The sequence below is a fragment of the Gallinula chloropus genome, assembly GCF_964237585.1.
Source record: "Gallinula chloropus genome assembly, chromosome: 2".
Taxonomy (NCBI): Eukaryota; Metazoa; Chordata; class Aves; order Gruiformes; family Rallidae; genus Gallinula; species Gallinula chloropus.
The window spans coordinates 16,021,796-16,093,884 of NC_140086.1; the positions used below are offsets into that span (position 1 = coordinate 16,021,796).

The 72,089-nt window shown below is 42.8% G+C and overlaps 1 protein-coding gene across 1 annotated transcript; it reads right to left on the reverse strand.

Annotated features, from left to right (window-relative positions):
- Positions 1 to 20,962: 20,962 nt before the first annotated feature.
- Positions 20,963 to 33,441, reverse strand: MED30 (mediator complex subunit 30). Its single transcript, XM_084280000.1, has 4 exons — positions 33,254 to 33,441; positions 32,153 to 32,311; positions 29,912 to 30,022; positions 20,963 to 21,395 (listed from the first exon to the last, which is right to left on the reverse strand). Exons 1-4 carry the CDS (start codon positions 33,425 to 33,427, stop codon positions 21,300 to 21,302), a joined length of 540 nt encoding a protein of 179 aa, XP_084136126.1. The 5' UTR covers positions 33,428 to 33,441; the 3' UTR covers positions 20,963 to 21,299.
- Between the last annotated feature and the right edge of the window lie 38,648 nt (positions 33,442 to 72,089).

The window sequence follows — 72,089 nt, forward strand, 5'->3', positions numbered from 1 at the left end:
CATTGAAAGAAAGAAAGAAAAAGACCCCCGAAATTGCTTCAATAAGATTAAGAAGTTGACATCTCAGGCTACAAAAGTTCATACACACCACACAGGTCTCTCTTGAAAGGCACAGCATCCACATGCAGTGATGGCATATTCATCAGAACTGTGTGCTGAACACATCTGTGTGCAGCCTTACACCTACGTCTGACTTTCACAGAAAAGAAGCACATTATCCATGTCAACTTCCTCAGCCTCACTGAAAAACAGGCTCCAGCTGTTACCCAGAGTGACCCTAAATCAGAATGACCCTAAATCACAAGTCCTTGGAAATAAGTGCACCAGCTCTGTCTGGAGGACCAGACCTCCTATCTCCCTAAGACAACAGGTCTTTCTGCTTTGACTAGAGGACACTCCCAGCCGAGTCCCCACATTGTAGCAGCTGGGAAGGCTTCCAGGGCTCCAGTGGGAACTGAATATGGCCTTTAAAGAACCGTTTGATGCAATTGGTTTCTCACTGTAAAGGATGCCAGTGATGGAGCTGGGGAGGAGGACTGAGATAGAATATAACAAGATGTGGACTGAACAGTGTTAGAACTTCCCCATAGATGAGGTCTGATTGACCGTGTCATGATCCTATCAGACATTTATTGTTTGGTCCTTTGAAGAATGTCTAAAAAAACTACCAGAGGACTATTACAAAGAAGAATTATGTCTTGGCAACACATCCTGCCCTGCTTTGCTTTGTCCTTACACTGCTAGGATCGGTTTACATAAGAGATGTTCACCTACTTAATTTTAGGGTTTTTTTTTAAAGTTTTTAAACCCCGAGGGAAGAGTTACCAGCTTAAATGTTATTTCATTAACTCAATGGTTATGTTTTTATACTGATTCTTGAAAGTTATTTGAAATGCCCATGGGGGAATACGATAGTGTTGTGTTTACACTAGAGATGCTGTGAACACAATTCCCCTCTAATTTACTTAGTATGACCCCACAGACTTCAAACAGGTTGTAGAGGAAGCAAAGGAGAGCAGACGTTAACCCCGCAGATGTTTGTCTTGCTGGACTCGATTAGTTTATCCGCTGGTGCTCAGCTGGTACGTGGTTTGGATTAGGAGGAGCATTCCCCTGGTAGGGGACAGCTGTGGCAGAGGGATTGCTGTGCATCGGGACGGCGTGAGCCGGAGGCGCTTGTGTTAGGACAGGGACCCACATGGCATTTCAGTATGTGGCCTTGGCTATCCCAACGTTGGTTTAAATATATATGGAATTTGTGTATGATAGTTCATTTAACTAACATGTTTATTTACTGGCTCACTGGCTTTTTGTGTTTGGAAAAGATGACTCATCTGCTACTTGATCCTGCCAATGTTTATTCTGCTGGTGGGCTCACTCTTTATGGGAGTAATGAGAGTAATCCCACTTGTATCTGGCCTATTAACGAGCATACTTTCACAAGATCAGGTCACAGGCTAGCTGTAAATAAAAATATCCACCTCCTCACCCTCAGCACTGGAGGAATTTCAGGGATGTTTATGTCACCATGGCCTGTTATAAGGTTTCAAAGCCACCACATTAGCTCCATCCAGTTTTTCTAGGGATAACATCTAAAAGGGCACAAGCCACAAGCAAGGGATTTTGTTGTCACTTAGCTGAGCACACACCAGCGAAGCTCTTGCAGGATTTTCTGCCTCATGCTCCATGCTGTTCAGGTTCCACATAAACCACCCAGAGGCAGATAAATGTCTCAGACAGACAGTGGCTGGTCAGCAAAGCAGTGAGTAGCCTGAGGTTGAGAGAAATAATGAGAAAGCAGTTAAATGCACAAAAAACCAAGGTTCCTGAGGCCAGGGGAAGGGTGCAGGAGCAAGCATGCTGTGCTGCAGTGTAGCAGTCAGGGCACCTAGCCAAGGAGAATGAAAGGTCTCATCTCCCATCACTGTTGTCCCCACCACAGGCTGTGTAGATAGTCCATGACTCCCTCTGTGCGAGTCAAGTAGAGAGTGCCAGGGAGGCTCTAGGGAAACTGTAATTTAGCCATGTGTACTTTTAAATCATCCAAGTGGCTCCTGGAAACTTTTTTAGCTTGTGTCAGCTCTTGGTCTACACCCCTTGTCCTATCTCTGGCCATCACTGAGAGGAGCCTGGCTCCATTCTCCTGACTCTCACCCTTTACATACTTGTAAACATCCATAAGGTCACCCCTGAGTCTCCTCTTCTCCAGGCTAAAGAGGCACAGCTCCCTCAGCCTTTCCTCATAAGGAAGGTGTTCCACTCTCTTCATCATCTTGGTGACCTTGTGCTGGACTCTTTCAAGAAGTTCTACGTTCACAACCAGACACAGTATCGCAGGTGTGGTCTCACCAGAGCAGAGCAGAGGGCGAGAAGGACCTCTTGTGATTTACTAACCACACCCCTTCTAATACATCCCAGGATGCCATTGGCCTTCTTAGCCATGAGGGCACATTGCTGGCTCATTGTCATGCTGCTGTCCACCAGGACCTCAGATCCCTTTTCCCTACACTGCTCTCCAACAGGCCAGTCCCCAACCTATACTGGTACATGGGGTTGTTCTTCCCCCAGCTGCAAGACCCTACACTTGCCCTTGTTAAATCTCACTAAACTTTTCCCCACCCAACTCTCCAGCCTGTCTAAGTCTTGCTGAATGGCAGCACAACTCTCTGGTGTGTCAGTCAACCCTCCCAGTTTGGTGTCATCAGCAAACTTGCTGACTGTACACTCTATTCCCTCATCTAGGTCATCAGTGAATATATTGAATAGTACAAGTCCCAGTCCCAACCCCTGAGGGACTCCACTGGATACAGACCTCCAACTAGACTCTGTCCCGTTGATCAAAATTCCCTGGTTTCTTCCCCTCAACCGGCTCTCAATCCACCTCACTACTCAACCTTCCAGACCACACTTCCTCAGTTTAGCCATGAGGATGCTGTAGGAGACGGTGTCAAATGCTTTCCTGAGGTCAAGGTAGACCATATCTACTGCCCTACCATCATCTATCTATCTGGTTATATCCTCATAAAAGACTATTAGTTTAGTCAAACATGACTTCCCCATGGTAAAACCATGCTGACTGCTCCTAACAACCCTCTTATCCTTGATCTGCCTAGAGACAGCACCAAGGATAAGTCTTTCCATCACCTTTCCAGGGATGGAAGTGTGGCTGACCGGTCTGTAGCTACCTGGGTCCTCCTTCTTGCCCTTTCTGAAGACCAGAGTAACATTTGCTTTCCTCCAGTCCTCAGGCACCTCTCCTGTTTCCCAGGACTTAGCAAAGATGAGGGGTAGTGGCCTAGCAATGACTTCTACCAGCTCCCTCAGCACCCTCAGGTGCATCCCACTGGGACCCATGGATTTATGGATATCCAGATGGCTTAATTCATCTCTGAGCCAATCCTCATCAACCGAGGCAGACTCATTGTTTATCCTGACTTCCTCTGTGGCTTCAGCCATCTGGGGCTCCTGCAAACGGTCTCCATCAGTGTAGACAGAGGCAAAGGCTGCATTCAATAACTTTGCTTTCTTACTATCCTCAGTCACCAGGGCACCCACCTCATTCATCAGAGTGCCTACATTGCCTCTAGCATTAGTTTTGTCTGCAATGTATTTGAAGAAGCCCTTTTTGTTGTCCTTGACATCTCCATCAAGGTTTAATACCAAAGAGGGTAGGGCTTTCCTAGTTTCTACCCTACCTGCTCCGACAACAGTCTTACATTCCTCCCAAGTGGCCATCCCCTCCTTCCATGATCTGTAGACTCTCTTCTTCCTCTTGAGTTTGCCCAGTAGTCCCCTGTTTATCCACACAGGTCTTCTGCCTCCCTTTCTTGATTTCTTTCCCATTGGGATACTCTGATCTTGAGTTTGGAAGAAATGGTCTTCGAATATGGACCAACTATCTTGGGCCCTTTTTCCTTCCTTTAGTGTGGGTGATCCTGCTCTGGCAGGGGGTTGGACTAGACAATCTTTCAAGGTTTCTTCTAACTCCTAATGTTCACTGTAATTCTGTGATTCCAGTACCCTGTCCCATGGTATTTCCCCAAGTAATTGCTTGAAGAGGCAAAAGTTGGCCCTGCTGAAATCCAGGGTTGCAGTCCTACTTGATATTATCTTTCTACTGCATAAGATCTTGAACTCCATAATCTCATGGTTGCTGCAGCCAAATCTACCCTCAGCCTTCACGGCTTCAACCAGTCCCTCCTTGTTAGTAAGTACAAGATCCAGCAGCACTCCTCTCCTAGGAGGCTCATCCACCATTTGCATTAGGAAGTTCTCATTGGAGGAACCTCCTGGACTGTGAGCAGCTGGCTGTGCCAGCCTTCCAGCAAATACCTGGGTAGTTAAACCCCCATAAGAACTAGGACCCGTGATTGTGAGGCTACCTTTAGAAAGTCTCATCAACTTCCTCCTCTTGATCAGGCAGCCTGTAATAGACACCCACAACTGTATCACCCATGCTAGCCTGTCCTTTAATTCTCACCCACAAACTCTCAACTCATTCCTTGTCCGCCCCTGAGCAGAACTCAATACATTCTATTTGCTCTTTCACACAAAGAGCAACTCCACCTCCTTTCCTTGTTGGCCTGTCCTTCCTAAAAAGGACATAGCCCTCCATGGCCACATTCCAATCATGTGAGTTGTCCCACCAAGTCTCTGTAATTGCGACTAGGTCATAACCCCTGGAGCACATGCAGATTTCCAGCTCCTCCTGTTTATTCCCCATACTGTGTGCATTGGTGTACAGGCATTTCAGGGAGCAAGCTAAGCACACTGTTTTTGCCTTAGGGGGGCATGAGGTCTTATGGTTCTCCTTATTACTGGAACACTGCCACACTGGTGGGAACCCAGGAACAACCCAATCCCCCTTCAAATCCAGCTTAAAGCCCTATGGATAAGGACAGCTAATTTTCTTCCTAGAACCCTACTCCCCCTGACAATAAGCCCTTCCCACATACTCCTGTCAGGCCTGTCCTACAAAACCAACCACGACCGAAGAAGCCAAAGCCCTGCCTGTGGCACCAGTCTTGGAGCCATGTATTTACAGACTGGATCCTTCTATTCTGTCCCATGTCGTCTCCCAGAACTGGAAGGAGGGAAGAGAAAATAACTTCCACCCCAGAGTCTTTCACCAACTGTCCCAAGGCCTTGAAGTCTCTCTTCATTCCCTTCAGGCTACAGGATGCACCTTCCTCCCCATCCTGCCTGGAAGATGCGCAGCAGGTAATGGTCTGATGGCTGCACCAGCCTGGGGAGTTTCTCAGTAAGTGTGGTGCTTACCAGGAGCTGCACAAGTCTTTGTCTTAAATGCCATCTGCATGAGTATCAGCGAGCTCTTGGAACCCCTCAGGATTGCTTTGGACTTTGGATTTTAGATTATACAGATCTTAAGCACCTGAGGACCAAACCAGATATTTAGCACTATTGGCACTAATATTGAGCATAGAAATAAATGCAACATCATAGGGTTTGTTAGTAAAAAGGCTGATGAAGATTTAGCAAATACCAATGTTGTGCACTTTGGTACTTTATAAACTTGAACTCGGCATCATGCTAAGACCTTGAAAAACTGTCTTTTATTCCCAGCAGGGTCAGAGTTGGGATGGGTTTTGATGTCTAAAAAGACATCTAAGTCCATCCTGAGGACACTCCCAGGATCCTCCAGCTCAGGCACTGGGCAACCTCTGGTGTCCACTCAGACCATTTGTGAGCCATGGTATGGCCTGGTCAATGTCCCCAGGGAGGGCCAGCAAAGTCCAACGGACTGGCTGTGCTCCTCACAGCCAGAACATCGATAGTCTGAGCACCACTGAGGACAGAAGAAGACACAGAGGCCCAAAACAAGCAAAAATAGGGAACATCATTCCCAAGTGTGCCGAGTGTGGCAGAGTAATGCTGCTCCTATTTCTGTCTCTGACTGAGTTGTCTGGACAGGCCAACCTGCTTCCTTCCAGTTGCAGGTTTGGAAACAGGTTCTCAGCATGAGGAGAGGGTGCTGGTGTCCATCATCCGTGCCCCCCCCCCAGCCTGCTTGGTCAGTCCCAGTGCTCCCCTCACCTGACCTGCCACCCTCCAGCCTTTTAATCCCAGGCACTCTGCTTGCCTCAGACAAGCCAGCTTTGACTGTGCGCCCCTTGTGCACACACAGTTCCGTGTTTTCCTTGCTTTCCTTACACCGGGATACTACAGCACACAATATAATGGGATAATGTGCTAAAATGAGATGCCAGGGCTGTCTCTTCAGAGGGCTAGGCTGCCAAACATTACACCCACTGGATGTTAAATGAAGGCGATGACTAAGTGTTCACACAACGGCTTGCTTTCACTGAAGAGTTTGGCAGACTGACGTAAATTGAAAGTCTGCTGCAGGCAGATTTCCTCCTACTATTTTTGATTCCATGCAAATAAGAATTGCAGGACGCCAGGCAATTTCTACCTGTGACTGACATATTTAGCGTTGATAGTCCCACACTGTTTTTGTATCTAAAAGCACAGATTTAATAATACATGTGGGGCAGCTGCAGATCGCAATACCTCATCCCAGACCCATCTCCAGTTCCCCTCCCTTCCCTACTCCCAGCAGGCTGCATGCAGCCCTGCGGCACAGCTTGCTTTGACACACGCATGTCTATAAAGTGTTGCAGTCTGCTGCTGAGCTGCCAAAGAAAACACAACGGTGCAATATTTTCTGCTAACAAGCCTTCGTCCTGTGTGCTTCACTCCCTGGTTGTTAGATAAAAGCTTCCTGTTAAAGGATTAAGGGACAGCTTTGTCAAAGAAGCATTCCCTGTCTTCCAACTGATCCATGCTCTCTCAAGAGCGTTTAAGCCAGTCTAAAGGAGTCTGGGAGGGAGGCTCAGCTGGGCTGCTAGGAGAGGAGCAGGGGCATCAGCTTTCGGGGTGATGAGGATGCAGTAGGAAGCAGCTGCACACGGGCGGCATAAAGCCCCATGAGAATGGAAACCAGGACATGTGTCTGCAGAGTCTGAAGCACCAGGTGCACTCGTGGTTTCATCCCCTCAGCTCCGGGTTGCACGTGGGTACCACAGAAAGTACTGAGAAAGGACTGCAGTAACACCTGGGAACGAAGGGACACCTGTGAGGAGTGCTGCTGCCTCCTGAAGCCAGGAGGCCATGCCTGCGGACAGTGCTGGCTGTGTCTGCCTTTGGTAAAGCTCACTTTTGGGTAAGTAGCCTGAGAGCCTTTTTCTATGTGTCCCTGCCAGCCCCAAAATCTTCCTCTGTGTATTTTAGTACAGCCACCATGAAAAGTTCCCTCACAACATAAAACTAAAATTGACACCAGAGGATAATGTTTCAAATCCCATCACTACCTCATACAGACCAGGACCTTGTGCCGCAACAACTATGTGTTGGGAGGCACGTGTCCTCCCCTTGCAGGGATTTGGCTGTAGATGTCTGTCTTTCCCCATCCTGTTTTAAACAAGGCTCAGGCTGTGCCTTCCAACCTATGGGCATTTGCAATAGGGAATGTGCAACTTGGCCAGGGGCACGGTGTGGACTACAGCCCAACAGCCCAGGGCTCGTCCTCTGGAGGCAACTGGCAATCCATCCTTCTCGCACACAGTTTCCACTGGGATGGAGGACATAATTCATAGTATTTTTTTGTGGGTTTTTTTTCTTTCCAAAGAGTTTAAATTATGTGAGACTTTTCTGCAGTGGTCTTTTGGTATGGTGTGGTCTGTGGCTTGAGAAGGAGAAGGGAAGCTTTGTGGACTTCTGGGATGATGGTAACTAATGGATGGTGGACAGATCCAACCTTGGGAGAATTTTGCCCATACTGCCTGTGGAAAACAGCTTCTGAATGAAAATGATCCTTAGTTATCTAGTAGTGCACACACATCTGTGTGAAGCTATCTGTAAAGGAACTCATGGCCCAGGATCCCAAGCAGAAGGTGCCATCCTGGGAACCTAACCTCTTACTCCATACTTCATGTGGGTTCTTGAGATGTCTCACTCCTGCAGGAGTGAATAAGCAGCTGCCGAACAAGGCTGAAGGTGTCACTCTCCATTGACGTGCTCCAGAAACAGCCACAGTGTCAACCTCATGGCTAGTGTGATGTTCAGTGATGCTGTATCCACACTGACACTCTCACAAGACTACTGTTGCCTGTGAGTTTTTCAGCTTCACTGGGAGAGAACAAATAGAACAATAGTGAGAAATATCATGAGTCAGCAGGTGAAAGAGAAAAATACCAAGTGAGACAGAGGAGATTGCTTGCCCTCTCCCAGAGGCAGAACAGCTGACCCATGGACACCTTGGAAGACCAAACTCCACCATCTTCTTCCTCTATCCCAGTTTTTATTCCAGAGCAAGAGATTCGTTATAAGGTATAGTATGGAATATCCCTTTGGTCAGTTTGGGTCTGCTGTGGCTCCCACAGCTGCACTGGAAAGCTGAGTCTGCCTCATCCGAACCCAGCAGGCTCCAAGCACTGGAAATCAGCAAAATGATGCAGGATTTCTATGATCTACACTCATTGTGAAAAAGACACCTCCAAACCGAGTATGGTCAAACCACCTATGCTGGGAGCTAGCTAGATCGTCCTTTTAATAGTTTTGTACTTCATAGGATAGTTCTTTCTTATCTGTTTAAGCTGTTCAACCTAAAACAGTGATGCAGGGCTACAATACTGGGGCCAAAGACACTGTGTTTGTGTTTACAGTCGAGCTTCTATTTACATTCTTCCCTTCAGCAGCTGACATCAAAGCGGGAAAGCGAAGTGGGTGGCCTGTCCCAAGGCTAGTACTAATTGTTGCAATTAGGAAGCTTCAGAAAAATACACCCAGCCTTCAAACGGAGCATCCAGTATATTGTAACTGAGTTACTAAGGAATTATGAATGCTAATTTAACTTAAGATTCTTGAACTGTCTTTTCTCACAACCATCAGTTTGTTCAGGACTTTATGGATTTCCAAGAGCTCATGAATAAAAGAAATCTACACCAGATCCATCACGTTCATTATTTCTTCTGATCCACCAATTTTAAATTTCTTCAGGAAAACAGAACATCATTTGAGCGCACTGCATGCCCCACACCAGTGAGAAAACACAGCTGCATCCTGCCACCGACCCTCTGCCTGGTTGTGCAGATTGCCTCCTTTATTGGCATTCAAAGCATTGCCAGGAATCAGCCCACCTTGCCTCTGCTGTGCCCACTAGTTCATAAACTTCATTGTTTAGTATCTCTTCTAGTGCCTACTGCTTATTTTCCATGCTCCTTGCATCCACGTATAGACATTTCAGTACATTAATATTCCTCATCTCTTGCTGAGCTACTCCAGCTTCAGTCTTATTTGCAGGCTGGCAGTACATGTCAGATTATTTGAGTTAGGTGAGGATTTCTTCTCTTTCCTTCACAGTGCGTTTTAAAGATATTCAAGAAGTTTGCCTGGTTTTGAAACTCAGAGTTTGGTACCCTGTTTTGGCAGAGTAACATTAACCACAAATTGCTTAAATCTAAAAATAATACATGATAATTTTCTTCTCTCTCAGAAGCTGGCACGCTGCATTCTCTAAAGGGAGATGAACCAATATGTGAAAACATTTCAGGAACAGTTGCTTTTCTATAACAAGTCAATATGAAATCAAGATAGAATTTTTACTTTATCTTTCCATAAAGGTATATTGAGCTATGTTTCAAACATCATCCACAGTCAACCCTCTAGAGGTCCAAGAAAGAAGGACTTCATCTTTCTAGAACTTTCCTATCATAGGCAGACAACAGGTCTGAATATTCATCACCTGGACAGTAAGCACAGATTGCCACTCTTGTTGAATTTCTTTCTGAAATCAGGAAATCGTGACCATCTCTCATTTTGCTTTCTAATTCTTGAGAAACTTCTGGGCATAGCAACACTTAGCGATTCCCTACAAAGAGTCCTACATGTTAATTAAATCCCCTGAGATGCATCTCTCCCAGTCTGAGACGAGAGCCAGACATTTGCCAAATTACATCATTTCACCATGTACCATTTCTCTAAGGTTCACCCTTGCAGCCACGCGACAAAAATTGTGGTCATGCCCTGATCATTTCTCCTCAAGACTACTAGAGCCTCCTCTTCATTTTCATCTTTTTCCTTTGCAACCTATTTCAAATACCTCAGTAAATCATCTGCCTCAACAGCGGCACCTCTGAATTCTTCCATCATTTTCCTTTGGCCTCCTGCATTAAATTTCTGCTACTTGTGCTTCCCTTCAAGGCTCCCCAGAACACTGCTCTGACCCGTAGCATCAACTGCAATATTTCCTGCTCCCATTTCCACCAAGGCCATACATCACACCTTGGTGATGCCTTTATCGTCTCCTCCATGCTCCTTACCACCCTCAACAACTGCATGGTTTTTATATGCCATTTAGGAAGGAATGCACCTCTGTTTTCATACATCCTGTCTCAAAGCACACTTTCCACTGTTGATCAGTGCTCCTGTAGCCCTCCCTGCTCCAACAGGACACTGCCATTCAGACAGGGCCAAGCAGGATATCCCATTCTGGCCACCAGTGAGCTCCAGGCTTGTATTTACAATTCATCAGTTAAAAGCCCCCAGAGACAGCAGCATTCTTTTTGCCTTGCGCAGTGCAAACCAACTTCTAGACATCAATAATTCAATAATTAGTAAAACTAAGAGGCCTACAACTAAGTCTTATTGTCCTTCTTACTTTACAGGTGGAGCGGTGTTACAGTTTGCAAATCAGAGACCCTTCCCAGGTATAAAAACATCAGTGATGATCAGGGTTTGATGACAACTCCTTCGTAGCTGGCTGGCTGAGGCTAAGCCCAGGACACTTTTGTTTTCCTGCCACAAATTGCTTTCTCATACTTGATACTGTCTGTCCTCTTCTGTATTTAGGTAAGTCCTAGAAGACAAGTGGCACTGCAGACCCACCCTTCCAAGGAGAGGTGGAGGATCTCACCTGGCTATTGGAGTCCAGTCAGGGAAGAAGCTTCAAAGATCTAGTGGCTTAGCCAAGAATGCTTGCTGCCATCCAAAAAGGATGGATTTTCCATCCATACAAAATGTGAGCAGGGGGAGTTTAGGTCTGGGATTTTATGTGTACAGCTGGTGGTTACACAGGTGTGTTTGCAGTTAGAAGTTACAGGACTTTCTTTCTTATGTGCCATTGGAAAGTGTTTGGAGAGAGTGTAAGGAAGAGGGAGTGCTGTGTATTTTCTCTGTTGGAATATCTGGCAATTTTGCAAAGATCTGGTGAGAAGGTACTGCAGCCACGTCTCAGGCTGGAGCCCATAACTGCTAACTCACTGTCACTGCAGAAGCAGTGTTAGAAGACCAGGTGCAATGCTACTGAGTGTTCCAAAGACTGAGGCAAAGCCCCCACCGCTGTTTGAGCTGTGGCATCGGTTTAATGGCCAGCAGATCTGAACCCCTGGCCAGGAAAGCTGTTCACTATAGTTGCAGACAAAGTCTGATGGTGAAAATGCCCAGTGCTTCACCTTGTTTCAGTGGGTCTCCTTGCACAAAGCCGTGGCTCTCTTTATCCTCTGTTGCTGTAGGAAAGGGAGTACTTCCTTGGTTCTCATCGTGTCATATTTTTTACTCTTCCCTTTTCTGGATGCAGCTATTTCATTTGCACTCAGGAGCTTTATCTGCCAGCAAATATAAATTATGCTCATCCTTTCTGTCGTCTTTCGGTTTTCATGAAACATGTTAGCTTTCTCTCTCTGCAGTGAGGCTCCTACGTATGCAAAAAAAGACTTGCATATGAGAGAACCTTCCAGGCATGAAGTCAGCTCCTTTCAGGCCTGACTCATGCTGCTGCGTCCCTCTGCCTCAAGCTGAGCCTGATGTGCTACCAAAGGTCGAAGAGCAGAACGTGCGTCTTTCAGGAGATTCTTTAATCACCAACGGGACGGGTGTTGCATCTCCTTGTGCTGTCTCTTGCCTGTTACTTTGAAAATGCCTACTAGCCCCAGCTCCCGAGAGTGAGAGGTGCCAAAAGGGTCAGTGTGGGAGCTTTGCCAATGCTTCATGCTATCTAGGGATGCCAGCGGCTCAGTTACAGCAAAGCTCAGCAAGCCTGTGATTTCCTGTGCAGAAAACCTAGGCTTCATTGCAAGAATATTACGGGGTGAGATGGGATTTGAGCACAAGATTTGTAACAAGGATTACTGTCACCTTAGTTGTTGGGACATGGCACTCAAAGAGGCAAAACAGCTCTTGGAGTACTCAGGATCCAAGTGCCCAACACTTTAACAGCCTTTACAACAAAGTAAATGCACATGCAAATGGCCAGAATGGCCCGCTTCATTACTTGCTGTGTTGGGTACTGATGCAACACAACATCGCAGGTATCACATTGGTCCTGTTATAGCTCTTCCAGTGAGAAGAAGGTTAATGAAGCAACTTTCTGTCATGGGTCTAAGAGGCAGAAACTTCTCTGTGGCTATTAAAAAAGATCCTTGCTTAAAAGATTCATGCTTATAGAATAAAATGAAGATCAGAATGTGCTCTCTAGTCAAGGAACTCTTTCTGTCACAGCTATCCTTCATACAGAATATGTTTGCTCACATAGCTGTGCCCTGCTGGAAATTCTGAAGAAATTTATGGGCCTTAAAAGTCAGTGTCCTTAGACATTGTTAGATGCTGGAGAGAGGCAAAATCCAGTATAGAAGACTCTTTCAATTAAATACTTAAAATGTTCTGGTAACAAACTCCCCCACATTAAACTAGAATGCAACTAACTGTGGCATTTCTGATGCTTTCAGATGCTTTGATGCTACAGAAGCAGAGATGAACTCTAAAATGAAAAAGATCTATCCTATAAAGGTCACCGTGTGCACTCTCTGTCTCTCTGAAACAATTTTAATAGCAATTACTTGGAAATTAAGTTCTACTGCATTTGCCACCAGCTTCAGTGGAACCAGGCTTTCACCCACTTCGTATCAGCTTCAGCGTTTCTTCTCTCTTCTTGTTTCTGTTATGATCGAGTCCCAAGAGTAGCTGCAATCTGTCACCTGGTGCTAGACTCTGAATGTGGAGGGGGGTCGGGGAGAAAAAAAGAGAAACAATCCCCCCCCAAAAAAACCCCTGCCTGACAAGTCCTGCAGCCTTAAACCTCTGGTGCAGTACAAGGTTTACAAGATGATTTAAAATCTGCATGTGTAGGAAACAAGGCAGAAGGGCTGACTCTACACAGCAAAATGGGTTTGGGACAGACAGAGATTGATGGTTTTGTGACAATGACAGTAAAGTTAATAGCTGATGCAGGCAGACAACAGACTCCATTTTAAATTTAAAATGGAAGTGTGCGTTGCTGACAGCATCATACTGACCATTCATTGCTAGACCTAATTTCTCACTGGTAATGACTAGGAGAAGCTGAACAGATAATGATGTGCACTGCAGAACATTTGGGAAATGGGATTAACTGCTTTGCATTTTTTTTCTTGTTTTAAAAACAACTCTTTAATGATCAGTAGAGGTGGCTATCCTTGAAGAGTCCTGAAGGGTAAAGATTAGTCACTCCTCTGGGAACATCTCTGTCGCCTCTATTTCCTTTCCTCTTAGGAGACAGAAGGGGTGTAAATTGTGCTTGCTACAGACTGGGAAGGCTGTGACACTGTTAAAATATAAGGCCTTGACAAAAACCCTGGAGATGATGTATCACCAGTCTCCTGGGCAGTTGCACTCCACGTTCACATTTGCACACTGCGGATAATCCTGCCTTTCAGCAGCCCAAACCCAAACTTCAAATGCAAACTGTCTTGGAGCTGGAAATGGAAGCCTGCACGCACTAAAAGGAGACAGGTTTTTTTCCCATATTTGATTAAAAAGCTGACTAACAAAAATACGTGAAACAAAGGGAAAGCAAGCCCTTCAGTCCTGGGGGAAGCAGCTCTTTGCTCTCCGTTTCTGTCGTTCACCTCTCCTCTATCTCTCCAGGGACAGAGATACCCTGACATTGATACAGGTTTGTACAAATCCGCCCATACAGAGATCTTAATTGGCATACCAGTGTAGGGTTTATCAGCAGAGACTTTCTTTTATGATGTGTCAGTGAAAGGCCTTTTAAAAGCTACACAGACCATAATAGAAGAGGCTCCTGAAATTTTACACTTGCGGCACATCGACAAGCTTCAACCCGAACACAGCCAGCACACACGTGTGCTGCCAGCTTGGGCTCTGTCCTCGTAACGTGTCCTCTGCTAGATGCCATGTCAACATGTAGGCAACCAGTCGCAGTCCACGCCACGATCTGCTCGGCAGCTGTATTTCAGACCATTGGCAGGCTGAAACTTCCACCTGTTTACCTTACTCCCACCTGTGACGTGAGTTTGTACAACTGGAGGATTTTACCACTTGCTCCTTTGTTCAGTGGGAAAAGCAGCTGAATTGTTTGGGTCAGGTTGAAAAGCTCAAATCTGAAAGTTGCATACTCTGCATTAATTAATTCCAACTCCACTCTGGCTTTGTAAAGCTAATTTAAATTACAGTGGTCTCTGCAACTGCACAGGGCTGTAAAATAAGTAAAACTAATCATATTGGGCTTAACTACTGTGAATCTGCCAATTGCTTTCAAAAGCATACAGTGGAGCTCAGTTTTTATAAAATCTAAGCTACCAAAAGATTATGATGAGAAATTGGGACTGTGGCAGTAGTAATTAAACACGTGTTAACACCCGTTTTCTTCTCTGTGAGGAAAGTGCAGTGCCTACGTTCTATTTGCATCCCTTACTTCTGTCCCCTGTAATTGCTGGAGGGCATCTTAGATCTCGTTGCTCAGACTATTCAAGACCTTTAAAAAAAGTTCTCTTTTCCTAGAAAGTAATTAAAACCTCCCACACTGAACAAAAATATATGTAACATATGCAAATGCTATAAAAGTAGCATGTGGTTTACATAACAATTTATAATGCTACTTGGTATCTGAGGCAAAACATGATCCCACATTTCAGGCAGCTAGATCAGTGCTCTGTGTCTGCGCTGGAAGAAACCTGCTCCTCAGTGCAGGCTGGGACGCAGCTCACAGGGCACGGCAGGCAAGCACCACCGCTGGGTTTTGTATCAACTGGGCAAGGGTGATAAATAGCATCGTGTTTCCCATTAGTAAACAGCTTCCCAAGTTCTACTGAGTCAACAGGCAGCGCTCAGGTATGAGCTGCTACTTCAGCTGTGCGGCAAGATCAGAGAGCAGCTCTTCACTAGGAAATGAGCCAGCAGAAAGGGGCAGGCCAGGGGTGGGGAGGGAGAAGCGAGGTACTGCTTCGTTTCCTTTTCTGCTCCCATTCCTCTAACAGAAATTCCATGGTTAACCTGCAGAGGAATTTCAGCAAATCGTGTCAGAGAAGCCGTGAATGCCTGTTTAATACCCATGGGTGGCATCTAGTCCAGGGGCTCTCAGGAGCTCATCATCTGACCAAGAGCCATCTGATAAACAGATACTTTACAACTGAAAAATCTAAAAGTGGAGAAACCAGTAACATCAGTCTAGTCCACCTCTTGTTCTACCAATGCAAGACCAGACTTTTTTGCCCTTTCCTGATGTGTTTGTCTAGTCTTTTTGTGCTGCATTTTGAAATTTCTGAGTAGCCCAAGACACATCATCTAAACCCCTAGGGAATTTCAAGTCTTACACTTCAATACTCCTAGGTATTTCAAGTCTTACCATTAAGAGGCTTTCAATTACCCACCCCTCCTCATTGGTGTCCCAGCTTACCTTTTTTCACTGGTCAGTGCTACAGCCCCTTCAAACCACCCTGATTACCTCCTCTTTGCATCTTCCCAACAATTTCTACATTTGAGCCTCATCTTTGCTCTCACAAATTATTCTGATGATTATTCATACGGTAGCACATCAGTATTCTTCTCTTTCACTGCATTAGTAATATGCTGACCCTAAAACTAATGCTGTATTTCATGCAGAATTACTGTACCAGAATTACTGGTCTCAGAGCAATAGCTCTTACGCTTATGCTCCCTACTATGCAATATTTGGTTGTGCACCCTGAAACAGCAGTGGCTTTTTTCCCTCTCATTGCATCTCCATTATCAATTATCCCCTTAACGCAGGTTTAAAATGTTTTCCCAAATCCCCTCTCCTTGCCTCTACTCTACAGCCAGTTCATGCTCACCTAAGCTTTCATTGTTGCTGTTATATTTCTTTATATTTTTCCCTTATTATTTGGAAGTCTTCCCGCTTCAACAACATATTTCAGTAATGGGCTGTCTTCACGACCCTCTTCTCCCCTCTCCAGAACTGTAAATACCGCTAAAATATCTATGTGGCTATAAAAACAACTGCATTGCTCTCCGTTGCTACTTTGAGAACTTTAAAATCATGTGTCATTTCTCCTATTTAAGTGAATCTGAATTTATTTTTCAAGCAAGATTTGGTGAGAAAGCACACGCAGACCTAGGAATGGGTTTCATCACAGATACATATGTCTTTCATTTCTTTCAGCCACTCATTTTCAAGACTATTCCAGAAGGTTACTCCACAGCTTCGTAGCAGGGGCAGTCAGCAGAGAAGGGAAAGCAAGAGCATAAGGGGCCAAAGAGGGCTTAGCACATCAGAAAACCCCCAGAGTTTACATACTCTCAGCAGTGGTATCACCCCTTGGTGGAGCACGTGCAGAAGCAGACCTCTGAAGTGATTAGGTACCTTGCAAGCTGAGCATCACACACAGGATGAGCCCAGACGCTCCCACAGTTAAGTGCACACAAGAAAATGTGTCTGCTCCTCGTCTCAAATACACCTGTGGCCTCTGCCAGACCCAGTCCAGTGAGGAGTGCTGTAAACCATGTATCCTGCTTCTGACTACACTCACATCCACCCACACACTGCTCCGGGCTTCGAGTGGTGGTATTTGCTGTGTAGTGCTGTAACATGTCAGGATGCATCCTTCATGCAATGTAAGAAATTTCCTTAAAATTTACACAGAAGTGAGATTTAACAAGACAAGAGTTTCACTATATTGCCTGTATTTACCTCTTACATTCTAGTTATCCATTAAATAAAACTTGGCATCGCTACATATTTTGTGTCACTTTCATTAATGTCCTGCAACACATCTCAGCCAGCTTGTTATTTTTATGTATAAAAGTAAGCTTCCAGTTCAGCAAAAATCCTTGTTTTAAAGCTCTGATGCTCTACCATATCAGTCTTCATTACTATTAAATAAGGAGGGTGAGCAAACTACTCACTCTCTCCTCCAAATATTCCTTCTGCACTGATGTAAATTCCTTTCTAATTCCCCACTCCCTCTGTTAGCACGAAGTAATTAAACTAACGCATCTTCTGTAAACCTCAGTTGACTCACAGTGTCCTTGGGTGTCATTGCATCTTTTTTTTTCTTGATGTTTTTTCTTAACTTCAGATCTTCAAATCTACATCTGGAGCTTACTGTTTTCCACAGCAGTTGTCAGTCATCCTTCAGCTACAGTCTTTTTGGCTTGTGCAGCCACCTTGCACACAGATGAAATCTTGTCTCCTACGAGACCAGAATCCTTGTCCTATTCCATCTATATCCATTCTTTAGAGTGATTAATTTAAGTAGGACTTGTGCACAAGCTTCAATTTCTCCATCAGTACGAAATACTATAATCAGAGCATACATCACAACAAAAACAGTTGTGGTTTATTACAGCACTCTGGATGTGGCCTTCCTGACTCTATGGAAGACAAGAGGAAAAGTGAATTCCTTGCACCTTTCCTGAACATGGTATTATCATGGTCCAGCCAGCATCTAAGCACCATACAGCTGCTCGCTCACTCAACGCCACTGCAGGATGGGGAAGAGAACTGAAATAGTAAATAAAATAAAACTCATTGGACGAGAGAAAGACAATTAGTAGGTAAAGCAATATCCCAGCACACAAGCAAAGCAAGACAAGGAATTCATTCCCCACTTCCCATGGGCAGGCAGGTGTTCAGCCATGTCCAGGACAGCAGGGCTCTATCAACGGTGACTTGGGAAGACAAACACCACCACTTCGAATGTCTTCCCTTTCCACCTTCCCCCAGCTTTATCTGTGGAGCATGACATCATACGGCATAAAATATCCTTTTGGTCAGCTGGGGTCAGCTATGTCCTCTCCCAACTCCTTGTGCACCCCCAGCCTCTTCAGGGTGGGGCGAGGAGCAGAAGAGGCCTTGGCTCTGTTCAAGCCCTGCTCAGCAGGAACAAAAACATCTCTGTGTTATCAGCCCTGTTTCCAGCACAAATCCAAACCACAGCCCCGTACTAGCTACTGTGGGGAACATTATCCCAGCCAAAACCAGCACAGACGTAAATCTGTTCCACACTCTTTGTCTTTTTAAGTCAGAAAAACATGGGGCCTTTGCACAGTGTCCAGCAGTCATCTTCTGTGTTGAGATACTGAGCCAAACATTCAAGATCTGTTCTATTGTAAACAAAGGTCCTGGCTTAATGGTTTGAGAGTATGTGTTAACCTGGGGTGCTCCCACAAACATGCACGGAAGTATTCAGCATCCTAGCTCCACTGCCCCAAGTCCTCTTTGGGTAAAATCGAGCCCTAAGAACCCTAAATCCCACCCTCCAAAGTATTTTTATATTCCAAAACCAGACCAATCCTAGGTCTGCTAGCTGCTCCTGGGACTGTCTGTATGTTTATCCAGCTTCTGCCTGGTCAGAAAGACAGAGTCATTGATACATAAACAAAACATTGAAACATCTGTGTTGGTAGTGCTTTGCTGGCATTTGTAAATACTTCATTTGGTGCCATTACATTAACCAGCCGTTAAAGTTCAGTTAGCATTAACTAAAATATTGAATTTCAGCACATGTTGGTGCCCAGCAATTCCTCTGAAAGTCTTTCACAGCTGAGGAATCGCCACTTTTCTTAAACCTGTCATCTTCTTGGCCAAATCTTATACTTATTCATGGATGTGGTAGCACATGAATTATGTGCACTACCCTACTTTCATCTGTGTAAGTCAAAGTGTATGGTTTGGGTCCAACACCTTGCAAAGTTCCTGTTTTGACAGTATTTACTGCGATAATTTACAATTCTGTCAATTCCCGCACTTCGCAATTTAGCTGCTGCGCTATCTATTCTGGTAGGGGTTTAAAGTGTTTTCTCGTCTCTCCCAGATGAAAAATTGTAGTATAAACCTTGGCTACTGCTAGCAGCTGCACAGAGTAAGCTGAATATTGCATTGGCTAGACAACACCTCGGAATATTTTCACTCTTGTTCACATTTTAGGTTCCTTCTGCGCATTTATATGCAATAAAAATCAACAAACTTTAAAGACATTTACCAAGAATACATAGATATCATACAAGCAGTAAAATGTAAACTAATCTCAATCTTCCATAATAGTTCCAAAAATAGAACAAAACACTAAGTACTGTGAACTTCTCACAGTTAAGATCTTGGTGCCATTTTAAAAACCACTTTGAATACTTCTTCTAGGCTGGATGCATGCTAATACCTATGCGCCTGAGAAAGCTGCCACTACACCCTGCATATACAAAAATGCGCCTGCATCTTAAACCACCAAGAAAATAAAATCTCTACCTCAAGTCTTCATTCCCTTTTCCAAGGCTTTCTTCAAAATGTTGATTGGTTTTGTCTTCACTTATCATACAGCTGCAGAAACCAACCATTACCCCTGACCAACAAGTCTGCTGTAGTGCTCGATCCTAATGAGAAAGGAGCGAGCTACAGCTATTGTTCCCTTTGTAATGTGGGGAAAAGGAAAGCCACCTTATCCACAAGGTGTTTATACCTACTCACATCTAGGCATTGTCATAGTTACACATCACTTTCAACACTAGGTAAACTCATCAAAATGAACATTTTCTAGCTGTTTATTTGCAGTTATAAAACTAGGCATCCATTCATCTGTGGGACTTAAAGCCTTCAAAGAGTGAAATAAAAGCTAACAATGCTGTGCCTAAGTTCAGGGGAAAAGTCACAGATCGTTAACCAGGTGTGACCAAATCTATTACAAGCCACTGATTTTCACCCCTAGAAGTAGAAAAATGGGTTGGAATTATTAAAAACCAAAATAATACAAGACTGACAGAACAACAATTCAATATAAAACATGCATCTCAGAGCAATGAAAATTCAATATCAAGACCCCATATTGTAAAACAAATAACTTTTAGAAGGATACCATTTAACTGGACTCTGCAGAGGGTTGTGAGCAAATCTTTCACACGAAACTTCTAAGGAGTCTGATGGGGCATGGAATGAGAATTAAAAGTAATCATCAGGGTGGACAGTTATCAGCTCGACATATTAACAGTAGTGCACCCTATGGATTTGTACTGAAACTGTATTATTTTACATATTCTTTAATCTGGAAAGAGACACATAATCCAGTTGCAGCATCTATGGATAATAAACATTATTAAGAATATATTCAGGGCTGTTGAAATTTATGAGAATACCAGAGGCAGAATTAAGAATGATGAAGGTCAACAATTAATTCAAAATAATGAACTGCTCATACACTCCGAAGTTTTCTAGGACTGGCAGTCATAGGAAAAGATTAATGAAGTGGGTATTCAATGCATTCTGGTAAACAAACCCAAAGTATTCCACCCATGCATAATGCTACAGGAATACTACAGTACAACAGCTGGGACAGTATGCAAGAAATTATAACATGTAGCTACAGCAGAAATCAATGCTGAGGACATATGTATGCAGTCTTCACTTAAAAAGACTTAATGATATCCATATGGATATAGGGGTAATTTTATCTAGCTTCTGAATTTTGCTGATTCTCCAAAATAACATATATCCAGCATTAGGATATGAAAAAAGATGAACTTAGATGGCATAGCAGCCTGTAGGATGTCTTCCCACAATGGGGAAACGCTGCATTGCATATCCAACCACTTACTTTTGTCTTGTAGCTTACTAGAGTGACTGTTCCTGCAGAGGTGACTCTTTTTGCCTGTGGAGGTGGTTTGCACTGCAGAATGGCACGCAGACACATGTTTTTAAAATGGTGTTTATTGTATTAAAAAAATCCAGAAACACTTTGTTTATAAAATAAACTCATTTGCATAGATACCAAAATTATTACTGTAAGTTACTTAGGCTGTATTATATTCAGCCTAAGTGAATCACTCAGGTAAAGCCTGTAAAATGAATCTTTTAATATTAAAAAAAAAAACCAACACCATTTCATTTAGTACAAACCCCAAACATTTTAATCTTGAAGACATTTCACACATTACTGAAATATGGTTATGGGAAAATATGTTACTCCTTAAAAAGAAATTACGTATATCCAAGCACATGTGTATCTTTACCAATTACAAAGTTTGATTTTCCTTGTTCAGTTCCTCATTGCCAACATGGCATTTATGTCCCAAATGAGATTCCGCAACTGATCCATGATCTGCTTCAGCTGCTGGTTCTTCTGTTTCAGTTTCTGTGGGAAGAGTTTATTAGAAGGTTTTCTTGTGATCAGTTCAAACAGCACACTCCGAAATTTAACAAAAGTTACAGTGTTATGAAATGCTATATGGATCTTATTCTCAGCTGTCTGTGAATAGAATTAGTGGGATAACACATCCTCTTTAACACACTGTAAAGCAGATGACATACCAATACTTTTAAAGGTGTCCAGCAAGTCAGCTAGGAAAGAAGTCCAGAAAAAAAAGAAAAAGAAGTTTATCCACTTCAGACCTACAAAAATGGTCTGAAGTAATATGGTAATTAGGCTTAGATTGCATAGTATTTCAAGTAACGGAAGTATTCATGGACACAGACATTGGTGGACACACTTCCTAGAAGCAAAGGCAATATCCAATTCCTGAGAAGCATGTAAAAACAGATGTAGGGCAGTTCATGTGCACTAATTTTGAATTTCTAATCAACCATCAGAGTATTTTATAATTAAAAGACTATATTATTATAAAAGTATTGTTATTATTAAAAGACTAAAAAGTATTTTAGAGGTAACTATGTGCACTTTTCTAATGCCTTTTTCTTTTTCATTTGCTAATCTCAGACTTCACAATATACAGCAGAGATCCAACGCCTAAAGACAAGAGAGAAAACCGAGAAGCAGGTAGTTACCACAGCATCCACATGACAGAATTGCAAGTGCCTCCCTACAAAACCTCATAATTTAAGATCTTGATGCTTGAGAAGGCACAAGAAAGATGAGACAAACAAGCATGTTTGCACATATTTCTGCTTGCCAGCCTCAACATTCAGTCTTAAAGAAATCAATGTATGTTACATCAAAACTACCAGTTAATGCAAGCTGTCCCTAGCTGATACTGAGGGCACACCGCTCCATGATTTTTCACAGCCTTCATCAATACAAACAAAGGGCCAGCAGTCAGCGATGGCTATTCGAGTCACAGATAGAAAGAACCATTAACCTCTGACAATGCACACTGTGTTCTCTCTCCATCCATGTCTAATAGGACTGTTACATAGGTATGCTCACATGAAGGCATGCCCAAAAGACTAATTCTCTAACACTGCTTTCATTTCTTGTGCAAGTGTTATAAAACCGTAAATTGCTTGATCTTTACTTGATGCTAGACAAGGGAACCTTCAAATTGGATTTAATTTGTTTTCAAAACATCTGTAAAGACAAGAAGTACACAATTGCTACTTTATTTATCTGAAGATAATTTTAGATCTCCATCTTCAGTGAAGAGGTCATTTTCTTAGCACTTATACTTTTTCCAGAGACACAAAAACATGTAAGATGAAGCACTGTATTTGGACTGCTAGGTTGAAAAAAAGACTAGAGAGAGGGAGGGAAATCCACTTCAAGAGAGCACAGTCTCCTAATTGGAATGCATATAGTGATCTTTGTTGCCGATCTCAGGCAGGCAGTGGTCCACACCACAGAGTACTACATAATTAATATGTTCTGCACCACTGGCAGCAATGGCCTCTGCTTAAGACTTTGCTGAGCCTGTAAGAACAGCTCAACCCATATCTAACCTTGGAAAGATAGGTGAAATGGCCTTCTTGGGAAACGGGCAAGTTCTGTAAGCAGCTTCTGCTGCAATGACAAATTTTGGTTTGAACAGATTGCTTGCAAGTTGTCTCCCACTTTTCCTCCTTCTACTGAAATAACTTAGTTGAACTCTGGACTGCTTCTCAGGATTAGCAGTTGTATGAAACAAGAAAAGCTACTTCATCCTACAGCTTCTGACTTCAACTGTTTTAAGATAGGACAGGAAAACTGTGTTTTACAAGGCAGTGTATAGCGAGTTTATGAGATCAAAATTCACCTTATAGCTGACAGGCATGTTTCTGCTAGTCTATTGATAGTAAGGCCTACATTCAAACATAATAAATTCACATATCCATACATTTATAATAGTTTTCAAATGGATAAACCGTATTCATCACCAATACACTAACTGCTGTGCAATTAACCATTGTTCAGTAACTACAGCTTTTCCCTGATGCTGTTCACAGACATAACTGTTCTATTCTTCCTGGCAATGAGAGGCTGGGGTTTCACCTGATAGGTGAAAGGAAAACTGTTCCTTCTACATGCATAACTCTCACTGCTGAAACAAGTGGAGGCACCGGTAACACCTCTGCTCCACTGCATGCTCAATACTTACATACTGAACCAGACAGCGATTGCATGCACCCACTGCTTTGCTGTTCACAGAGGAATAAATGTGCTCATTAAATTGGGTGGATGTTTGCTTCATGCCAATTATTTATCATTCAGTGATGAAGTCTGAAGTCTTATGTACTGAGTTCTCCTAAGCTCTGTAGCTTGTAGTGGAATTATCCATTCCCCAAAGTGTTCCTCCACCACGCTCGTCAGTGTTACACCCCCATTCTTGACATGAAAATCACACAGATGTATGATCCTCAGTTACAGATGGCAAATTAAATCACAGGAACACTATGGATAAAAGTGCCTGCTTTGTCCAGACACCTAAGATTCAAGTCCATCACTAAACTTCATGTTTTAACAGCTTCCTACACATTCGAAGGACAGTTAGCACCAACTGTAAAGGGAAGAATGCACAACTACCACAGACAGGAGAAAAATCCAGTTCTCAAGAGAAGCCTTAGCTTACTTTCTCACTACTCACAGTGAATTCTTCCTTCTAGTTCCCAAATTCCCTGCTTATTCAATGCCTTCATACAATACATAAACCAGGATTCTTATAATCTTTATCACAATACTGATTCAATTGAAATAGTGCCTAGTGTGCAGGAAAAGCAGAATAGCTCAAGGGGGGTGGGTGGGAGTAGGTGGAAGAAGAGAAATTAATTGTGATAATGTAATAAAGGTTGTATAATATACATTTACAAAAGCATGCAAGTGGACAACTGGGACTGTAAGGACAGCTTTAAGATTGGGTTGGGGTTTTTTGGCATGAAAAACTTTGTATGAAACATATGAAACTGAAAAGAAAATATTTCATTATATGGAATAAAATACATCTGAGCGCTGAGACTGCTGGGTGGTGACAAGACAACTCTACATAATTTTCTTCTGGACAACATTCATCAGAAGAGGCTCCTGATGAAAAAGGAAACACCTCAACTCATCTTCATGAAAGGCAAGGAGGGGGGATCCAGGAAACTTGCCAGCCTAACTCTGGACCTTGGAAAGACCATGCAGAAAATCCTTCTGCAAGTCACATCCAGATACATGAATGGTAAAGTGACAGGGAACAGTCATCTTGGATTTACCAAAGTCATGATGTGCCTGACCAGCGTGACAGTCTCCTATTGAGACAAGACTGGCTGTGTGGCCAAGGGGAGATCAGGGGATTTTCTTTACTTTCCTATCAGTGAGGCTTCTGAAACAATCTCTCACAGTATCCTTGTACCCAGAGTGGAGAGATGTGGTTTGGATAGGTGGATGTCCTGGTTGCTGGCTAGTCCAGAGTTAATTTTCACAAGAAGCTGAAGGGGACACAGCCAGGACAGCAGACCCAAACTAACCAAAGGGATATTGGATACCCTGTCAGGATATGGATATGAATGGGGAGCTGGCTGGGGAGGAGGGATCACTACTCAGGATGGGCTGGGCACTAGGCTCTGGGTGGTGAGCAAATTGCTTTGTGTATCATCTACTTCATATACTCTTTTATAGATACTGTTGCTATTTTCCTTTTCCTTTGCAGTCCCAGTAAACTGTCTTTCTCCCAACCTGAGTTTTACTGTTTTCTTCCAATTCTCTCCCCATCTCACCAGGGGGAAGGAGTAGGTGAGCTGCCACCTGGAGTAAACCATGACAGTGGATGGAAAACTGACTTGGATTGGATTCTAAACGTTGCGATCAGCAGTATTAAGACCAAGCGGCAGCTGGTCACTCTTGGTGCTTCTCAGGATTGTTATTAAGGTCAATATTCTTAATATGGTCATTAATGACTAAACAACACTTAATGACCTAATCACCATATCAAAGTATCAAATTTTTGGACAAGACCAAATTGGGGTAAGTGGTCAATATATTCAGTGACACGATGTCCAATTCAGAGGGACCTCAACAGGTGAGAAAGGCAGGCCAACACCCATCTCAGCAGTTTCAATTAAACAACATCCTACATCTGAAACCAGAACAAACACATATAACAGCACAGACAGAAGGCTGACTGAATAGAAAACAGATTTGCAGAAAATGACCCGGGTTCCTTTTTGAAGTTTTCTGACACATTGTGTACCTATCAGGCCAAGGGAAATTGTTAATTCTACTTTATTTGGCTCTGGAGAACAACGGTGCAATTGTTGGCTCAATACAAAACACTAAAATACTAGAGAACATCTAGAGGAAGGCCACCAAGATTATTAGAGCTAGATTTGTTCAGTCTCAAGCAGAGAAGGCTGAGGCAGGATCATGATGCTGTCTTCAGCTACCTAATGGAGATCACAGAGAAGACAAAGCTGGAGTCTTCTTGAATGTACACAGCAAAAGGATAAGGGGCAGTGAACAAAGGTACAACAAAGAAAATTCCAATGTAACATTAGAAAAACTTTCACTGTGAAAGCTGACAAACACTTAAGAAGGGTCCAGGAAGAGAATAATGTCCATTCTTACTTACCATTCAAAATGATACTGGATACAGTCTGAACAAGTGCATCTAACTTTGATAGCTGGCCCTGCTTTGACTGGGGAGGGGGGGTGGGTTTTGAATCAGATAATCAACAGACCTCCCAAAGCCTAAATTCCTCTGTGATTGTACCATTGCAGAAAGCCAGTCTGGGCATGGAGAACAGGATGGAACTGCATCAAGAGCAGATCAATCTGCTCAGGTGTCCAAATAAACCACTCTTTCTCGTTAAATTGTTCCTTGGTGCATATTCGTATTTGAGGTGAAAAAGGACTCTACAAATTAAAATACCCTAGTGAGAGAGACCTTAAAAAGACATGCAAGTTTTCAACATAGTTAAAAGTAGTTTTCAGGCAAAGTTCTCCAAAGAGAAAGACTAATTGCAAATTGCAGTCATTTTAAGGACTACTTCCTAAACAACACCAGCTGCAGTGTACAACGGTTTTGTTATCAAAGCAGCCCAGAGCTAACAGCTTAACTTAAAAGCTGTCATGTAGATTGTCTTTTCCTCTTAGCAAGTTTGCTGTTAACCACTTAGCAAAGATTAATTATGAATATCAAGTATAATTATTTTCTGAAGGGTCACCTGAAATGTCCTAATGGTACTTCACATCATTTAATTTTCACCCACACGTACTGAGACTACTAAGGGCACAATGGTTTTCCTATGCACTTCATGTGAAACCAGACCTACTGCTTCCAAACCCCCAAAGCTGTGTTTGCTCCATTTCTAAAAACAAGCAGTAAACTGCTGATAAGGCAGCAACACAGATTAAAGTGTTCTCAGTCTGTGAGTTGATATTTTCTGTTGTAAGCCTGTCAAATGCACTACAAGACCACGAACCCAAGGTGAGCCTGACATATTGAAAATATTACAGATGATGCTATACTTAGAAGGTTAAGAAACTTGTAGACAGAACATTACAGACTCAGAAAATATGAAGACAAGTGAGAAAATTTTGGTAACAGCTTCCAGTTGTTGCAAATAGTAATTATGTTCAATGAAAACTGGATCACGACTTGTATTAGTTAACCAATGCAAATGCTAGGATGATTCTGGAACAGTAAATTATTTATTCCAGAAAAGAGGCAGCCACCTCAAAAATTTACAAAGCTGGAAAGGAAATACAGATAAAAGGAATAAGCAACATTTCTGGGAGCTGCAGGAAAGAACTGTTTAACACAAAAGGTATAGGTAAACAGTGCTCAATAAATAATTTGTTTCTGCTTCTTATAATTATGGCACACTCCTTTTAGTAACTGCTGGCAAAAATCCCCTCTGTTTTTAAGCTTGATAGGTTTTATTTAAACCTACAGTTGCCAAATATTACTGAAACGCTAGGACAGAAATTCATTACCTTTTAAAGTGATCTATATTTTAAATTAATGAACAGGTACTTCTTAGCCAAGGTGGTGGCATTAAAATTTCTGATCAAACAATAAGTCTGATGTAGTGGAATAAATAAATAAACATGACCAAAAGCTGTCACTGTACAGCAAACCAGCATCAAAAGCTACTGCAGAATTTTGGAAGTCTGCTACATCAGTGGGCTCTCCTGGCCCAAGAGTGAGATGGTGAGAGTAAAAGTACATGATGCTCCCCACTTCTTCCAGCGAGGATGTCCCTTTCCCAGACAACTTCAAGTTAGTGGCTGCTGGAAGGATGAATGCTTTCATGTGAGAATATATAATCCACAAGGTTTGTATGACCTAGTAGCTTTGGTTGTGCTCTGCACAGCAGGGCAGTCAGTGACTTGCACATGCATCCAGAGCCACTGAAGAAATCAGACTGGCTAACACACTAAAGGGAAAAATTAAAAAAAAACATGAAAGGTCCAAGAACTCATATGTCCCAATAGTGTGAAAGTATGAGGTTACTGCAGTAATTCTTTCTGCAGTGCCAGTAACATGAAAGACTGAAACAATACTGCCTATCACAGCAAAAAGGACTAGGTAAGAGCAGGACAACCAGCAGAAGGAAGAAAAGATAGTGGGTCAAGAATAGAAAAAGCTTCTTCATCTGTCACGTTGGTTTCCCTGTCACAGCATTTTCATCAACATTTTGTATTACTGACATTTTGCTAAAATAAATTAAGCAAAATTGAGCTGTAGGTGGATGTTACATCCTACAGCGGATTGAAAAGCTGTCAGGAATGCCAGATAGCCCTCTCTGATTCTTAGCTGAGCCCAGCAGAAAGTGTCAGAAATTAGACCAATTAACCTGATTCTAGTGATTTTTCTTCACAAAAATAAGAATTTTGTTATTTCTAGTCACAAAACCTCAAAGCATTTCCTATTCTGTAATATATTAACATATGAAATTTGAAAGTAGCAGTGGATGTGCTTATATTGCTGGAGAGAGACAAAGGAAAAATTCTGTGCACTTTCAAAAACAAGTTTAAATTTCTTTTGCAGCAATTAGTAAATATGTATCCACAAAAATACTAAAGGAAGTTCGATTATCTTCTGAAGAATTACTGTGGAAAATCTGGAAACTAGGTCTAGGCATGGAAGGGTAAATACAGGATTTCAGACCAGATTTAAGTGAATGTCTGCGTGCATTCCTAATTACCAATTTGCTACCAATGGTCCTGTAACACCATCAACCTCTTTAAGTTTTAGAACTCATCATAAACATTTATGAAATTCCTTTCACAAGATCGCATCAAGGAGGTTTAAAAACTTATTAGCATACAAGTACAACAACAAGGGCAAAAACATGTCATAAAACTATCAAAAACACAGCAAATATGGACAGTTAAGCTTATTAGCACTTAAATATTGCAAATGAATGTGCATAAATTGACAATACAACATTACATACAATATAATATATACAACCCTGCTACATCAGCACTGAACAGAAAGAATACAACAGGAAAGCTGACAACTGCTTTTCTCTAAACTCACATAGTCCTCATTTTCTCCTTACAATATGGATGTATTTTTCAAATAAATAGGTTATGAAAAATTCGGTTCATCTCTGATTGTTGAAGACAAATTAAAGCATTGTAAATATTTTAAAAGCTGAAAATCCACCAATTATTCTCTCCATAAAGAAATATTTTCCTAATTTATTTCCTTTGTTCAGTTATTTTTGTAGATTATGTCTCCTTTTTACCAAGCATTTACAGACATTACAGCTACAAAAATACCTAATTTTATCTTTGTACTTTACAGACTGAAGAAATAATGTTCAAAATTGTGGTCTGGTAGAACTACGTATTTTTAATCTCAGTATTATATTAGCATTTGCTATAGCATATTTATTTTTAGGTTTGAACCCACCTTTAGTAATTGTGCTCAACTGCATACTGCCACTCAAACTGAAAATTTAACAGCGTCTTTATCGTGGACACAGGACATTTTTTTCTGAATGTGTCAAGATTCAATAAATGCTACTTTTAACAACAGGAACAGTCTTCCTCAAACTATCAAAATACAGAAAGTAGCCTTGAAAATCCTTTACCAACTCACATTATTGCAGAACTATTTACACATCTGATGTTCAATACCCATTTTTTAACACCTAAGGTAAGCTTTGAAGAGAAGTAAGTTCAACAGGGACCTTACCTCTATTTCTAATGTTGACACCTAGTGTGTTAAGTATAAACATATTAATGAGCTGTATTCAGAAGAATATTTATCAGTTTAAAAAAAGGCACAAGTCAAAACTGTCAGGAAACCTAAACTCTACAGCCAGAGGCACAGCTAAAAGAAGAATTCCTCACTAAAAGGTAATTCTGAATAGTTACATGCAGGAAGTTTTTATTACCAAGTCTGATGGTAGTCATCACACATGCTGCATTTAGTACAGCACTCTAGAAATTTAATCTTTGTAATGACAAAGTGACAGTTTTACACAAATTAATTTCAAGTTTGTTACCTTATTCACTTCCATGATTTCCCTTCTCTCTTCACTAGCAAAACGAAGTTGACTTGCAGCACCACGATCATCATGCTTGGAGCCATCTTCTTCAACATATGGAATAAGTTGCTGTGAAGACATAAAGACGACATAAAATAAAGAAACCAAAACCTGGAGAAACACAACGTACTACACTGCCATTTCTCCAAACGTTCAAAGTTCCCAAGAGGAAGGAGAGAGAGACTTAGTTCATCACCTCAAACCCAAAGGCCTTGCAATGACCTCAGTCAGTTCTCCAGGAAAACAATGTGCTTCAGAAAGACACAATCCCACATATTACTGTACCTAGATTTCAGCAATTTCACAACTGCAGGCAGAACCCAGTCTCTACATTTTAAGACATTTCTCTACATTTTAAGACATTTATCACAGATAATCTATGTATTGTTGAACTCCACAGACTGTGATTTTAAAATTTACTATTCCACACCGTGGAATATCACAAACATTAAATCATCATTGTTGTAAAGTATTTCAGTGATACACTAAACCAGCTTTACAGAGCTAGTTGGTTAATACCCTAATTATGACATGCTATTTTAGTGGGCCTCTCTAAGGCTATTCTTAAGACTGGGCCCACAGTTACCTAACAGGAGTTTTTCTGTAAGAATTTCCTACTGTGACCTTCTCAGGCATATAGTGTACTATCTTTTTTTTTTTTGTAAGCTTCTACAAAGCCACAAATCTTTGATAAAGAATTTCAAAATTAATATTAATGCACATTTAAAAAAATTAACTAAAAAAATCAACAACCATACTAGATGCAAACCAAATACGTGCTTCTGCGACAGAAATCTCCTAAGATACAAACATCTTATTCAAAAATAACTGGAACATTTTATACCCAGCATACATCCACAAAGTCTACAGTTGATTGTTGATTTTTCTGTCCTGAACTGAGAAAAGCTAAAGTTGATAGCAAAATGACATCCGTGTTCACACGCAGATTACAGACAAATGAAGATTAGTAATTGATGCAAATGAGCAAGACTACATTGGTTTAAAAGTCTAGGAGCAAGGTGCTCATTACATGCATATTAACTTGCTACTTGGGTTGTGGTGTAAATGATCATAGAATCATTTTGGTTGAAAAAAAGACCCTTAAGATTGAGGCCAACCATTAACCTAGCACTGCCATGTCCACCACTAAACCACGTCCCTAACCACCACACCTACATGTCTCTCAAATACCTCCAGGGATGGTGACTCAACCACTACCCTGGGCAGCCTCTTCCAGTGACTGACAACCCTTTTAGCGAAGGTGTTTTTCCTAATATCCAACCTAAACCTCCCCTGGTGCAACTTGAGGCCATGTCTTCTCATCCTATCACCTTTTACTTAGAAGAAGAGACCCACACCCACCTTGCTAAAACCTCCTTGCAGGTAGTTGTAGAGAGCGACCAGGTTTCCCCTCAGCCTTCTTTTCTCAAGGCTAAACAACCTGAGTTCCCTCAGCCACTGCTCATAAGACTTGTGCTCTAGACCCTTCACCAGCTTTGTTGCCCTTCTTTGGACATGTTCCAGCACCTGTGTCCTTCTTGTAGTGAGGGACCCAACACTGAACACAGTACTCACGCTGCAGCCTCAGCAGTTCTGAGTACAGGGAGATGATCTCTTCCCTAGTCCTGCTGGCCACACTAGTTCTGAAACAAAGCATTCAGCAGCATCCTTCAGCATCCTGTTGGAAGACTTACTTTGATCTAACCCACTAAAAATGTAATTCTGTTCTACAGAAAAAAATATGAAGGCTTTTTTTAGCAAGCTTAATAAAATGGACAAAAACTACCATGCTAAATTCTGCCAGGAGAATATAGTAAAGGTTAACATCTTTCTACTTTTGCAGACCATAAAGTAGTAGTGTGGCTTTTAAATACTCTAGGAAAAATCTCCTTCTTGCTGATGAAAAAAATGTGTGAATTTTTTTTCTATGAAAACAAGCTGGTGAATGAACCAAGAAGCCTGAGTTAAAAGGCCAATGCTTTAAATGAAGTTTGATTTCTAAATTGGATCCATCGCCCATAGTAAAAATCGCTGATGTTGATGTGAAAGTTTCACAATCTTCCAACCAGCTCCAAACAATAAACAGAATTCAGTTCACTGAACAATTCCAGTCTCATTTAAAACTTATTCTATGGATGACACGCCCAGCATAGAGTGGTTATTCTGATTTGCAAATTATATATGAATAAAGACACTTACTTCTATGGGAATGGGATCAAGCCCAGCACAGTTTTCATTGCATTTGTCATAGACTAGTCTCAGTTTTCTGAAGAGTATTGATAGCTGACGGAGATGTTCCTGCAGCTTTCCCAGTCTGTCTTGATATGTCCCAGTATGGTAAGTGACACCATTCGGTAACTTGGAGAATGAAAACCCCAAAACGTTAAAAATATTATGTTAAAGTTTCTGTCACATGCAATAAAAAAACTAAAATAAATCACGGGGGGGCTGTACATTTTAAAATACGAGATCACACTATATCCATCAGAATCACTGAAATTTCTATTTTCTTTATCAGCAAAACTGTATTTTATCTGCTCATCTGATGTGGCAAATCACTGCTGCCAAACAGCTTCAGATATTCTACACTTTGGTCACTGTCAATCCCTCTGTGACTCCTTGCAGTGAATGTCTTAAAAATGCTTAAACTTGACACTGTTCTTATCTGTTATGACCATTACACTTTGAGACTTTGTGTCTCAACACCAGGTCACAATTCAGAGACATAATCAAAGGGAATTCAGAGTTAGCATACTCTCATGTATATAAACAAACACCTAAGATAATTACAGATGGAAACTGCCAGAGTAATAAAAATACACAGGGAATGGTAATGATTAGTTATTTTCTGCTCACAGCAGAGACACACAGCTAAAGTTTGTATGGTTTCTCAGTAAGTAGCCATGAATAAGGGTTATCTCCACTTAAAGAAATGTTAAACGTGCAAAGTATTACAGAAAAAGATCAATGAAAATTACTCTAAAATTGGATGCTAACAAAGAAACACAACCAGCATATGAACAGACTTCACTATTCATAAAGAAAAATAGGGACATTAAGTGTATTTAAAGTATATTTATCGTGGATGCAATAACAATGCAGCATTTTTGAATTTTTCCCATCTTCACCTAAGGTACAGGCACAAGCAAGTATTCACCTTTCCAACTGATCCCCCTTTTCAAAGCAGTTTGGTCAAATAATGCATCTAAATGTCTTAAGCCATCTCCTGTGCAGATACTGGCAGTTGGTGGTAAACACAAAGGAAGTTGAGGACCCTAAGTGAAAAAAGCTGTTTCTCACCTGCATGTTCCTCAGTAACTGAAAGATTTCCATGGTTCGAAATACAATGTCCTGCACAGTCTCTTGGCCAATTCGACAGAGAGAAGCCGTGTTTACCTCCCTAGCTGCTTGTGCCTGTGTCCCTGAGAAAGCACCAGGCGGCATGCCTGTCCCAGCGAGAGGGGGAGTTGACATCTCCTGATGCTAACCAGTCTCACTGGGTCCAGCTGCACAAAGAGTAAGGTGGAATGATTAAGTTCTGGTTTGTCATAATAACCAAACTTCCGTATGATGTCCCCATCCCTGGCCCTATCCAAGATGAAACCGTTCAAATGATATAAAAAAGGCTCGGTGCTGTTCCCTTAGGCTTTGTGCGGCAGCGCAACTGGGGGTGCCCTTACACCCCTTCCCCCAGAGCGGTCACCCGCAGGCCTCCATCTGTCCCCAGGGGCCACGGAAGGGTCTCCTGCCCAGCCCCGACACACGGAACTCACTCGCAGCCGCCCAGCCGGGCTCCGGGACCGGCACCTGGCAATGCCGCCCCTCTTTCGCCGCAGGGAACGGCCCCTGAGGCACCCACCCCGTAGCCAGGGAGGCCAGGGCACAGGCGGTGACTCGAGACTCCGCCGTATTCCCGCCCGGGTCCCGGCCTCCCTTGAGGCCGCGGGCCCCCCCCGGATGAGCAGGCCCAACGGTGCCTCCCCAGCTCGCACGACCGCCCGCGGAACCGTGCGGCGGTTTCTGGGTCGGGGTGTGACACGTTCTCCGTCCCCCCGCCCCCAGAGCGCAGCGGGGCGGCCCTGGGCTGACGGGCAGAGCGAAGAGGGGCCGCGCCGAGAACCGGGGCCCCTCCCTGGGGACACCAGGCGGTAACGGGAGCGCCACGACACCACGCTGCCGGCACGGGAGGCAGGAAGGCCGCCAGCCCCTCTCCTACAGCGGGCGACCCCCAGCCCCGGACACCCGCGGGGGCGGCGGCCGGTACTCACGGGGGACGGGGCGCCGCGTTGCCCTGGAAACATGAAGGCGGAAGCACTCGCCGGCAGGCGCGACGCGAAGCGGAAGTGACGTTGGCACCGCTGCGGGGGCGGGACAGGGCGGCTCAGGGCCGAGGCCTCAGGGCGGCGGCGAGTGGGGCGGTGTGTGGGGCGGTGGGGCGCCCGGCCCGGCGCCCGGCCCGGCGCGGAAGGCGAGCGGAGGAGGCGCCGAGCTCTGCTGCGGCCACCCCGGGGAAGCCGCCTCGGCCTGCAGCCCCCGCAGCCTCGGCGCCGTCCCTGGGTCCGCCGCGCAGGGGCGGTGCGGAAGGGTCCCGAGCGTCCCTCGGGCGCTGGGTGGCGGTTCTGGCTGGCTGAACGCCGCGCGCCTTACGGGCTGTCAGCGCGCGGAGGGGGCGGCCCGGATCCCCGCGTACGGTTTCTGAGCCTGAGACGTCACCTCGGAGCCCTGGCGCGGGCACGCGGGCCCCACCGCCGCTGTAGGGCGCTGTAACGTCCCGCGAGCTCCAGCGGGGCCGTGTCCCTCTTGTGCCGATGGCTGCAAAGCCTCACGCTGCACTGCAGGAGAGGTCTCAGCGGAGCAGAGGGGCGGAATCACCCCTCTCTGCCGGCCACGCTTCTTGTGGTGCAGCCCAGGACGCAGTGTCCGCCTGGGCTGCACATGCCCATTGCTGGCTCACGTCCAGCTGCTCATCCACAAGTACTCCCGAGTTCTTTTCCTCAGGGCTGCTTTCCAACACATCGTCTCCTAACCTGTATGGATAATGGGTTGTTCTGACCCAGGGGCAGGACCCTGCTCTTGGCTTTGTTGAACCTCATGAGGTTCACCTGGGCCCACTTGTCACACTTGTCCAGGTCCCTCTGGATGGCATCCTGTCCCTCTGCCACCTTAACCTCATCACTCAGCTCAGTGTCGGCACACTCAATCCCACTGCCCCTATCATTAAGATATTAAACAGCACCGGTCCCTGCACGGACCTTTGAGGAACTCTGTGTGTCACCATCTTCCATCTGGACTTGGAGCCATTGATCACCACCCTCTGGATGTGACCATCCATCCAATTCCTTATCCACTGAACAGCCCACCCATCAAATCCATATCTCTCCAACTTAAAAGAATGTTGTGGGGGACCGTGTCAGAGGCCTTGCAGAAATCCGGATAGATGACATCTGTAGCTCTTCCCTTGTCCACGGATGCAGTCACTCCATTGTAGAAAGCCACTAGACTGGTCAGGTATATGTGGGTATACACACACACAGCTCTGTCAACTTTATACCTGTATAGGTACACCACTACTACTTGCATAGATTTATTTTTGCTAGTGTGGAAAAGCCTTTTCTTTGGCCTTGGTGTGTCACAGGATTCGTGTGGGTGTCCAACACTTCCATGTCATCTGCCCTGAGCGCTTGTACTACACTAATGGAATTGAACTGATGCAGTTTCCAAGTACAGACCAGACCCGCAAAAAAGAAACCAGGCAAGTTCTGTGAGGGCAGGCAGGTACAAACTGCCTACACAGTGCTTGACTGTGTATAATGAAAAATGTCTTTGTATGCAGAAATCAGTAAGTGCCAAAGTTTTTCTTTTGGCAGCTGATGTCATGCCCAGGTCTCAGTGATTTTGACAGTAAGTGCCTGAAAATGTGGAAGAGGGCATTTATATACCTGCGGCTTCTTATGAATCCTTAGGAAGTACAGTCTTAAAATAGTTTTGCTGTATTAAACCTGATGTTAGGAATGATCTTTTGTGCGGCATGCATTGCATTTGTAATGCTGTAAAAATAAATCAGAAGTTTGACACATGATACCCAGCCTTTGTTAAAGAAAGGGGAAAACAGTCAAGGAACATTCAGGGACAGAACGATACAAATTTGCTGTGAGAGGCAGTTTGCTGCAGAAAACATTTTTTAGCTCAGAAACAGATTAATGAGGAGAAACACCACCTCCTTCCCGAAATTGAAGCTTTTTGCTGCCTGGCTAAATTCTCTAGCATGCTGCTTTAGCCAAGGTGCAATATAAATAATCGTAAAGTCTTTTAACAAAGACCTTAGCACAAAAGATAGGAAGGTGGTTTCTTAAATGCTTGAAAGAAAGTTGTTCATAAAAACAAGAGAGGAATAATTTCAGACAGCAAAAGAACATCCGTAGTGTCTGGCTAGACAATGCTTGGGAAGAACTGCTCCCGGAGAATTCCAAGGGCTTGTGTCAGGGCTCGCATCTCAGTTCACTGTACATTAAGGAAATGATGCAAAACTGTTCAAGAGTTGAGCACAGAAGATAATGTTTTCCTCTTCTGATCGCATGCCCAGGAGCTCTGTTCACACTGCTTAGCTTGCTGCCCTGAATCTGATGGCATGAGAGTAATGAGCGATTCAGACCACCTACTATTCAGAGCTGCCAGACACAGACTCCGGGTACAGTCATATCCTGAACTACATGACTGCTGCGTACAGTAGGCAGTGGAAATACAGAGCCAAGTCTGCATGCAAAGGGTGCTGAAGAACGTTGCTAGGAGGCCTGATGTTCTTCATTGCCAATCTGTAGAACCATTTAAATCTGATTTTTCACTCCTAAACAAAGGAATCTCCTCCTTTTCGATAAGGAATGTTTCCTTGGTTGAATGAGAAACAGATGAATATATGTTTTGCTTTTTAAAAGCAATCCATTAAGCAGCCATTCTGTCTGACTTCAATTTGGGCCAAGTCTTTTCATCTGGAAGGTGTCCAGATCAGACAGTTCATCTTTCACATCCATTTCAGTTTCTGTGGCGTCAATTCAACCAGTGTCTTAGGGTGCTGCAGCCTTTTTCATTGGGTTGTAGAGAGGCTACCCAAAAAGTAACAGAGAGCTTATGCCTACACACTATTCTGGTCCAAACAACTCTAATCCAAATTTGGAATTAGGACTTGAAAGAGTAATTACTTCCATGATTATAATTTTCACAAGAATAATGACTTACAATTTTTTTATATTTTAAAAGGTTCTCAATATAGCTGGAGAAACTCTGAAGGTGGTGTAGCTGTTTTCTGTCAGGAAAGCAAAAATCCTCAGAAGTTAGGCACGAGGCTAATTGTTGCTAATGTTTAAACAATTTTCTCTAAATCAGTCAGTGTGCTTGCAAGGCAATGGGAATCATTCTATTTAAAAATAAACCTACGGAATTCCTGGATCATCCTCTCTTTTCCTTCACTAAAGAAGAGCATAATCCCTCCCAGGTCCCCCCGTGCTATTCCTTAGCAGTGATGCTTTGATACTGCTGGAAGGGTGACAGATGGGCTTAGGGGAAATGCATTGACCAGGAAAGGACTTCCAGCCCTGTCCCATGCAGTGTGGATTCAAGGAGAAAGTATGGGACTTTGTAGAATCTTTGCCAGCAATAAACAGGCAAGGCACAATTTTACTGTTACCAAGCTGTGATAGATAACAGCACAGCACATAACTTCTTTAGTATGTGGCCAACACAGGCGGTTAAGCTGGGTGGAGTTAATTCAGCAGAGATCACGTTTATAAGCCAAAGGAAACAGTTAAGGGCTGTGATTAGGTGAGGCACACTGTGGGTTTGGGGTTTTTGGTGTGCTGTGGGGTTTTTTGCAACACACAGGTCATGAATGATGAGAGCAACTGTTTAGAGGGAAGCAGGAGAGTCCATGGTGGTGCTAGATAATATGGGATAAATTAAACTGGATCAGAGCCCAATGCATCAGATCAAAGGGCAGTACTCCATGCCTTTGCTCAATAGAGGCTGGATACCGATGTTTTCTGGATGGAGGAGAAGCTGGGGTTCATTGTTAAAACCTTTCTGCCATGCAGTGATTCTGTTGCACAGTCCTTTGGTGCTGCAGGTGGTAGAAGGACAGCAAGAGAGCAAGTTGAAGGGGTTCAGCCTCCCTGCTTGCTTCTTTTCTCCTTCATCCTGTATATATCCGTAAGGAAACTTATCTGCTATACTTATTGGCACTTTCTGCTGGGGTGCAGAGGAGCAGGGTAAGCATCATGCCTCAGTTTCACTGAGGTAGTGACCAACTTCAGCAGTTTGCCATAACCCAGCCTGAGTGTTCACAGAGCGGTCAGAAGAAATGATCTGTAAAATGAATGGCCTTGTGTGGTGGGGTGGCTGCCAGGTCGCTTCCTCACACCTCTTCCTCAGGACAGGGGGAGAAAATAAGATGAAAGCCTTGCTGGTTGAAATAAGGACAGTTTAACTGAAGGAAAGCAAAGGCTGCATGTGGAAGCATGGTCCTGCCCATAGTCTGCTCTAAGTGGCCCCAGGACAGGTGTCCTCTTACAGTATAGATGCCAGTGGGACCTATGTTGCCTCCCAAACTCAGAGTTGCATTTATTTCCCACAATATGGAAGCAAGCATTAACAGATGATAGGGAAATCAGGTGAAGTGTGATGGTTCAGTGTACATTAGTGGCTTAGAGCATGACATAACTTTGGTTCTCATTTTGCACCCATTTCTTGACGCATCAATTCTTTTCTAAAGTTTGCTTTTTGACTTTCACCTCAGAAATGTTTCCCTTGGCCTGTTTCATGTTCCTTTAAACACCAAAGAATGAGTGTGGTGTCCCCTGCTTTCTGACATAAAGATTTGTTGAAATATCCTTCCTCATATTTTACATGATGGGCTGTTATGCCCAGCAGTGGGAACTCTCGCTGAAATTGTGACAGAAGAAAGAAGAGGAAGTCCCCAGACTTCTTCCAGGGCAACCCAACAAAGAAGTCTCATCCTTACAGTCTCTCTGGTTTTGAGGTGTTCAGTTTCTTTGTCTACCAAGAGACATCTGGGAGTCCCAAAATAATCTCAACATTGTGACTTTAGACCAAAGCCCACAAGCAGATTTGTAATGTGTCTGTTTGATCTCTTGCTACCCAGCACCTCTCCTGAATCCTCCTGCTGTGTTGGTGCACCAAACGCTGACACTGAAAATCATTCAAACACAACAGTACCAAGTTTTTCTTCTTGCCCAAAAATAGCTGTGGGCAGCCTGTGACTTCTTGTACTGGACATTCAGATATTTCCCCCGGTCCTATTTTTCCTGAGCAAATGGTATCTTGTGGGACTGTTTGGACAAGGAGGCATTCCAAATTGCAGTTTATGTAAACTGTATGTCTTCATCAGCCAGATGTGCATTAATGATGCCTGTGAATAAATTTTCAGCATGTTTTTCTGATGGCTTCTCCTGGGGCTTGCACAAAAATGGCTTGGAAATGGAACATTTGCAGAGACGCGTATGCTGGCAGAAGAAAGCATTACAATGAGATGTAAAATATGTGCACTGTAATTTATACAGGCAACTAACTTCTGGAAAACTTGACCTCTGGCCAGCAGAGGACAGAAACATATCCAAGGAGACCACCGAAGCAGCCACTGGTACCCAGTGGGACAAAGATGGAGGGACTAATTATATTTTTGCAGCTGTTACACCAATGCTGGAAGTATGTTGGTGACAAATGACTTTGTGGTGGACAGGACAGTAGTTAATACTGTAGAAAAGCTAGTCTGCCCTGTGGTTTGACTGCTTATGAGCTATTAGCATTGTAGGCGGGAGTGCAAGAAGGGAGGGTCCCTTTGGAGGTCGTTGCTGGTATGCAGTTTCCCACTGTCGGAGACAGTTGCTCCACAGTTGGAGGCACAGTTCTCATTAAGGTGTTGACAGATGATATTCCAGTGACTCACTCCATAGTAGGAGAGAGAGATCCTGTGCTCTTTTCTTTCCCAAAACACGTCCTAGTTGTGTGAGAGTATTCATGCTGTGCTCTGTAGCACGTGGCTTTTTCTTCTAGACCCTGAGACACACAGCAGCCTGGGGTTTCTCTCTTCACCTGCCTTTATCAATGTTTTATTTCTCTCTCCCTATCTATAAACTGCTAGTAACAGGTGAAAACTTTAACTCTACAGGAACAAGCCCACCCACTGTCATTTGGGGGCACTGGCCACTCGTGAGCTGACTGCAAAGAGTATCTCTCTCCTTTGTAAGCCTCATCGTTGTTTCTTATGTCTTGAGAGAGAGACATTCTTTCACCTTAACTTCATTCTTATGAGCAAAATTAATTGTCATTTATTCAGTGTCAATCAATTTAGATTCTCTAGTCTCCTTTCTTACAGGTTCCACAACTCTTTGTGCATGTGAATGAGATATTGCATGCAAACATGGATGGCATGTAAACTAGATATTAAGCAGGTGGTAAGATCAGGTCTTCTGGTGCTACCTGAGAGTTTTTTTGCATACAGGTCAGTAGCTCCCCTATGAATGTAGCCATTCATTGACCCATTCTGTCTCCTTCAGTCCCTCATTCGGACATTCATTCACATAATCTATTCATCCCAAGGTGCATTTTGCTACTCTTGTTTTCTTATTGGTAGCTATAGAATGATTTAAACAAAACCAGCCATACATTATTTAGTAGTGTCAGATACGTTATGGAAGCAGAAGAAGACTCCAGGCAGGACTATAACTTTTCTGCTCTGTGAATACAGAGAAAAACAGGCCTTGCCCTCAATGGTTTACAATTCAAAGATGGTATATTTCACAGCAAATAAGATAGATTAAGAAGGGACCTAATAGTTTCTGGATAAGGAGATTGGAATTTCCTAATTTACCATGAAAGTAATAAGCAGTGTAGATGGTAATTCATATGTCATGGCTTAACCCCAGCCAGCAACTAAGCACCACGCAGCAACTTGCTCATTCCCCCCACAGCGAGATGGGGGAGAGAATTGGAAGACGAAAAGTGCAAAAACTCACTGGATGAGATAAAGACAGTTTCACAGGTAAAGCAAAAGCTGTGCACACAAGACAAGGAATTCATTCCCCACTTCCCATGGGCAGGCAGGTGTTCAGCCATCTCCAGGACAGCAGGGCTCCATCACGCCTAATAGTGACTTGGGAAGACAAAAAACATCAGTCTGAATAACCCCCACCTTCCGTCTTCTCCCCCCAGCTTTATCTGTTGTGCTCATATGTCATTATACCATGACATCATATGGTATAAAATAAACCTATGGTCAGCTGGGGTCAGCTGTCCCAGCTGTGTCCCCTCCCAACTCCTTGTGCACCCTCAGCCTCCTCGCTGGTGGGGAGGGGTGAGGAGCTGAAAAGGCCTTGGCTCTGTGCAAGCCCTGCTCAGCAGAAACAAAAACATCCCTGTGTTATCAGCCCTGTTTCCAAATCCAAAACGCAGCCCCATACTAGCTACTATGAAGAACATTAACTCTATCCCAGTCAAAAGCAGCACAGCAGGAAAAGGTATAAGGGCATGAAAGATATATGGTGCAGATCCTGTTCACAAACCATCATCTCTCGATGCAAGTCAAATGTCACATGTGTCTTCCCAATGATCGAAGACAATGTGAACTAGGGAATGGAATAATGGATAGGAAGAAAGCATAGCTGGAGGCAGACGTTTGAACACAAATCATCCCTCTAGGCTGATGCATTACTGTGGGGTTCCTGGATTGACTCATTGACATTATTTATGCAAAACTTCTGGCCACATTCTCTCTGTGCAGTATTACAAGCAATACATTACAGAATGGAGGATGTCTTCTATTTCCCAAGAGTTTTCTATCCTGTTCCTATACAGCCTTCTACATGTATATCACAATTACTAGAAGCAGTGTATTTCCCATTATAACCTGGAATCTATAGACAACATCTGGCCATCTTTACTGACCATGTTCCCGGCTAGTGCAGGCTCAGACGATGGCAACAGTCATCACCTTCCCTGTTCTGTACTAATTGCACTTTAGAATTTAGGCTTTTTTCTTGAACATTGTGTATCCTAATTTTGTTATAGGGTGTTGGAAAGTATTTTGTAACTTGTAGGGTATGTTGTGTGTGAAACAGATGTTCAGTAGACTATGGCTGCAACTGTACTAATAAATTAACTGCCCATCAGGCGGTTCTCTGGGTGCAAAGCCAGTTGGCATGGAAGAGGCCGTATGTGTACTGTTTGACTCTTTTAAACTTCAAAAAAGGGTACCAGCACACTACTGGGAATGATGGCTGTCTCATGTTTACTCCCAGACTGTTGGTCGTAGAGTGTGTGCTGAGCAGGGTAGTCTACTCAACTTTTTGCAGTGCAAGTCTTACCAGCAAGTATATCCATGATAATTGCATTTTTCCCTTTGTTTTTATGACCAGTAGCTTTGAAATGCAAAATGAGATCGAAGAGAAGAGAGCTACTAAGGAAGAAAGCTCATAATCTTGCAACCCATGTTATTTTTACAAGGGTAGTGGAATTTGGTGGAGTTGTTTGATTTTTTAAATTATTATACGGACTTTTTTAACATGAAATGTGGCATCCGCAAATGCTGTCTCTGAGCTGTGTGAAGTGAGTGAGAAGTCTGGTGTTATTTTAGTTTCACAAGTTTGTTAGTACCTGCAGGGAGGCATTTCCAGGAATGAACATGGTAATTAGTGATCTGAGATCTGAGCGGGTTCTGAGGTTACAACTCCAACAGGCTGATTAGCAGAGTGAGCATACTGTCAGATGCAGTGTGGCGGCACGAGGGGTCTCCCAACGCGGTAATGCCTGGAGAACTCGGAGAATTCCCACTTTGGATGGCAACAGCGTACTTTCAATCATTAGCAAGAGGAGACTTGACTGCAATAGTAGCAATGCTTGTACTGGAAACATGACAGCAAAAGGAAGAAAGGAGCTTTAGCCACACAGAGCTCAAATATCAATCTCTGCCACGGTATCAGGCTGTTACCGATGAGAAGTGCAGCGATGTTGCTTTGAAAGGGGCTGCCATAGACTTGCTGGTGGTGATGCTTTAACAGGGGCAGCAGAGCAGCTGTCTCAACCCTAATGAAACCCTCATGGCTACTTCTGTCTTTACAGATACGTGAAAAGCAAAGATGGGGGCAGACAAATTGGAAGGATAAAGAGGCAGGTTAGTTTAAAATTACGTGGTATCATAGTAAAGGATTCTGAGATAATCCAACTGTTTGAAACCAGAGCAATGAGTTCCCAAAGAAAAGGAAAAACAGAAAAACACAAGTCCCAGTTCACATAAAGCCTTACTACCAAGTCCTTCAAGTGGGTCTTCAGCTCCTCTGCAGAACTAGCTGAAATACTGCTGCATCAGTGGGTGGCATGATGCTGGTTTTATTTGTACTGGCAGTGCTGACAAATCACCTCAGGTCCATCACTGAATACTGTGACTGTTGCAGCAGGATGTTACCATGGAGTGCCTCCATACTCAAGCTGAAAACAACCATGGTGGGGCCCTTCAGCAGCAATTGCTGCTTCCTGTAATGCAGGAAGGTTTAATCTGGATTTTAAAAGACCCCCATTAAAAAACCAAAACCAAAACCATAAATTTAAGTCTTAAACCCCCAAAGTTTATGCTAAAAGTCGAGGATGATGTTTTCATGGTGTATTTTCAATATTCAGACAAGTGCACATCCAGTGATACCAAACAGAATAGGTTTCAAAGCATGTTCTCCTCATTCCTGTCTCATTCCACCTGATCTCCAGACTCCAAAAAAACCCAATGAAAATTATTTTTGTTTGTTTTCATGGATTTTTTCAGCTAAAATATGCAGGGAGTGAGGTGTCTTTTTGAAAGTGCTCATCTTTTGATATATGATGTAAGGAGTAGCTACAGATGTTTTCATTTAATTGAATTGAAGCTTAAATTAAAGGTTTTGATGGAAAATGTTTGGCCACCACTACCTGAATGACACATCACCTAGTTTTGTGATAATAAGAAGAGAAAAAAACCCAAAGGCAGACAGACCAGAAAGTGGCAGTGTGAAAAGGAGAAGCTGACTAATTAGTTTGATTGCTCAAGCAAAAAAACCCTCAGCAAAGCAAGATAACAAAATCCCTTCGATCTTTCTATTCATTGTTCAACTAGACATTTGAAAACTCTTCCATTTTAATGCTATAAGGGCATTGTTGGCACACATGTGACAAGTATTGGAGGTGGGGGCAAAAAGTGGGACTTTTAAAAATGTTATTGTAACCCATACTAACCCTTTGACAGAAGCCTTTTTAAAAAGCATTAGGGAATACCACCTCTGTGGTTATCTACAAAAGAATTAGATATGAAAATGGGATGTGCTCTCTAGGTATGATGCCAGTAACTGTAATAAACCATGCACCTCTGTAAGAAGAGATGAAAGGAATGTATAGAATCATAGAATGGTCTGGGTTGGAAGGAACCCCAAGGATCACAGAGTTCCAACCCCCTGCCACAGGCAGGCCCACCAGCCTCCAGGCATGATCTAGACAAGGTTGCCCAGGGCTCCGTTAAACCTGGCCTTGAACATCTCCAGGGATGGGGCATCCCCCACCTCTCTGGGCAGCCCATTCCAGCACCTCACCACTCTCTCTGTAAGAAACTTCCCCCTAATATCTAATCTAAACCTTCCTCCTTTAGCTTTAGTCCATTTCCCCTTGTCCTGCCATTGTCTGCCCTTTTAAAAAGTTGATTCCCCTCCTGTTTCTCTGCTCCCTTCAGGTACTGGAAGGCTGCAATGAGGTCCCCCCACAGCCTTCTCTTGTCCAGGCTGAACAAGCCCAGCTCCCGTATAGCTAGACAAGTAGAAAATATTTGCAGGGAGTAGTACTTTATATTTTTAATTCTGGAGGTCTTATCCTTAGCTTGTGCTGAGGATCTTCAGGCCCATATGTCTTTATTTCTCATGTGCAGGGGCCAAATTACTGTATAGGCATATATAAATAATACAGAAAAAGATTACATCTTTTTTAATCCAGAAAAATCTGTGAAATCCTTTTTGCAGCCTTTACAGAATTAAAGTCTGGGTCTAGAAGGAGTGCTTACAGATGAAAACTCTGCCCTGTTGTCACTTGTACAGCTGAAATGAAATGAACTTTCAGTTCTGTTTAGAAAGATTGTAATTTACCAGTAAGGCCCTTCCCTTACACCAGTAAATACATATCTGTCAAATACTCCTTTTTGTTCTGTCAGCCTGCTCACATCTTCCCACCAGAGATGCAACACTGCCATCCCATCTTTCTTCTTAATATTTAATGATGGAAATGTATTTAGGGATGGTGGTTCCATTAGTGCCAGCAGTGACAGAGCAACATGCAGTATTAAGAGGGCGTGGGAAGAGGTCCTTCAGCAGCTCATATCTGCTGAGTAATAGCTGCAGGCAAGAGGAGAATTAAAAGCTCATCCTCAAGCATGAAGAGAAGAAAACTACAATGCAAAGGCTAAGTCAGTGTTTCATCATTTGTCATTTAAGTTGCGCTGGCTTTTCAAATCCATATTCTCTGATAGCATGAAATGGGAAGATTTCTAAGTGACTTATCTTTTGCCTATATGGCACTATATGACAGCACTGGCAGTATCTAGTGATTCTTGTCTTTGGGGAAGTGGGTAACAAGAAGAAAAAAATGTATTTTGGGGTTGATGGAAATTGTCATGGTTCCACTGACATCGAAGAGCCAGCTACCAAGTGGCAGGGCAAATTTACATGAGTTGAGGATCTCTGCCATCCTGCATTTTATTAACTGAAAAACCTGACTGAAAACTAATGAGGTCAAAAGTTAAAAAAAAAAAAAATCCATACAAATTCAAAATGTGAGCTGCAGAATTTAAGGCTTGGTTTGGGAGACTTCAGAATATGGGACTGATGAACTTGATCCAGTTCACAGTAAATAAAGGGCCATTCCTAAGCTGTTTATCTGTGCTGGGATAACTATTTGAAACCAAGACTGAGAGCACATTTTTCCTATGTCATCTAGCTAACACAAGTTTGGTGTCAGAATTGTGGCTTCTTTACCAGACACCTAACCACTGGTGGGGTCCTAATGAAGTATGGGAGAGCAAAAATCTTTCACTAATTTTCTTTTATTTTTAAAATATTTTTTGTTTATGGTTAAAATTCTTCAAAATTAATTAACCCCATAGTTCAGCCTTTCATGATGAATAGATTTTAGAAGTTGTAATGTATCAGCTAAATTAATTAACACCAGCCCAAGTAACATATTTCAGCTGTTAATCACATCAAATCTGCAGGCTAAATGGGAAAAACTGACACAAGGGACAGGGCTACAGCTAGTGAAGTAAAGGAAAAGGCTGCACTGAATCATTAATGGCCTAAACATCAGGTCTGAAATAACAATGCTTCTCTGACTCGTAATCCCAGAGGGGTGAACAATCTTTCATCCTTCCAGAGTAAACATACTAGGAGTCAGTAGTTTGCTATGTGTCAGTCTTCAATGTTAGAATTTAAGTATCAAGATCTTGTGTTTCCTATGAACAGTAAAGATCTTACGGGAAGAGCGGGGTTTAGTGCATCCAATTTGCCACTTTTCCCACCAGGTTTTTTATCTGCACATCCTTCTCCCCGCTTTCGATTTTTCAGTGGTGCAGCAAACCCACAACAGGAAGGACATGGGAACTCCAAGTGCAAAGCAGGAATCCAGGCTAAGGGAAGTGCTGGCAGCTGTTGTACTGAAAATACTTAAATAATGCTGCATACAAACAGAAGTTAATTAACCTGGTAAACCGCTGTTGATATTTTTGTACAGTGCATATACAAAATTGTTAATTATACCAATAGGTAATGCTGTTGCATCACTCCAGCTGTGCATATGCACCGTGGTTTTGTTTTTTGAGTTAACTCTGAATTCAGTTTCTGTCAACATGTGAATGCTTTTGCAGTCTCTTAATATGGCCATAAATGATGGATACAGACAGAAATGCTGTCCCCAATACCCAGGACTGCACCTGAATCTCCCAGCTCCTTTGCCCATCGTTTAGGGCCTTACAAAAGGCAGTGGAAAGGAGCAGTCTTACTTTACACATGGTCGGAAGGAGCAGTCAGGCTTTTTACTGGGATGTTTTTTGGCAGATCCTTCTCCTGACCTCAGCTCCCTGTGACATCCGATGGAGGGAGGTTGTTAGAGTCTCTTCTTTTTCTTTGTATCCAGCGTCTCTGTGTAATCTACTCTAAAAGCTTCAGTGACCATCTCCATGCTAACGATTCATAAGTCTACCTTTAATGAATCCCCCATCTCAGCTGTTCTATTGGCTCTGATCCAGGGAAGTACTTAAGCATGTGCTTAGGTTTGAGTTTATTGACATTTCCAAACTCAGGCCAACATCACACTTTGGAGAGCTGTCAAAATAATAACTAATTTTATTATTGAAATTGCTGTGCTTTGTGCTGTAAGGTTGACACAAAAATCGGATTAGTATTGACCCTTCTAAATATGGGATGTTAGAAAGTCATTCAGAGCATAAGTGAGTTCTGAAAAATTGAAGAAACAGAAACGCAAATAAATTGAAAATGAGTTAGATGCAGCCGAATACATCTTAATAATGTGTCCAGTACACAGATCTACATTTAGAAGAGTGCTTTTATAAAAATATCAACCAGATAAGCTGATATTACCTATTCTGTATTGCGTGTTAAGTGTATCTGTATGTTTGCATACAACTGTGTATCCATAGCAAATGTATACATCTACCCAGCCATCTTTGTGTTGTAAACTAGCATATTCAAAATGTAGATGAAGAAAATAATAATTCTTCCTGACCTCTCATGTGTTTTAACTGCTTGACTAGAATTCTGAGAATTGCCTGAACAAGACAGTTTGCCCATCTGTCTTCACACTAGGAGAATGATAGCAGCTCATGTCTTGCCTTGTCTGTTAGATATTTAGTAAATGTCAGCAGTATAATTGGTCTATAGCAATTGTGGTGCTGCTGGTAATGTTCCGTGCACTGGTACTTATACCACGAGAAGATGCCAGTGTGTACTGGTGTGTTTATAACGGGGAGAACATTTTCAGAATGAACTTAACTGAAGTGTTCCTTAGCTAAAGGAGAAAGAAAAAGTAGAAAATAACTTCAGACAAAATGTTCCTTAGGCACAGATAGGATCCTTATTTGACCATATAAGGCAAGACCTAAATTTGAACACAGCCTTCATATGAGCGTGAGAGCCAGGAACAGATTGGCTTCCTGGCGAAAAGTGAGTGAATTGCTTCAGCAGCCTCTCCTCATTATGTTGTTCTTGATGCCATAAACTTTGTTATAGTGATAATTGATGCTTCTGGATTCGTAAGTCTTCTCAACACTGGATCAAGACCAGATACCAGCTCAGGCCACGCTGCCTGGGGCTCCTGGTCTTTGCAACATTAACAAGTCCCAAGATCTGAACTGGAAGAACCTTTTTCTTTACCATCTGATTTAAAGAGTGAACAAAAAGCTGGGAATTACGGTCTATGGTGGATAAATCCAAGCAGTTTTGTATCTGTTCTGGGGAACTAAAACCTCACTAACTCAATACTCTTGTTATATGGGTATTTCTGAATTCTGGATATTCAGAACCAGATGCCAGGTGTGGATGTGAATTTCATATTTAACTGCATTTTTCATAATAATTGGAATCAAAAAGCTTAATTCCAGATGTTTTTGAACATTCAGTTTTGTGATTTTCTCCTCCTCAAACTGTTACCATGTCAAGATGAGGAAGGTTGGAAGGCAAAAGTGATCAGAGTGACAGCTGAACATAGCAGGCCAAACAAGTACCGGCATTTGAATGCTGAATCTATATTGTCATGCTAGCAAATTCAGTAAATGTGAAATATTTGCAGAAGATAAGCTGAATGTAGCCCTAATCAAAAGGATATTGGAAATCATTCTCAACTAATCTTCCTACTGGCTAGAAGAAGAAAACTGGATGGAGATGGATGACAGCTGCTCTCCACCTGTCCTTGGAGGATGGCTGGATCCTCTGCTGGGCTGATGTTTAACAGGAGCTGCAACCTTTCCTGCAGTGGAGCCACGCAGAGTCCCCCTTTTATCTAACTCTGTGCTCTTCAAACACAGAAAAAGCGTGTTCATAGAATCATAGAATTGTAGGGGTTGGAAGGGACCTCAAAAGATCATCAAGTCCAACCCCCCTGCCAAAGCAGCTCCCTAGGACATATCACTCAGATAGGCATCCAGGCGGGTCTTGAATATCTCCAGTGAAGGAGACTCCACCACCCCCCTGGGCAGCCTGTCCCAGTGCTCTGTCACCCTCGCTGGGAAAAAGTTCTTCTGCATGTTGGTGCGGAACTTCCCATGTACCAACTTCCAGCCATTGCCCCTTGTCCTATCCCCACAGACAGAACATTTTATATTCTGAACAGAGATAGTTGGTAACATATGGAAGAAGGGCAAGGTTGGGTTGTTATTACCATGTTAGAGATCTGGGATAGAGAGTTGCTAGTGATAGGATTTCCGTATGAGTCATCTGAGAGCTGTGGTTTGCAGACTAACACTGCTACCCAGACTTCCCTGCAAAGCATGATGTCCCCAGGATCGTGGGGGATGCTTCTCTCTTGACTGTGGAGAACAGCTCAGACTGAACAGCTGAGTCAGGGAAGGCAGATGTCATTCCCAGTGACAGTGGGAAGCCTCCTGGTGGTATGGTTAAACATTGGAAGCAGATGTCCAGAATCCAGTGTCTTAAGTGCAATGCTGTTCTTAAATTTTAAAGGTGAATCTTTGGTGACAGAGAGAGATGGAAGAAAGGAAACTTACTGCTGAGACATAACTGAGGGTCATCAGTGTAGATCTGGAGCTTATTCCTGAAAAATCATATCTATTTCAGAGGTCTGAAATGAGTCTGAAGGCTGTATGGAAAGTGAAGAAGTGAAAATGTGGCTGTGAGGCAGACAAAGTATGATTAGTTAGCAGACAAACAGGCTCTAATTGCAGTAGGGAGCTCAATGTGACAAAACAGACTGTCCCCCTCATCTTGCAAAGATGTCCTAGTGTGCCATGTGACAATGACAGATATGGGAGTGTCATTGAGAATAATATAAATTGAGAAGCAGTTGCTTTGTGGGTCTGACTGATGAAGCCACCCAGAAAGTAAGGCCTCTTCCAAAGGGGATAAGTGCTTTAAACACAAGACTCGGTGTCCTCCAAAGGACTGCAAAGGTGAAAGGCCAACATACCAAAGGAAAAATGGCACTTGGTACTTAGTCTTTGTTCTCAGGATGAATTGCAGGCAAAGGAAAGGGGTGTGAAGATGTAAAAAAAAAAAAAAAAAAAAAGCAGTAAAAGAGTAAGAAAAGGGAAAGTATTGTAAAACCACTTCAAGTTCATTTGTGATAAAACAGAACCTATTTACAGAAATGTCTACAGCAACCTTCTTTCATCTGAAAAACCTTATACTCCTGCATCAGATGAACTTAACAGGATTCATATCTCAGTAAGATTTGATTTTTATACAGCAACATTTTCTTTGATACCATTTTATTTGTTTTCTGGCACTGTCTGCCCTGTCATGTACTTATATTTAATTTTGTTTTCTCTGGAACAGTTGTTTTTACTACTTGTACCAGCGAAGTTTCCTATTACAAAACAGCTGACAGTCCCTACATGCAGTATGGATACGTGCATGAGTACTCTGGTTCAGTCCAGTGAGGGTCCTTAAATGCAACATTGCATTTACAGTGTGTCACTGGCAGCTCTTCTAAACTCTGCTGGTTGTCCTGGGAGTGGGGACTTCACTTCCAGCTGCTCACAGTGATCTTCACAGCCATTGTGGGTCCTTCACTTTTTTTGCACCATAAGAAAAGGAGAGTGTGTAGGTAACTCTACATTACTCTATCTTGAAAGCTGGTATTTGCAAAGAGATGATCTAGGGGACAGTGGAATTCAGTGGAATTCACTTGCATATGAAGAGGAAGCAGTATGCCAACAAAACTGCCTTAGTGCAACCTTCCAGCATAGAGAAAACCTCACTTGGTAGGGGAACATGAGTGTTTTGTTCTATCAATGCCATCACCTGTACCTTGTCCAACCTTTGTTTCACTTCCCCCATCTCGTCTTCTAAAATGCTTAATCTGACTCAGTGGTACCTTTAGGGTGACCAGTGATGTGGTTTGATTCGGTTATAATACACCCAGCCTCAGATCTCTGTCAGGAGGTGCCGAGTGCTCTTCTCTGAACGTACCAGCAATCTGTATGCCAGTGGTTGGAGATCCTCAGGTCAGGTCACTCTAAAAGCCAAGTCACCTCTGGAAGTTCCGCCCTTAGTCAGACGGGTTTTGGAGATTGAAACAGGATCTCAGACTTCAGTTCATCTGATGCTGAACAGAGGACACAATTTGTGTTGTTTAATGTATTTGCACCTGGCAAAAGCCTGCATACCCCTTGCACCTCTTGCTTTCACTCTCCCTGCAATGCACTTTCAGTCTCATCAAGTAAGGGATTTAGGTTCCATTCCTGTGATCCCTGTATTGACAGATGAAAGAGACAAAGCAAAGGGAATGGGAATTCAGACAAGCAGCTTGGAACAAGGGATGCATATTGCCAAATGCCCAATCTATCACCATCAGCATCACTGAATCCAACATCTTTCTGCACCTTGGAATCATCACGGGCTTTATACATCCCCCCCTTACCCCAGTTTCTAAATCTCTTTGTTGACTGTATCATTTTTCTTTCTGGAGGATGTTATTTTCTTGGGGTTGTCTTTGCTTCCACACATATTTTTGTGCAAGTCAGAAGAGATATTTTGTCACCTGCAGCTAAGCTGCCAACTGAAACTGTCTGGCGTGTGCACATTAGGCCAGGAATCTTTAAGCTTCACTGGCTGCTAATAAAGTGGCAGATTGATGTTAAGATTGTCTGACTTTTAAGTCCCTATATATAGAGACAGCCTTGTTAGCCTTATTATTTATTTATATAGTACTAAAGGTATACATGGCACTTTACTAACAAATGAGGAGATGAAGTCGCTACAGTGAGCCACTTATAGTCCAGTTTAGATTGCTGTGATGTATAAAAGATTAGCGGACACATGCAGGACTAAAGACAAATAGCACGGAAGAGGAACTGAGTCATGTAAGGCTCCATGAAAGCAGCAAAGTTTCAACCCTGATGTTTTTAAGGACATCCTTCGTGGTGACTGTGGGTAAAGTCTTTGAACTGCAGCTCCAGGGAGCTGGATTTAACTGCTTAGTCTTCAGCAGATCTCTTGCTCAAGCCTTAACAGTGCGGAGCGTGAACGGCTGTTGTGCTTCAGAATGAATTCAGAACTACATGGTTAGTTTTGACTTTTGGCATCTTAACTTCAGTAGACCTGTGCCAGCCTAGATCAGCTGAAAATTTGTCTCTTAAAATAGAAAGCCACAAGCTACCCACCTTAGCTGAGTTCTGAAGAGATATCTGCAAACATTTGTGCTGTTTTGTCTAATGTCACTGGGGCTTATTTGTAATTTATCCGTCAGTAGAAGGTGGAATATGCCTTGCATACCATTTTGAGGAGAGTAAATCAGTGTTAACAGACTTGATTTTTTTCAGGCTTAATGTGCATTTTTTCCTGCTATTGTACAAGAAACACCAATAATTTCAATTCTTTATTTTTTCCTCTTGACTTGTTGACAAAGCAATGAGCCAACTGTAATGCTGATCTCCAAGGTATGCAGGCATTCTTTTCAGGATTCATTTATGACAACCTGGTGTTCTTATCCCATTGTTCCACTTCCTGCCTTATCTGTTGATGCTTTTTTTTTCCTCCACATTAGACATTCGTCGCTGGTGGGCTGTGTTATCAAGTGCTCTAGGACATCTTAGCTAAGGGATGCATCTCTCTTGAGTAGCGTGTCAGAGAGATCTTCAAAGAAGTCTTAACAAAGGATGCATTTGAAGGCGAGAGAAGTCTGGCTATTTTAACTACTCTCCCTTTTGATCTCTGAAAGTAGATTGTGAATGTGACTGCTCTGTATTTTCCTGTTGGATCCCTTGACTCTTTTTCTAAAAGGTTATGTTAGTTACTTTCTAGTCTGAAGGGACTTTCCCCCATACTAAATGCATTTCTGAAAATGTCAGCTGAAACTCCTTTGCCTTCTATTCATGTTTGTTTTTAATATTCTGAGTTTCATGTTACCTGCATCTTAGAGCACCACCAATTTTCAGATCTTCCAAACTTTTCAGAGAAGTTTGGTGCTATTGAATGTCTTGTTTGTCCTTATAATTTTGCTATCTGACAGCAGAAGTGATTCACCTTTTGCATTGCAGAACGAAGCTTACCACTCCATGGCTACTGTTACTGACTACTCCTCTGCAGCCTCTCCTGCCCCTGTGCAACAAACAGGCTTGAAAATCTCTTTGCCAGGCTTTAGTTCTCTTACTGGTTCTTTGCTTTATTTTTCATTGCTTTAATTAAAACGTAACAAAAACCCATCGCTTCAACTCCGTCTCAAGGTAGACTGAAATAGAACTTGTCATTTAAGGCTCACAGGAAGAATCATCTTCCTTTCAGTTTTAGTGGGTTTTGTCTATAAATTGCCTGCTGTTGTTGAATTAGCATAGCTAGAGCTGTACGGGAACTGAATTGCTCTGGATTTTAATTTTTCTTTTAAAATCTGAATAAAAGTAGCAAATTAAGAAAAATTTCCATGGATAAAAATACTTCATTCTGGTCAGCTGACACAATTCTCACAAAAATCAGAAATATAATGCCAGTTTTGACAATCTTAATTCTCCTGGATTTGAAGATAAAACACTTTTGAAGTCCAATGTGATTTGAAAACTAATGCATTTATTACTCCAAATAGGAAAAGTTCAATTTTTACATTGTATCCAGGCTTCTCTTTTTTTCTTAATTGCACCATCTGGTCTAATAAAATATGTCACATCTCCTTGCATACTGATTCAGTGATGGATATGGATAACTTCTACATATTTAAAAATCATAACTGGTATGCTGTTTATAAAACGGTTATAGTTTCATCTGTGTGATAATCAGAGTGACTGGTGTTAAGAAAGGTGAGAAAGAGAGATGGATTTCTTAAAAGATGCAGGAGTGTTAGTGAGGGAAGCTGTACCAGAATGTGGGAACTTCAGAATTAAGACTAAAATGGCTGTAACCATACATGCAAATATGTTTGCTTCTCTAAAATCTAAATACTAATGTGGATTTCTTGTCAAGTCTTTTTATTAACCGTTTTCAAGATGGCTGGTTATAGCATCTGATGGGAAAATCTCTCGATGGCTGTAATCTGCCACTTTACTGTAGTCAAGTGCTTCCCTGGGACTGCTCGATTCCATTTCTTCCCGCTTCAGACATCAGAGACAACGTATCAGCAATCTACATGGGTGACGTGGTTAATCCATCCAGAAGGGAACTGAGAGAGATGGGAGGAATTTTAATGAAAGATTTATTATTCATAATAAAAGTAAATGCTGTTCATTTTTTTTCATCATTATGGCTTTCCAGTCAACCCTGAGTTGATTCCTAGTCTTGTAAGCTGTAATAGTGATCAGTTTACACAGGTGAAATTAGAGGCATACACACACACACACACAGAGAGGAAAATCAATGTGTAAAACTGAAACATAGTATGAGACTTGGCACCTTCATCTGGAGACAGTTTTAGCCTGTGCTTCCTTGCATGCATATGTTCATAGGGAAAGAAATGATGAAGAGGAACAGAGGTTTTTCCTCTTCGCCATGGAGAATTTGATGTACTCCTAAAATGACAGCAGAGATGAAAGGTGGACAGTTAGAGGTGTGATTTCCAGTGCTCAGTGCAGCTCTGCGTAGTGTAACCAGAGCACAGGGAGCCTTAGACTGACTATTTTAATCCAAGTAGCCTTGGGCTTACAACTTGTAAATCGGAGTCTCTACCTGTGTCATGTACTTTGCTGTGGATTAGTTAATATCTTGAAGGCATTTTGAAGTACCAACATTCCCAGTGCTCTAAATTAGGCCTCACTTTGCTATTAGCAGCCTCATATTACATCATGTTATCTAATTCCTATTCAGCCATTTTTAAAGAGATAACAGTCCCAGACATAAACACTCGACAGCCATTGTGGTAGCAATGCATATACCACAGAGCAGCCAACACAGGTAAGGGGCACATAGGAACTGGAGGTTTCTGTGGGAAGAAGACCCAAACACTGGAGGGCCACTGTACTAAAAGGGAGGGGACTCTCTGCTGAATGCAAATTTAGTCCCTTATTTAACAAAAGTCGCCAACAGCGTGAAAAAGCTAGTGAGGCTCTGTTTGAAAGGCTCTACCTCAAGGGGATTCCCCCCCTTAAGTAATGATTTAAGTAATCACAAAAATAAGAACTTGTTATTGTCTCAGTTAATCCTCAATTTCTACCCAACCCAGAAAGATCATTTTCATCCAGTAAAATGAAGATACTTTTACATCATCGTTCTCAGAATATTATCTCACTATTTCCATGTTTGTTATTATATGGAATATGTTCACATATGTGGTATGCAGGAATGTTAGAACACACTGTTCATGAAATATGATCCTGTTCGCTTTTAGTTCAAGTGTGAGTTTTACCCTTATGGCCCACAGTGTGGGAAACTGTTACACATATATACAACAAAGTCTGTTTCCAAGCTTGAAGGGCTTGAAGAAACAAGCCAAGCCAACCAGGCAAACACATGTTTTCAAGTATTTAAAAGAAATGTCTCTAAAGGGAAAGACAGAAATTCTTTATAAAGGGAGGGAGCTGCTGCTTTATCCCTGATCTCTCTTTTGAATGTCAAATCTAAGGGCGTGAATGGGATGTAATCCAAAGGGGTGGTTGCTGTTAGTATCTATATACTCGAGTTAGCTTTCAATTAGCATGTTCAGATCTGAACAGCAACAGTCACAAAGCATTTATGGAGACTTTTATCTGACTTTATGCAGCCTGTACCATTGGGCAAGATTCTATTTGAGTACCTGAGTACAATCTTTATTTTATCTAACCACAGAAACAGCAATAGAAGGGACTCTGACAAGTCCTGTAATCCTTCCTCCACTGCTCTTCATACTAAACCAGTCTCACTTGTTCCCAAAATCCAGTGTGATGATGGTCTCCAAAGCCACCCTGTGTAATCATTTCCAGTGCTTTACACTCTAGGCTGCATCACAAACAGAGTGACCAGCAGGTCTAGGGAAGTGATTCTGCCCCTCTGCTCTGGCGAGGTCCCACCTGCAGCACTGTGTCCAGTTCTGGAGTCCCCAGTACAAGAAGGACATGGCCCTGTTGGAGAAAGTCCACAAAGATGATCAGAGGGCTGGAGCACCTCTCCTGTGAAAAAGGCTGGGACAGCTGGACTTGTTCAGCCTGTAGAAGAGGAGGCTCTGGGAAGACCCTATAGCATCCTTCCAGTACCTGAAGGGACCTACAAGAAAGAAGGGAGGGACTATTTGTCAGGCAGTGCAGTGACAGGACGAGGGGCACTGGGTTTAAACTAAATGAGGGTGGATTTAGATTAGACATTAGGTAGGAATTCTTCCCTGTGACAGAGGTGAGTCCCTGGCACAGGCTGCCCAGAGAAGCTGTGGCTGTCCCCTCCCTGGCAGTGTTCAAGGCCAGGTTGGATGGGGCTTTGGGCAACCCGGGCTAGTGGAGGGTGTCCCTGTCCATGGCAGGGGGCTGGAACTAGGTGATCTTGGAGGTCCCTCCCAACCCAATCCATTCTGTGGTTCTATTATACAATTGGATGATCCTTTGTTACAGTTTTTATCTATTGTCTAACCTAACTACCCCCAGCAATTTAAACCTGTTACTTTTTGTCCTATTCACAGTGAAGCAAAGGGCAGTGTATCTCCTCCGGTCTTTGTAAGAACTTCTTATATACCTGAAGAGGGTTACCGTGTCTCTCTTCGCTAGAGAAGATGCGCCTCTAGCAGTCACACAAAGGGAAATCACAGTAACAGTAATAACAACTATCAAGCCCCAACACGGCTTCCCACGTTATCTGCTGCGCGTGCCGTGAGCCCTCGCCATGAGACGGAATCGGAGCAGCATTCGGAACCGAAGTGCGGGCTCCTGCCTGATCCCCTCTCCGGGACACAGCTCGGGCGGCCTGGGCAAATCCCGGCACCCCTCCGGAGGCGGCCCCGGGCCAGAGCGCGGCGAGCTAAGAGCAGGCCGGGAGTGCCACCTGGTGCTCGGCCGCGCCGCGCAGCTCGGCCGGGCCGCGGGCCCTGCCGCAGGCCGCCGGGTGCTCCAAGGACAGGCGGATAAACTCACGAAAGCAGCGTGGAGGAAACACCTCATTGATGTAAAGAAGCCCCAACCCTCTGAGTGTAATTGGGGTTTTTTTTTTCTTCCCCAATAGCAGCAGCTTGCCCTGCTTCCCGACTGAGCTTTGAAAGGCGTTTCAGAGCTAAACATTTCCCTGACTCTCCTACTCTTTGTATGAGACACAGACATGCAAACCTTGAAACAAAGCAAATCTCCAGGTACAATGCCTGAAATCTCCAGGTATAATGTCTGCCTCCCACTCTCTGATGTCAAGATCTTATTTTAAACAAAGTTGGCTTGACACCAATTAAGCAAGGAAACGGTTGAAGAAAAAAAGAACTGGTCTGAACTTTCTAAGAGGTTTGATTTGGCCTGAAAAAAAATACACAACATCCATGTTTTCCAGTTGTGCCGGGTGGGCCATGGGGACGTCGGGCTTCATACCTGGTGTTCAGGTTCAGTTCCTAAAGAAGAATAAATTGCCGTTGCTATTGACAACACTCCAAGAGCAGAATGATAAACATAACTAGAACCGGCCAATAATTTCTATCAGAAAATGTTGATTTGAGGAAATAAAAATGCTAATTAGAGGTATCAATTGCTCATTTTTTAAATGAAAAAAAATTGAAACATCATGCCTGTGCAGAGGCAAAATATTTTATATGAAGATCATTGAAATGCTTTATATATGACTATATGTTAGAAAAAGTTAAGAAAAAGAAGGCTACTTCATCAATATTGAAATAGTTGACTGAAAATTCTTCTTAGTAATTTTCTATGTTTCTAAAATTTGCATGGCTGCATTAGCATTTCCTTGCAGCGACAGCGAGAAATGTATTCCAAGTTTTTTAATATTTTCAGCTGTGTATGGAAAATCCAGATTCTGTATGGCGAAACAGGGGAAGCGGGAATGGTAATTACCCAAGTTAACATGGAGAACTGGGAATAGAATTGCATTAAGCAGAAAGACAGAAGGCAAGACCACAAGAAATTAAAATGCTGGGTCAGAGAGATAAATAATTGAACTAGCAAAGGAGGGAAGAAAGAACAAGATCATTTTTAAAAGGCCATGGACATTATTATTGTATTATGTAGTAGCTCAAATCTGTTCATGCATTACAGTATATGAATTTTACATTAGCTTTACCCAACTATACATATTTTTAAAAATATATTTTCTTCTTTTAATTTCTTTTTTTTAATATTCATCCCACACTCCAGCAATCAATTGCATTTTTTCTATACATATGTATTTTTACTGGGTGCATGGAGCAACAGGCTGGGAGGGAAGGTAGGCCTCAAGGGTTTCATAACCAGTTATTCATGTGCGTGTGCATCTCCCTTAGAAACTGTACAGTACATCGTGCCTTAGTGTTGACTGACCATCTAGAGCATCCCCAACACAGTGAGGTTAAAGAAATCTAGGGAAGAGTATGCTTTTAGTCATGATCAAGAAAATACCAAATTAGCTGTAACAGGAAAATTACTTGGAATACCCAGCTTAATATTGATGTGCCACGTCACAGTGGCTGCTGTGCTTGCCACTTTAGCAATTATGAAGAATGAGCACCAGCTGGACATGGCTTCATAAAAGAAACTGATGTTGCTCATCTTGCTGTCAGCAATTAAAGAAAATTCATTAGGAGATAGAACCATAAAAAGTGGGGTTTTTTTTAATGAAGTGTGTAGTGATGCACCTCTGTGAAGGGGGTTCCAGGAAGATAAATGGAACTAGTGGGTGCTTGTTTGGTTTGGGTAAGATAGATTTTGTCATGTATTGTAATAACTTGTGACTTTTTAGAAGTATCAGAAAGTAAATTGTCTGAAGATAAAGTTATGAAGTAACCTGTGAGTTTAAATCATGACACGTTTGACGAAGGATGATCCATTGCTATCATCTGGAACAATACCGATTGTTCAGATTGTCTGACTTAAGGCAGGTGCAGTTGCTAGTAAGCTGGTCTCTCTAGCTCTTCCACCCATAATCATAGAGTATCTCAGGTTGGAAGGGACCTGTAAATATCATCAAGTACATCTCCCTCCTTCTTGCTTAGCTTCCTAAAAGTAAGAGTATTGCCCAGATACTCCTTTAATTCTGGTGGGCTTGGTGCTATGAACACCTACACGGGGAGCCTGTTCCAGTGACTGACCAGTGAAGAACCTTTTCCTAATGTCCAATATGAACTCCTGATGCAGCTTCATTCCATTTCCTTCTGTCCTATTGCTGGTCAACAGAGAGAGGATATCAAGCACCTCCTCATCTGTGCCCCTTGAGGAAGGTGTAGACTGCCATGAAGGCACCCCTCAGCCTTCTCTTCAATCTGAACAAACAAAATGACCTCAGCCCTTCCTAATAAGTTTTGCCCACAAGGCCTTTCATCATCTTAGTCGCCCTCCTCTGGACACACTCTAATAGTTTTATGTCCTTTCTATAATGAGGGACCCAAAACTGCACACAGTTCTTGAGGTGGTGATTCAATGAAATGTAATAATGCTGAGTATATTGATATAGATGTAGCTTAAGAGACAACTAATATAACTTTAATATAAGAAGAACTTGCATGTTTTGAGAATAGACAGTATTTGCATGTTTTAAGAATAGATTTGTTTGGGATTTTAGTAGAATATGGCTGTACCTGTGTGAGCTGTTTTGTGAGAGCAGCTACAAAATTCAACCGTAACAGCGGAGCAGCCTTGAAGATAAAGAAGTGAAGATAGGGAAGTCATAAATAATGAGACCAACAACCAATTAAGAGACACAGTATATCTTACTTTCAGCTCAAAAGGGTTACTAACTAGTTTGTGCAGGAATGTGTTGGACTAGATCTTTCGAGGTCACTTCCAATCCTTAACATTCCGTGATTCTGTGATCATCAGCAAACAACTTACTTAATGGACATTCAATTCCTGTGTCCAGATTACTGATAAAATCATTAAGGGCAATTGAGCCCTGGGAAACACCACTGTTGACAGCCTGATGTAATCCCATTTACAATAAACCTTTGAGGTCTACCCATTAGTCAATTGCTCACCCAACCTCCAAGACTTCCAACTTCCTCTGGTTAAAATGCCTCTTAAAATGCCAAGCCCACAGTGTTTTTCCGAAATGAATCCCTCCTTTCCATTGTAAACCCAATTCTAGTTGCTGACTATTAGTCATCCCTAAAGTATTTTCTGTGGTATCTCATTACCAAAGCTTTGTCTCATGTGAAGTTGCCTTGCCCACAGACTACAGTACAAAAGGACACTAACTCCTTAATTATCAACTGACTTCTTGTCCCCGATAGCCTCAAATCTCTGCTTCTCCATTTTAATGCTTGTGGCAAAACCAGAGATGGGATGAAAAAACCAACTAGGTCTCATCACAGGGCAAAGTCTGTTTTCAGTTGAACTCTTCCTTATGCCTTGTCACTCTAGGAGTACCCCTTCCTACCCAAGGATTCGGGGAATGAAGCACCCTTACCTGTGTGTACCTTCCTTCCTCCATTCTTGCTGCACTATGCCATCATCAGCAATGTCACTAGCTATTCTCACTCTGAAGATGAACATCAAAGCACTTTACTTGTATAAATAACTGCAGCAAACAGGTTTCTTTCACCTTCCCCCCCCCCCCCTCTTGCTGCCTTCTTGCTCTTTGTATCTCATTCAGTATTCGGCTTTGTGTTTTGGCACCTGGCAACCCCTGAGTCCCAGCGGCTGAGAGGGTGAAACCTGCAGGACTGGAAAGAAGATGTTGTGCTTTTAATTGATCCCTGAAGCAACGTGCAGGAATCCAGAGTAGGATATTCTAGTGATTACACAGCTTAAATATTTGATACTCAGGGTAGGTTTTGGAGGATTGTTTGATTTTGTTCATTTCAAATGATAAGCAGACTAGTCTGTGAAGTTTGGCTCTGAGGAGTGACTTTGAGCTGCTGTCCCCTATTCCACATTCTTTTATCTCTGTGCTTTTCCTTATTGCATTTGCACCTGCTTCCAAGTGTTTTTTCCACTCTCAGTGTTATATCTGAAATCTGAGCATTTGAAATCTGGGGGTTTTCTGCTTTCTCAGTGACAAAGTTTATGGGATTCCATAATTAATAGCTTAGTTTCTGTTTGTTGGACATGTAAGTGCAGTTGCAGATGCATCACAGCTAGTTTTGTCCCATACGGCGGCATTAATATCAGCTATCAGCTGGAAAACCTTTTCCCTTCTTAGATACATCCTTGGGTGCACATGGAGCTGGTTTCTGAATAAATGTGCTTGCCCAGGTTTTTAATTTTGTGCTTCATTTTTATGGGTCTTTTTTTTTTCCTTGCGCTCCCAGTTTTACTACATTAACTGTGAAAATGTTTTTCCTGATGTGAGAACGGTCAAGCTGCATGTTTCTAATGACCTTAATATTAAAGATACCACTGAGTCTATGACATAAAGACGTCAAGTAGATATTAAATGCGGTCAGACTAAGTAATGTTTTATTGTCTGTGTTATTCATCTGGAGCAGAAAGTTCCTTGCTGCTTTGTAATTAATCAAAATACTCTGAATAAGCTCTCAGGTCACACTTGAGTTAAAAAATTTTAAAAAGCAACAAATTGTGATTATGATAAGTCTTAGGCAATGTGCTCCACAGTAAGAGTGACATCAAGAACCCTTGGGAACATTTAGGATTAAATAATACTTATTCTGAAATGACAGATTACATGTTGGGGGATACATGTAATTAATGTTGTTTAAAACCAACCCACATTCTTTATAAAAGTGAAAAAAATATCTAAATAATTTAAAATTTTCCATTTAATCTTCCCTGTATTCCACACACCTTCCCACTGCCTTGGAGAGTCTGAGGGCACAATTTGCCATGAAGATTGAGTCAAAGCAGCAGCAAAACTGTGCTGAAAGTAGTCTGAGGAGTTAACATCCCTCAAATATTAGTAATGAATTGAAACGAGTCGTAATGAAAGAAAACCACTTACGTAATATGAAAATTCTTTATATAGTTTTTGGTGAAACAAATTTTCTTTCATAGCAAATGAAGGAGAGAGGAACAAATTTGAGGTCTGAACACCTTTTATCCCATTTGATTAAGAAACTGGAATAAAAATTCAAATTTTCATTTTACTAAAAGTAAATGTAGTGTTATTTAAATTAATTTAATAAGAACACACTATTATTTTAATGTTGCAGTTTATAATATAATAATTTAACGTTGATTTATATTATTTTATATTTCCATGCAGATATTGTCCCAAATAAAGCACATTTTAGAAAACATGTATTTATTAGATGCAAAGAGAGATTTGAATGTACATGCACTATATTGCATGTAAAACTATACAAAAATCTACTGGTTACAGGTGCATGTGGATGTATCTTTTAATTTTTCCAAAAGCCCCCCCAAGCAAACAAAAAAAAAAGAGAGCGGTTTAGGAGCAACAGAGACACCTCCCTTGGAAGTCCTCTGCACGCAGAAGTAAGGCCTGTGGTGGAGGTGAGCCCTCGCTAGGCAAGTCAGCGCTGCTTCACCTCGTCTTCTGCTCCTGCTGGTGTTTACAGATGCAGTGCTGCGAGTTCATCCAAAAGACTTCTGTTACTATGGTAATGGGTTTGAGGCAGGCAGAGCCATTGCTGTTGTTCAGGGCTCGTGGTTTCTTGTTTTGGAGCTGGGAGAACACCCGTCTGGGCACCACAGCATGGAAGTTACCCACAGCTGCTTGCCTGAGGCAGTGTGCAGGGTGCAGAGCTGCGCTCCCTCCCCAGTGACATCCCCGGATGCTCATGGGGGCCAGGCAGAGTCACAGGGACCCCACAGCCATCAAAATCTTGTCACTGGCATTTGACATGGCAGCTGGAGGCTTTTTGGTCCGGGCAGAGCCAGTTCATTCACCATCTACCAAAGACTCGGGGCTCGTTGTCCACTGCGACAGTTCCTGAAGAGTTAAACTCCACAGCAGTGGTATAGAAATAGTAATTCCAATTAAGGTAATCACCAGGGAGCAATTGAAGGAGAAATAAAATCGTGGTGTTCTCATTTCCATAAGCAAATGAAAATAATTTAGATTACTTGTATCTAGATGAAGGAGAACGCCTATGTAAAAACTAATTACCCTCTGTGCTAATTATGACAAAGAGGATAAAGGACAAACCTTTTGAAAAATATCCAAGGATATTAAATGGAGTTTTATTAATAGATGAAATAAGCTGAAAATGAGAGTTGTGATATATCGTGTTTGGGCCTAGATTCAATAAAAACTCTCACTGGCTTCCGCTTCACAGCAGCCCCATAAAATCAATTTATTATATGAAGCCAGATGGGTCTTTTATTGAACCTGGACTTTATTCATTAAATAAAAGTAATTATCATCAGACTTAAAAGAAACAATACCTGCTGCTTCATGAATCAGTCACTATCCCATGCATTTAAGTGATAATGAGAAAGAAAAATATATTTTTAAATCAATAGACATACAGTTCATCAAATCTAAGAGCAGGGCCTGTAATATATTTTCTGGTGTAATTTGTTCCTAAGCACAGGGTTCATTTAAATCATCGTATCTCCTTTGGCTGTTGAATTTGGATCTACCAATGGCATCGGAGTGTGATGCTCTTGACCTTCCTCACCTGATGGCTCCCTGGTCTTCAAGTTTTACATACAGGAGAAAGAACTGAGTCTGAAATGAGGAATGCAAAAAAAGAAGCAGCAGTACCAAACACAGCTCACCTTTCTTTATGCCAGTCTATTTGACATGAGCTTTGTTCTAACTCCTGCACTGGCAGTGGTTTACCCCAAAGACCAACCTGCCTTGAATTCTCAAATCGTCTCTGTACCTCTAACATTGTTCCAGGAAGGAGCTGTCATGAAATAAATAAAAAAAGATGCAGAAGTAGGAATCTAGTTTACCTCAGGTTTATTCAAAGTCATGAGAATGGATATTGGTAGTTTCCAAGGCCTAACAGCAGAAGGGGTTTTGGTTGAACCTGTGGGCACATCACACTACTTAACCTAAGGTAGCTTTCTGATGGTGAATGAGAAGTGGCCATGTGTGGTAATGTCAGTATGGTGGGAGACACTGGGAAGAGCAACTCATCCCAAGGGACTGAGTAGGAATGTGGTGTTTCAGCAGGACTGGGAATACAATGAAAGCTGGTCTGAAGTTAGACAAGGAGGACCTTCTCACAGGGCTTTGTTGGTGCTGTTTGCACAGGTGTTGTGTGCAGGTTTATCTATATGTCACCAAATGGACTCAATAGATTTACATTTCAGTATTTTTTAACATTCGGCATTTTAAATACCTCCATAATAATTTATGTCATTGTCACCACTACTGATTGGAGCCACTTTCTGAAAAGTAGTCAATTCAAATCAATACTAGTGACAATAGTGTAATTTAATACCTAAAAACCAGATCATAGGTCTTGAAATCCAAACCATTGCCATCAGCTGCTGTTTCTAGTCCAGTGCCTTCCTCCCACTTCCCTGGAGAAACTTGTGTTTGGGCAATATCTGTTTAGTCACATCTTGCTGCGTATTTTGTAACAGACAGAGGATAGAAACTTCCCTCAGTTAAATCACAACACACTCTAGCACGGCCTCTAGTTTAAATGCTGACCTAGAAATTGTGCTTCCCTTTTCAATTTTGTTTCTGTAGGTATTTTTCCCTCTGTCTTTCAGGATGATAATAATGATGATTTGTGTTGCTGCTCTCCCACTGTGTTAGCTACTCCACGAGCACTGAACAAAAAGGTTTCTCTGCAGGACGTTTCTGCTGTTTGTTTATGGCTTTTATTCCCAGGACACCAGCAGTGGGATTCCTGCTTGGCAGAACAGCTGAAGTGCTTATCTGGCAGAGGTGCAAGTCGATTTTCTCCTAAAACTATAAAGCACTCGGTAGGGTCAGAACTAGCACACTGAGAGGTAGCCCTGTGCCACAGCAAATTCTTTGAAGGCTGATGAAGTAGATGAGTTTAACCACTTACTGAGGAGTCCCCAGTGTCATCAAAGAGGGAAAACTCAGGGACTCTGTACCTCGTGGATGCTGGAACAGATGTGCTTTCAGCTGGTAAACCTTTCCTAGTCTCCACTATCAAATCTGTTAAGGTCTCTGGCACTTGGGTTTCCTCCCTGACATGAGTTGGCATGGGGCTGACGTGCAGATAGCAGCTCTTGCAGAGCCATGGGAGCACAGTGGTAATTTGGACTGTACCACCCCTTGTCTCCCCTTCTTTGTCCCACATTTTTCACTGAGCTCGTCCCATGATAGGACACTGCTTATGTCTGAAGTTTATATCTGTTTTCTTGGGCGGTAGAAATACCTAAATGGCTCAGAGTCCTTCTTAAGGCCACCAAAAGCTTCACCTAGATGACAGGTCCTGCATGACAGGTGATTATATGGACATACCCAGCCTTCAGAGTCAAAGCCAATGTTTGGTATTAAGGTATATAAATCCTGTATAGTTAACATTAACAATTCAATCTCCTTCTTCCATTCTATCAAGAAAACAAATCTGCAACCACATTTTGTTTGCAGGCTGATCCTGTTGTGCATTAGGTATTTACTAAATACAGATGCTGACTGTGGGGTCTGAGGAAATTTGGAGCCTGCTCCACAACAGCTTTGAGGTTCAAACAGGTCTTGAGCAGGAACTGAAGGCTTGTAAACAAAGAGCTGCAGGCAGGTCCAGACCTTCTTGGTGAACTTTCAGGCTTGAAGTGAGTAGAACCTGTTGAACATTGTGGTGGTTTGGCCCTGTCTGGAGGCCAGATGCCCACCAAAGTCGCTCTATGTCTCCCCTTTTCAGCTGGACAGGGGAGAAAATATATATTGAGAGGCTTAGTAGTTGAGATAAGGACAGGAAGAGAGCATTCTGCAATTAGTGTCATGGGCAAAACAGACTCAACACAGAGTAAAGGAAAGAAAACTCTGTAATTTATGACACTGCACACCCAGTGAAACCAGAGCCAGATAATGAGAAGTGTGACCAGATCTTAAAGCACATCCTGTCACCTCTCCCTTGTTAGCAGACTTCACTTTAGTCAAGATTTTGCTGCCTTCTTCCCCGCCATTGTGGCACAAGGAGGGACAGGGAATGGGGGAATGGGAGTTTCGGTCAGTTCCTCACGAGTTCTTTTCTTAGCCAGGCGAGGGCATTCCTCACACCCTTCCCCTGCTGCACCATGGGGTCCCACCCACAAACTTCTCCAGTGTGAGTCCTTTCCCACAGGACTTCAGCTCTTCACCAGCTGCCCTGGTGTGGGTCACTGTTATGGCAGGCATTAATAAATCACAATGTCTCTCAGTCCCAGTCCTCCATGGGGTCACCAGCCTCCCCCCAGCAAACCTGCTCTGGCTTGGATCTCTCTCTCGCTCATCTCTGTCTACGTCTCTCTCCATGGGCTGCAAGTGCTGGCAGGGGTTTGCTCCAACATGGGTCACAGTATCTTCTGTATGTCTCCCCCTGCTCCAGCGTGGGGCCTCTCCACAGGCTGCAGGTGGGGTCTTGGTCTTTTCCATGGGCTGCAGGGGGACACCCGCTCCACCATGGGTTTCTCCATGGGCTGCAGGGGCATATTTCTCTCCGGCACTGGAGCATCTTCTCCTCCCCACCCTTCCCTGCCCTTGGTGTCTGCACAGTTTCTTACATCTCCTCACTCCCTTGTCTGTTGGCAACAAGCAGCTTCTTGCATTTTTTTTCTCCTAAATGTGATTCCCAGAGGTGCTGTGACTGTCGCTGATGGGCTCGGCCTTGGTCAGCAGCAACTCCGGCCTTGAGCTGGCTGGTGTTTGCTCTGTCGGGCCTGCAGAGAGCTTCTGGCTGCTTCTTGCAGAAGCCACCCCTGCACCCCCCTCCTCCTCCAGAACCCAGCCACACAAAACTACAACAAACATGAAGTTTGAGGCTGTATTTTATGCTGAGGCAGCTGACATTTGAGTGCTTATACTGCCTTGCATTTGATGGGTGGATGGATTTGATGGATGCACAAGAGTGACTATGAGTATATTAGCTTGTGTTCCACTTGCCTTCAGACCATGTGGCTATCTCACACATAACTTGAACATGAGCTCTGTAGATATGGTTGACAACATCCCACCAGATATACTTGGCACACCAACACTGTACAGGACGGCCCTTAGCTGTGCTTGGAGCTCAGCTTTCTTATTTGCCATTAAAGCAGTGGAGACTCTGGTGTCAAAGGCATCCTTGGGGCAGCCTTCACATCCTACATCCTGATTTGCATCCTACCTCAGGGCTTTCACCCTGACATGCTCACCCCTTCTGTTCTGTTTTCTTCTGCATACTCTGTCTCCTGATGGAGCAGTGGGTAGTTCCCCTGTAGCAGGGGTGCTTAAAGCTTACAGGGCAGTATGTAGCTGAGCTAGTGGGACTATCTTCCTTACAAAAATATCTGAGACTTGCCTCAAAAGCTGGGGATGTTGAAAGATTTTCTAAGTATGTATGTGTTGGGGGTCAGAGTTAACCACCTGGGGTGGGGCTGTGTGTGACAGTGTTAGTGGAGGGGTTCATTATGCATACCACCATACTTTTATGTACCAAGGGATGCTTAACTGCAGTGTTCCAGCAATGCAGTTTATAAAAGGTTTATATTAATCATAGGATCAACCTTCATTATAAGCCAAATTATTTTGTGGGTGATAATCATAATGGCTGTTCTGTTCCAGTCTTGGAGAATGTTAAAAAAACTCAGCGTTTTGCAGTGGGATCTTGAGAATGGTCTATCTTAAGTACTGATCTAGGTCTCCTGTATTATCCTCCTGGCTCTGAAATGTTTTATTTCAGAGGGATTATTTTGAAATATAATTGTGTGATAGAATCAGCAGTCCACCAAAAGCCATGATCCACAAGAAACCTCTTTCCTATTTCCAACCTGTCCTTAATTCCATTTTATTCACGTGACATCAATCTTAGCCTTGTCGTTCTGTAACCAGAGGTTAGATACCTGATGAGGAATGTTTGGGATACAGGAGTGGAAAAAAACCCTCTCCTGGTGTAGGAGCCTTTCTTTGGGACAGGAAAGCCTCTAGATGGCAGAAGCGTACCGCAGAAAACTCATATTCTTAATTAAGCAACAAGCAGCAGAAGTTTTGTGTGGGGAAAAGGTGCACCGATTATTGACTGGTCCGCTGACCCCTTCCTCCTTCTCCAACTGTAATTGCTGCTGCAGATGATCTCTGCGTTACGGCCACACAGACATGATGCCAAACAGGGCCTGAACACATTCGCGGGTGGTGGCAGATTTTGCCTTTCTGCAAAATGACACTGTGGCTGGGGTTAGGTTTCTGTTGTGGGGTTTTTTTAAGATGAAGTGGAAGGCTTCTGGCAGCTGGCAATATCTGGAGTTTGGGATGTCTTCTGTTAGCAGTTAATGCCACCCCTGAAAGTTCACAAGGTTTTTTGACTATCCCTTGGGAGGTGATCAGCAGTCTGCAGTCCTTTCAAAAATAAAAAAATGATCCTCAATTTATGTGGGCAGTGTACATTTTAAGGTCTTTTTGACCTTAGAAATAGTGCAAAAGAAGTTTTAAGTGCCCTTATCTGTCTGATAGAGCTGTCAGCAACTCCTGTTTTAATCAGTTACACAAGAAGAACCCAGTGAATTTTGGCACTGAAGCACAGAGAAGAAAATCCTTCTGTAAATCTGAGGTTTAAGCAGTATTAATGGCTGACACATCGCTAACTTCTGTGCCTGTGAATACTGTTACAGCTTGATCAGGATCCCTCTGCACAGTGACCTTGAAAGAAAACCCAACTGCTCAGGCCTGAGTGGTGCCAGAGTAGCTCAATCTAGAAAAAACTCGGGTTTCTAGCTCTCCAGTCATACGCCTCAGTCTGGGTAAGAAGTTACTTGAGATTTCAGAGTTTTCTGTTTCAAAGCCTTTTCATCCTTGCTTTTGGTTGCTGATTAAAAGCAATTAGACAGCACTCAAAATACTTGGATGGGTCCTCAGTCTGACATATGGCAGGCGTGTCCTACCCTGGAGGCAGACACAGGGAGAAAACATATTTTTTTCTTGAAATTCCACTGAGTACTAAATACATGAACCAAAAGGGGAGGCTTGAACCCTTTCCTCCCATACCCAGTGGAAGCGTGTGCAGCATCTGTCCAACAAGCCAGACTGAGATGCAGCCCCACACTTGTATGAGAACGTGGGGACACTCATGGAAGCGGAAGATCTTGGTGTTGGTCCCTGGTCTAGAGCAGGAACAACTGCCTAAGGCAATGTCTGGCTAGTTTTGATTTGGCACTGACACATGCTTTTGCCTCAGGCCCTGAAACTAGTGCCTCAGACTGCAGGAGCCCTGCAGCCATGGCAGCAGCCATCACATATGTCTTCAGACATTTGTGAGAGCCATGAGTCATCTGGGCTTCAGTTTATCTGCAATGGGGTGGCAAGACAAAAAGCACTGAAATCTTTATTGCTTTCAGAGCATTCGGTTTTGACAATACTTACAAATGATAGGCTTTTTATGACAGCTGTTGCCCACCAGGTCTTCCTTCCTTCCATGGACCCTAACAAAAGGCCAGAAAACAGGCAACAGTCAATAATATTGATTGTAGATCACAGTCTCCATGGTGTCTCAATAGAGATCTTGCAGTGAACCACCAAGTGCTTTGTAGACCACTAAACAGTGTAAGTTGCATCAGGAAATTCTGGAGCTGCATTTACTGCTGTAGCAAAAACTGACTTAGACATCTAAAAGAGACACAGCAGCTCTAATACAGCTGGTTCTTGGCCAGTCTTATGCAGAGTGGGACCTCCTGACACCATCTTCATGACCATGCTGGTAAACTTTTGTGTGTTTGTCTGTATTTTTCCAGGAAGGGTGGCTGATTGTTTGCATCGCCTTCTCTTTTTAAGCTGCCATTTGTACTTAAAGCAGCAGACCTCGCATTTTAAGCAAAGGACCTCAGTACTTGACTTGGAGACTCCCAATAGTATTGTAACAAGATGTGTGACTACAGTAAAGACAGATATGCCACATATAGCTGGCTAGACAGCAGCAAAGATGTGGCACCACAATTTTCAGGGTAGTCTAGCAACTCAAGTAACTACTGAGGCTCCCCCATGGGCCTGTCTACCACACACAGCAGTCTGAGAGACCACAACTTCACTGCTGTTATTAACATTGCTGCCTAGATAGAAGCTACTGTCACGATTTCTGCCTGCTTCTGCAGCATTTGTAACATTTGTCCTTGTTCTCAAGATACCAGTGCTAATGACAGGAGACAGAATTGTTTATCTACTGTGTCTGATATTTTTTCACCCACACTAAGCACTAAATCAATGCATCATCATGAGGTTTGAGGGCTGCTAGCCAATTCTTCAAGTAAGAAATAGCATCAAGATCTTTGCTGTATTTTATAAAATAAATAAATAATAATAATTTTTAAAATGCTTACATATTTTTAAACTGATCCAGACTTTAGGCTTGATTTGGTTAGAACTTGGGTAAGCACATAGTATCTACCCAGTTCCAGATAGGCTTGTCTTCATTGCTGTATATCTGTGATACTTTCTTCACCCTTCCTTTCTAGATAACTGCATTTCAGAGAAAAGCAAGTTGTTTGGTTGTGGTTTTTTTTTTCCCCAGGCACACTGTGTGAGGCACAAATATTTTAATTCCTTCAAGAGATTCTCCATGTTTTACTCAGATTCTCATAAAGCTGAAGGTAGACCCAGGAGTTTGTACTCTGTGTTGTACTTCTGCTGGGGAAAGTTTTGCATTTCAGAGACAGCTTGGCCAATGTTTAATAAAATGCCTAGTGCTCTGTAGTGATAAAAATGAAATCCACAATCCCATTCACATTTAGAGGACACTTGAATGGCTGTTACTTGAGGCTTGAATTAATCTGAGGGTTTGTGAAAAGAATCACATACTGTATTTTTGGCAGCATTTGATAGTTTTAGAGTACCCTTTCCTCTGAGAGACTGTCAAAGCATAGAACAACCTCAGTGAGCAAAATCCTTGAGGGGCTGCAGGGAGTTTTGCCTCCCATTCACAGGCTGTGAGAGCAAGACATGGTGCTCAAGGCAGGAACAAAGCTGGGAGCAACACATGGTGCTCACAGCAGCAGCAAAGCTGGGAATGGCCCCTTCAATCTACTCCTCCGTTCTGAGGGCACTCTGGCTGCCTAATGCCTTTCTAAAAGCTGTTTGGAATCTATAGGTTTTGGTTGGGTATTTAACCTCTGTGACTCCTCAAACTCGCTCCTGGTAGGATTAGAGTCTCCTAATTTCACACTTAAATATGTTCATTGTCTTGTTCTTACACTGTCTCTGCTAACTTAAGCATCTCTTTCCTGGTTGAGCTCCCAAGGTGTACATACCCAGGCAAGGCTCATTTCTCTAAGATTTCATTTTCTGGATTTAACAAACCTCCATAATTGTAATTACCACAGAACCAGCTTTCCTTCTGAATCGGTGTGCTGGGGTTGGGGGTAGTCTGAGGCTGGAGAGAGAGAGATGCAAAATCTTTGGCAGCTGCAGTCAGTGCGCTTTCTGATGGATGTCCTGTGTGGAGTCACAGAATGGTAGGTTTGCTGGGTTAATGGCTTCCATAGAAACCTACCCCCCAAAAAAGTATCAGTCTGACTAAAGCCATAGTATACTTCTGAAATTTAATTTTAGAGACCAGAGACCAGTCTGAGTTTCCTGTTTTCTCACTGAGATTCTGCTGGGGAATTAGCTCTGGATACCTGCAGACTTTTCACAGAATTTTAGGGGTTGGAGGGGACCTCCAGAGATCATCGAGTCCAACCCTCTGGCCAAAGCAGATGACCTAGGACAAACATTTTGCAAACATGACATACAGTGTCATTTCTGCAAACATGACACACAGTGCTGGTGCCTGTTGTAGCAGCAGCAGGATGACACTT

What these genes read in the sequence shown, in the direction of transcription:
- MED30 (XM_084280000.1), bottom strand. Translation starts at nt 33,427, where the DNA reads ATGTCAACTCCCCCTCTCGCTGGGACAGGCATGCCGCCTGGTGCTTTC. An exon ending in TTGATCCCATTCCCATAGAA is followed by an intron (nt 30,023 to 32,152) that starts GTAAGTGTCTTT and finishes ATGTCTTCACAG; the next exon opens with CAACTTATTCCATATGTTGA. An exon ending in AAATCATGGAAGTGAATAAG is followed by an intron (nt 21,396 to 29,911) that starts GTAACAAACTTG and finishes CTCTTCCCACAG; the next exon opens with AAACTGAAACAGAAGAACCA.